The sequence below is a fragment of the Caretta caretta genome, chromosome 1, assembly GCF_965140235.1.
Source record: "Caretta caretta isolate rCarCar2 chromosome 1, rCarCar1.hap1, whole genome shotgun sequence".
Lineage (NCBI taxonomy): Eukaryota > Metazoa > Chordata > Testudines > Cheloniidae > Caretta > Caretta caretta.
This window is the reverse complement of record NC_134206.1, coordinates 315,863,167-315,934,843: the sequence shown is the minus strand read 5'-3', so window position 1 is coordinate 315,934,843 and position 71,677 is coordinate 315,863,167. Positions and strand designations below refer to the sequence as shown.

Below are 71,677 nucleotides of genomic sequence, written 5' to 3'. Positions count from 1 at the left end.
TAAAACCTACTCTGGTCCAACAATGAAGAGACAGGTTCTGAGATTTCTCAGGGTCATGGGGTATTACTGCAGATTTGTACATAGATTCTCCACGATAGCGGCCCCTCTCACGGACCTAATTAAAGGTAGTGATCCTAGAAAAGGCCACTGATCTGAAGGAATGTGAGAAGGCCTTCCAGCCACTGAAGGATTGCCTAAGTAGGGCATCAGACACTTCAGAAGTAGGATTGGGAGCCATATTGTCCCAAGAAATAGATGGAGAGGAGCATCAGTGCTGTATAAGACTGGAAACATATTTTCCTGGGAAAAGGCTTACTCCGTCATTGAGAAAGATAGATTGATTGGTGGTGAAATGGCCATCATAGGCTCTGACTCCGGGGGTGCTCCAGCCCTGGAGCATCCATAGGGGGAAAAAAAAAAAAGGGTGGGTGCTGAGCACCCATGGGCAGCCCTCCCATTAGTGCCTCCCCCTCTTCCCCCCCCCAGCACTTTCTGCCCGCTGCGGATCAGCTGTTCCATGGTGTGCAGGAGGCGCTGGGCGGGGAGGGGCAGAGGAGTGAGGGCAGGACACGCTCGAGGGAGGGGAAGGAACCGGGCAGGAAGAAGTGGGGTGGGGGTAGGAAGAGGTGGGGCAGGAGTGGGAAGAGGCAGGATGGAGGTGGGCTTGGGAGAAGGGGTGGAGTGGGGACACGGCCTGGGGCGGAGGCAGGGGTGAAAGTGAGCCGGTACGGCGTACCGGTGAGAACCTGCGCCGGCCCGTACGCAGCCCACATTAAAGCGCTGCCGGGGCAGCACTTTAATGTCCCTGCCCCTTTGGCCTCCCCCGTCAGTGGCCCTGCTGGTAGGGTCTGTACCGGCAGGGCCGCCGACAGGGGCGGGGGGAAGGTGCAGCAATGTGAGGATCCTTAAAGCGTTGCCGCGGCAAAGGACCGTCCTTAAAGCGCTGCCGCGGCAGGGCTTTACATCGCTGCCCCTTCCCCTCTCCCTGTCAGTGGCCCTGCTGGTAGGGTCCGTACCAGCAGGGCCGCCCACAGGGGAGGCAAAAGGGGCAGGGACGTTAAGGACCGAGGGGCGATGGAGGGGCAAAGGGAGCAGCAGCCCCGGGGCTGGCGATTTAAAAGGGAGTGGTAGCGGCAACGGCATCCGGAGCCCCGGGCCCTTTAAATCGCCACTGGAGCCCCGGGTGGCGCAGGCCAAGCGGCCTGGAAGGGCTGGCTGGGGGATGCTGCCCCTTCTGCCCGAGGTCCTGCCCCTTCCAGAGGCCGGAGCCAGCCTGGCCCAGTACCGGTCACTTTCATCCCTGGCTAGAGGCTGTCCTTGAAGCTGCCTGGAAGGAAGAACCAGCTGGGGATAGAGCTTACATAGATACATTTAAGGATCAGAGCCACGTTGGGACAGGTAGGCCTGTTTCATTTGTTTTTATAGCTAGTTTGACTACCCTATTGCTTTGGGACCTGCAGAAGAGTCAGTGGGGGAAAAGACTGTGAGAAAGGTCTAACTAGTCATGGTAGGAAGTAGTTCAGGGATGTAGCAGAGGGTCTGAACAAACAGACTTCCTCGGCTTCATACAGGGTCCTTGGTCTGAAACCCAGAGTAAAGGGTGGGCCTGGGTTCCCCTCCCAGCCACAAAGGGTGGGGTGTGAAGATCCTGGAGCCAAGAGCTGGCTGGCAGGCCCTAAAAGCCTGACATTGGGGCAAACCTCCAGTGTGATGGTGCCAAACCACTGACTTGCCTGGCTTGTTTTTTCCAGAGGAGGCATGACTAAAAGTGAGCTGCCTGGATGGCCAAGTCACAGGAAGAGGCAGACCACTACAGGGCCAAGGCAGCTGTTGGCAGGGGCCACCAAAGGAGAAGAGCTTCTACCCCATGCTAAATCCAGGGAGGCACGCCTGCCGTGAGTAGACTCCGCTACAGTTTTGTAGGTTAGAAATTAAAGAATGCCAGTGTGACATGCAAAATTTAATCTTTCTGTTCACCAGAGACACAAAGAAGTTCCATGATGGAACATAATGTCAAAGCTGAGGAAGATAAGATGAAAAAGTTGCTTTTATTTAGAGTCCTGTTGCTGCATAGAAACAATTAAATCACAGGGTGCTCTCTTCAAATAATGAGTCTGAATTAAACCAGAAGAAAAGGAGAACCTGAGCTAATGCCAAAATGCCATTTGTAGCCCATGTTTTTCTGACACGTGGCAAGGAAACAGTGGGAGGTTTTGGTGTAATTCTTGAAAAAAAAAATAGCTGAGTTAAGGATAAATGCCTTTGAGCGCATAAAACTCCTATTGAAGTCAATGGAACATTTGGATGCACTGCACAAGAAATGCAGGGGGAGAGGGGAGCTCAAAGTCTTAGATTTATTGGTGCATTAAAAGCATTACTTTACTTTTCTATTCAAACCTCCCCTCTTCCTAAGTGCACCAGTAACCACTGGCAGGTCAGTATTTAAGGCTATGTTCTGTGTGTGTGCTCATTTAAGGTCTGTGCTTGCACTCAGTGAAGTCAGTGACAAAACTCTGACTGACCTCAGAAGCTACAGAGGTAAGATTTTAGATGTGAAATGCCTAGGATTTTTTAAAAATTAAAACTTCTTTTTGATAAATAAGGCATAAAAGGCTTTTAAGGAGGTTTCCTGCTTGATTTTTAACCTTTTAATTATCAGATGTATTGGGAACTCTTACATCTTAACTGAAGGACAAAGGTATGCTGAATCTCTACTCACAATCTTGTTTAATTATTGGTTTCAGAGGAACAGCTGTGTTAATCTGTATTTGCAAAAAGAAAAGGAGTACTTGTGGCACCTTAGAGACTAACCAATTTATTTGAGCATGAGCTTTCGTGAGCTACAGCTCACTTCATCAGATGCATCTGATGAAGTGAGCTGTAGCTCACGAAAGCTCATGCTCAAATAAATTGGTTAGTCTCTAAGGTGCCACAAGTACTCCTTTTCTTTTTGTTTAATTATTGAAATTTAAAAGGTGTTAACAAGAACAAACAGAACAACAGTGGGTGGCATCTTGGCTCACTCAGGTCAATGGGAGTTTTGCCATTAATTTGAAAAGAGCCAGGATTTCCCCCAATGAGTTTTAAACTGCCATTAAAACTGGACAAGGTGGGCGGATGCTCTGAGGTGGCACTGAGTATTCTCTCTTGTGGGTGCTTGCCTGGCTTATAGGCGCCAACTTTGTGGGTGCTCCGGGGCTGGAGCATCCACAGGAAAAAATGGTGGGTGCTCAGCACCCACTGGGAGCCCCCCATCAATGCCTCTCTCTCCCCCCAGCGCCTCTTGCCCACCATCAGGTCCCGCTGATCAGCGCCTCCTGTCTGCTGTAGATCAGCTTTTTCGTGGTGTCAGGAGGCGCTGGGGGGGGGGGGATGAGTGAGGGTGCAGAACTGGGCGGGGAAGAGGCAGGGTGGGAAGAGGAGGGGCGGGGGCAGAGCAGGGGTGGGAAGAAGCAGGGCAGGGATGGGGCATTGGGGGAAGGGGTGGAATGGGGGTGGGGCATGGGCAGAGCTGGTGGGAGCACCCCTCGGCAGATTAGAAGACTCGACGCCTATAGCCTGCCTGGTACTTGTTCACATGCTCAGGGTCATATGTAGGGTCAGGAAGGGATTTTTCCCCAGGTCAGATTACTAGTGTCCTTGGGGAGTTTTTGTCTTCCTCTGCATCTGCAGTGTGGAGCATTGGTTGTTTGTCAGGATTATGTGGGTATATCTCACTTACTCAATTTCCTGCCATTGCAGGGGCCACTGGCACTGGTACACTTTGGTCCCTTCTGTTCTCTGCCTGTTGTACATAATAGTTTGGTCTCCTGAGAGCTGTAATACCCTGTTCTAATTTCAGTTGTTGGGTGTAGTATGCAGGTGTTGGGTGGGGTTGGTGCCCTGTGGTATACAGGAGGTCAGATTGGATGATCTGATGGTCCCTTCTGGCTTTACATTCTATGACTCTATGAAAACCACATCCCCTCTCTACTTTCAGTTGCTTGTCTTTGTGATGCCATCACTTCACTAGTTCTCCAGTCTCCATGAAGTCTTTCAGGGCAGGCAAGACCTGAATTACTAATGTAAAACACGGGTAACCCCCTCCTTCCTGCAGTTGTTTTTTAAAAGACCACACACACATACACACAAGCCACCAACACTACTCAGATTTTCTGGATACATCATCAAGAAACATAAAAGGGCGCAGGCTCCATTTGTGTGTGTGTGTGTGTGTGGTCCTTTTAATGTCTCCTCAGTGCCCTGCAGTGCTGACACAGCAGCTGATCAGTGAGGTCCTGCTTTGGAGCCCCCTAGAGGAATGTGTACATTTTACTAAAGACACTTCAAAAATGTTCTTCAGTGCTCTATGGTGGTTGATGGCTAGCCACTGAAGTTCTTCTGCTCTATGGGAGTTGATGGCTAGTCACTTATGCTCTTCTGCTGGTGCTATGTTGGAGCCCCATACTGAAATACTCTATACAGTCTAGGCACTGGAGCATCTGACCTGCATGGATCCTGTATCTGGAAAAGCTCTTCCAAATAATCAACAGCTGTGAGTGGCCTATAGAGTTGGGAAGAAAGTAACATTCGTTTACTCTGATTTTATTTTCTCATTTTGCTGACAGTCCCCAATGTTTCACCTAAACATGTTAAGGAGTTTTAAAATAATCTGAAATGTGACATCCTGAAAGAAAGCATATATCAGCCCCCCTATTGCTGCCTCCCTGTTTCCCACTGGCTCTTGTCACTGGCACCAAAATTGTTCCAGGTCAGCAATGAAGTTCTCAAAAAAAGACACATGGTATTAAGGCCAACTCAAAAAGCCAGATAGATCTGTTATGCTAAGCTACTTAGCAGACAGCAGTAACCTACCTAGTAACTGCTAATTAATTCAATACAATTAATTCAACATTCAGTTTACAACAATCCTCTCTTCCCCAAAACTACCACAAAAAAAAAAAATAGAAAAAAAGCACAGCTGTCAGCACTGTCAACTATGTCACTTGAAAAGTTCCTGCGGAGGGCATCTCTAATGATACAAGCAAGCCTGTTTTTGTCAGCAGCTGCTGAGTCCTGCAGCCCTTGGGACCCTGACTGTAGCCATGCTGCGGCTTCCTCTGCCTGATCAGTCCCCACCCTTTGGAGCACTTCCTCTTTGCTTTCAGAAAATGTTGTGCAACATAGAGCAGGCTGAAACAATACAGAGGGTACAGTCAAGAACATTGTTTCTCTGCAGAAGGCCCCTCCATCTTACCTTTGTCCTTGCAAAGGCACATTCAACCACCATTCTGCTCTTGCTGAAGCAGGAGAGAAAACAATAATCAAAAGTGGAAGCATATGCCCCTGTTGACATAACCAGGGGACAGTGTCATAAACCAGGGGAACAATAGGTAAGTAGGGTCTCGCACTATCTCAAATGAACGTAGGAATTGCCAGACCAGAATAGATCGGTACGTCCCATCTAGCCTGTCTTGGATGGTGATCTGTACCAGATGGTTTCTGAAGAAGGTGTAAGAAAACCTTTAGTGGACATCTGTGGAATAAGCCGCTCATTGGGGAAGTTTCTTCCTAACCCATCGGTCAGTGGTTGGCTTATGTCCAGAAGCAAGAAGAGTTATACCCCTTATACATTGAATTGATCATATCTAATATAACTGTTCATGTTCTCTTCCATGTCCGTGTCTAATCCTTGGTTGCGTGGTAAGTACAAACTATTATTACTCTTAATGGAAAGTGTAGTTCCTTGCCATATCAAGAAACATTAACATGTTTGTACCTGATTTCCACATACTACATATTTCCGAACCAATTCAGCCCAACTCTAAGCTATAATTTGTTAATCAAGTAAAATATCTGAGTGGAAAAAAACCAGATGAGGAACACTATAAAGTTTGTGTTAAACCCTGTTCTAGTGAAAACTCTATATAAAGAAGAAATATTGTCTATTCTGAATATATAAATGCCAATGACAGGGAGGAGGCGCAGTAAAAAGGGACTGGACAAGGTATTAGTAAACAATCGGTTCCTATAATGAGCTCTCACACACCTGGCCCCACAGGAAGAGGTTTTTCAGACCCAGAACGTATTCTATCTGAGACATTTTTACATGTTTAGTCCCATTTTTTGTTTCTGAAATATTGCATTATACAGCCTGTGATTAAACAAGTGTTGATTTTTTCCAGGTTTTACAAGTAAAACATTAACTATGCAACAACAGAGGCAAGGACGGACCACGGGGAAAGAGAGGAAATGGAATGAAGGAGACCAACAAAGTCAGGAAGGGGGACGGAGACAAAAGAAACAAATAGCAGGCGTATTCACAGTGGTCATAGCTCTGAACTGGACATGTCATAATAATGATACCTTACATTTACAGTGTGCCTTTTATTCCTATATATTTTTATACATACAGTATCACTGAAATACAGTCAGCTCTTCATAGAATCATAGAACTGGAAGGGACCTCAAGAGGTCATCTAGTCCAGTCCCCTGCACTCAGTGCAGGACTAAGTATTATCTAGACTATCCCTGACAGGTGTTTGTCCAACCTGCTCTTAAAAATCACCAATGATGGAGATTCTACCACCTCCCTAGGCATGTTATTCCAGTGCTTAACCACTCTGACAGTTAGGAAGTTTTTCGTAATGTCCAACCTAAACCACCATTGCTGCAATTTAAGCCCATTGCTTCTTGTCCTATCCTCAGAGGTTAAGAAGAACAATTTTTCTCCCTCCTCCTTGTAACAACTTTTTATGTAGTTGAAAATTGCTATCATGTCCTCTCTCAGTCTTCTCTTCTCCAGACTAAACAAACTCAATATTTCAATCTTCCCTCATAAGTCATGTTTTCTAGATCTTTAATAATTTTTGTTGCTCTTCTCTGGACTTTCTCCAATTTGTCCACGTCTTTCCTGAAATGTGGCACCCAGAACTGGACACAATTCTCCAGTTGAGGCCTAATCAGCGCGGAGTAGAGCGGAAGAATTTCTTCTCCTGTCTTGCTTCTAATACATCACAGAATGATGTTTCCTTTTTGTGCAACAGTGTTACACTGTTGACTCATATTTAACTTGTGGTCCACTATGACAGCCAGATCCCTTTCCGCAGTACTCCTTCCTAGACAGTCATTTCCCATTTTGTATGTGTGCAACTGATTGTTCCTTCCTCAGTGGAGTACTTTGTATTTGTGCTTATTGAATTTCATTCTATTTAATTCAGACCATTTCTCCAGTTTGTCCAGATCATTTTGAGTTTTAATCCTATCCTCCAAAGGACTTTCAACCCCTCCCAGCTTGGTATCGTCCACAAACTTTATAAGTGTACTCTCTATGCCATTATCTAAATCATTGATGAAGATATTGAACAGAACCAGACCTAGAACCGATCCCTGCAGGACCCCACTCGTTATGCCATTCCAGCATGACTATGAACCACTGGTAACTACTCTCTAGGAACGATTTTGCAACCAGTTATGCAGCCACCTTATAGTAGCTCCATCTAGGTTGCATTTCCCTGGTTTGGTTATGAGAAGATCTTGTGACACAGTATCAAAAGCTTTACTGAAGTCAAGATACACTCTGTCTACCGCTTCCCCCCTATCCACAAGGCTTGTTACCCAGTCAAAGAAAGCTATCAGGTTGTTTTGACATGATTTGTTTTTGACAAATCCATGCTGACTGTTACTTATCACCTTACTATTTTCTAGATGTTTGCAAATTGATTGCTTAATTATTTGCTCCATTATCTTTCCGGGTACAGAAGTTAAGCTGACTGGTCTGTAATTCTCCGGGTTGTCCTTATTTCCTTTTTTATAGATATATTATAGATATATATTTATTACAGATATACTATATTTGCCCTTTTCCAGTCTTCTGGAATGCCTCCCGTTTTCCATGACTTTTCAAAGATAATTGCTAATGGCTCAGATATCTCTTCAGTCAGCTCCTTGAGTATTCTAGGATACATTTCATCAGGCCCTAGTGATTTGAAGACATCTAACTTGTCTAAGTAATTTTTGACTTGTTCTTTCCCTATTTAGACTCCCACAGTATTCTTGTCAGCAAGTTAAAGAAGTATGGGCTGGATGAATGCACTATAAGGTGGGTAGAAAGTTGGCTAGATTGTCGGGCTCAACGGGTAGTGATCAATGGCTCCATGTCTAGTTGGCAGCCGGTGTCAAGTGGAGTGCCCCAGGGGTTGGTCCTGGGGCCGGTTGTGTTCAATATCTTCATAAACGATCTGGAGGATGGTGTGGATTGCACTCTCAGCAATTTTTGCGGATGATACTAAACTGGGAGGAGTGGTAGATACGCTGGAGGGCAGGGATAGGATACAGAGGGACCTAGACAAATTGGAGGATTGGGCCAAAAGAAATCTGATGAGGTTCAATAAGGATAAGTGCAGGGTCCTGCACTTAGGACGGAAGAACCCAATGCACAGCTACAGACTAGGGACCGAATGGCTAGGCAGCAGTTCTGCGGAAAAGGACTTAGGGGTGACAGTGGATGAGAAGCTGGATATGAGCCAGCAGTGTGTCCTTGTTGCCAAGAAGGCCAATGGCATTTTGGGATGTATAAGTAGGGGCATAGTGAGCAGATCGAGGGACGTGATCGTCCCCCTCTATTCGACATTGGTGAGGCCTCATCTGGAGTACTGTGTCCAGTTTTGGGCCCCACACTACAAGAAGGATGATACTAAACTGGGAGGAGTGGTAGATACGCTGGAGGGGAGGGATAGGATACAGAAGGACCTAGACAAATTGGAGGATTGGGCCAAAAGAAATCTGATGAGGTTCAATAAGGATAAGTGCAGGGTCCTGCACTTAGGACGGAAGAACCCAATGCACAGCTACAGACTAGGGACCGAATGGCTAGGCAGCAGTTCTGCGGAAAAGGACCTAGGGGTGACAGTGGACGAGAAGCTGGATATGAGTCAGCAGTGTGCCCTTGTTGCCAAGAAGGCCAATGGCATTTTGGGATGTATAAGTAGGGGCATAGCGAGCAGATCGAGGGACGTGATCGTTCCCCTCTATTCGACATTGGTGAGGCCTCATCTGGAGTACTGTGTCCAGTTTTGGGCCCCACACTTCAAGAAGGATGTGGATAAATTGGAGAGAGTCCAGCGAAGGGCAACAAAAATGATTAGGGGTCTGGAACACATGAGTTATGAGGAGAGGCTGAGGGAGCTGGGATTGTTTAGCCTGCAGAAGAGAAGAATGAGGGGGGATTTGATAGCTGCTTTCAACTACCTGAAAGGGGGTTCCAAAGAGGATGGCTCTAGACTGTTCTCAATGGTAGCAGATGACAGAACGAGGAGTAATGGTCTCAAGTTGCAGGGGGGGAGGTTTAGATTGGATATTAGGAAAAACTTTTTCACTAAGAGGGTGGTGAAACACTGGAATGCGTTACCTAGGGAGGTGGTAGAATCTCCTTCCTTAGAGGTTTTTAAGGTCAGGCTTGACAAAGCCCTGGCTGGGATGATTTAACTGGGAATTGGTCCTGCTTCGAGCAGGGGGTTGGACTAGATGACTTTCTGGGGTCCCTTCCAACCCTGATATTCTATGATTCTATGATTCTATGAAGGATGTGGATAAATTGGAGAGAGTCCAGCGAAGGGCAACAAAAATGATTAGGGGTCTGGAACACATGAGTTATGAGGAGAGGCTGAGGGAACTGGGATTGTTTAGTCTGCAGAAGAGAAGAATGAGGGGGGATTTGATAGCTGCTTTCAACTACCTGAGAGGTGGTTCCAGAGAGGATGGTTCTAGACTATTCTCAGTGGTGGAAGAGGACAGGACAAGGAGTAATGGTCTCAAGTTGCAGGGGGGGAGGTTTAGATTGGATATTAGGAAAAACTTTTTCACTAGGAGGGTGGTGAAACACTGGAATGCGTTGCCTAGGGAGGGTGGAATCTCCTTCCTTAGAAGTTTTTAAGGTCAGGCTTGACAAAGCCCTGGCTGGGATGATTTAATTGGGTATGGGTCCTGCTTTTGAGCAGGGGGTTGGACTAGATGACCTCCTAAGGTCCCTTCCAACCCTGATATTCTATGGTTCTGTGGTTCTATGGTTCCTACCTCGTTTTCACTGGTATTCACTATTTTAGATGTGCAATCGCCACTAACCTTCTTGGTGAAAACCGAAACAAACAAGTCATTTAAGCACCTCTGGGTGAAGAATGATAGCCCTGTGGCCAGCCAGAGACCAACACTAATGTGAAAGAACATTTTGGTTAAGGATACCAGAGTAAAATGCTGCTCATATAGAAAGTGCCATGTGATTAAAGTCTGTGGAGAGCAGATGGACCTTGGGTTTTAAGATCTTGACCAAAATACACCCTTCACCCCATTACATGTAGACAGTAAACTGGAAAGAACTGATTAGTCTGACTTAGATGGAAGAAAGGCTGAGATGACCGGATTTGGATATGTGGGTCTAGCACAGGGGTGGGCAAACTTTTTGGCCTGAGGGCCACATCGGGTTTATGAAATTGTATGGAGGGCTGCTTAGGGGAAGCTGTGCCTCCCCAAACAGCCAGGCATGGCCCGGCCCGCACTCTCTATCCGACCCCCGCCCCCCCCGCTTCTCGCCCCCTATATCCGCCCCTGGGACTCCTGCCCCATCCAACCCCCACTGTTCCCTGTCCCCTGACTGCCCCCCGCTGCCCCATTCAACCCCTCCTCCCATTCCTGACTGCCCCCCCGGGACCCTTGCCTCATCCAACCACCCCTTCTCCCTGTCCCCTGACCGCCCCCGGAACCCCTGCCCCTATTCAAATCTCCTGTTCTCCATGCTCTGACAGCCCCGACCCCACTCTGAACTCCCCCGCTCTCTATCCAACCCCCACTCCCTGCCCCTTACCGCGCTGCCTGGAGCACTGGTGGCTGACGGCGCTACTGCTGTGCCACCCAGAGCACCAGGACAGGCAGCCGCGCCGCCCGGCTGGAGCCAGCCACGCCACCGCGCAGCACAGAGCACCGGGTCAGGCCGCGGCTCTGCAGCTGTGCTGCCGCCCACAGCATTGCGCCAGTGGCACAGTGAGCTGAGGCTGCGGGGGAGGGGGAACAGTAGGGGAGGGGCTGGGGGCTAGCCTCCCGAGCCAGGAGCTCAGGGGCTGGGCAGGACGGTCACGCGGGCAAGAGTTTGCCCACCTCTGGTCTAGCAAGACTAGGGGTAAAATTTTCAAAAAGTATTGAAATGACTCAGGGGCCCTAAGTGACTTAGGCCCTTAGGAATCTAAATCCCATTGCCTTTGTGATATGTAGGCTCCTAAGTGCCCAAGTCACCTAGACAGGTTTCAGAGTAACAGCCGTGTTAGTCTGTATGCGCAAAAAGAAAAGGCGTACTTGCGGCCCCTTAGAGACTAACCAATTTATTTGAGCATAAGCTTTCCTGAGCTTATGCTCAAATAAATTAGTTAGTCTCTAAGGTGCCACAAGTACTCCTTTTCTTTTTGCAAGTCACCTAGGTACTACTGAAAATTTTATTCTAACTCTTTGCTACAGGCTTATCTCTAAACATCCCCTACTTATGTCTGAAGAAATACAGTATGCTGCACGGGGCTTCAGTCTAAGTGGGTGATTTAATGATACCAACAACAAGAGTTTAAATGTCAGAAAACTATACACTGAGACCTCCCTAGATTTGTTTTTTGAGGAGACAGGAGGTGGCCCCTGAGTAGGAGCACACACTTTAAACTCTGCCTCCTGCCCCGACGCTGCTCCAGGGGAAGTAGGAGCAGGGGCAGGACTGGATGACTGCATCTGCAGTACCGAGTGGGTCGGTTTGGTGGGTGTGTTGGTTCTGCTTTGAGCACGGGGGTGGACTCACTAGAGGACCTCCTGAGGTCTCTTCCCACCCTAATCTTCTAGGGTTCTGCGATCTGCCACAACAGGCTAAGGAGACAGGCACGCTCTGCCGCGCCCCAGCCTCCCAGCGGCTTCGCTCTGGGCAGGGGAGCCCGCCACCTCCCACGACAAGCCCCCTCTCTGGCAGCAGGCGGCCGCACCGGGCAGACGGGATCGGGCAGCACCAGCCACGCGCCCCCAGCTCCCAGCCGGGGCAGAGGGGAAACTACTCGCAGCAGCCTGGCACGTGCGCGGGCGGTGCACCCTGGGAGCTGCAGTTTATCACCCCCCGCTTCCCGGTGCGGCGCCGCCCGGGGGGAACTACAGCTCCCAGGGTGCAGAGCGACCCGCTTTTCTCCTCCCCCTCCCCCTCCCCGCCCCGTATGAATGACTAATACAACATGTTGTCCGGCGGCTAACGTGCCCCTCGGAGCCGGAGAGCGCCGCTCGCCTCGGCGTCTCCTTCCCCCCGGGGCGGTGCCTGAGCAGCCGCGAGCCGGCCTCCCTCGCGGGGCACTCACCCTCCGGCGGCGCCCGCCAAGTAAGTCAGTGGGGGCGGGGTGGGGGCTTCATTCTCCGTCCCGGCTCGCCCGGGCTCAGGGCACCGAGGCGGGGGCTGCCCGGGCTGTTCCCCGGCGGCGGCGTGTTGTTGCCGTGGTGCAGCTGGGCGGCGGGCTCAGGCCACGGGTCGGGGACTCCGCGGTCCGTGCGGCGGCCACCCCGCGCCTGCCTGCGACAATGTGTCCGAGCATCCGGAGGGGGGTGGGGTGGGGCTGTCACATTTGTGCCTCCTGCTTCGCGTATTCCCGGCTCTTGGCAGAGATTTTTGCCAGGAGGGAAGTTTAATATTAAGAGCCAGGATATCCGCCTTTGCTTCCCAAGCCACGCCGCCCCCGCCCACCTCTGCTTAACGAGTCTCACTCGAAAATATCGCCTCTCTTTGTGATTCTCCACCCTGAAGTGGGTTTCTTCTTTGGGCAAAGGGCGTGCGTGTGAGGGAAGAGTTCAGAAAATGTTTCATAGTTGCCGAGCTTTCGTTTGATCAGGAAGTTGGTAGCATATGGGGGTGGAGGGCGGAGAGAATTCATAGCCTGGGACTTTTGTAGTCTTTCCAGGGGCCTTGTGACCAGTCAGAAACTGACCCTACCGTGCTATTTAAAGTATGTGTCACAAAGTACTTGTATGAAGCAAAAGCTTCTTCTAATCACTTCCTGCTCTGCTCTCCTTCAACTGCTTCATTCCTTTCCCAGGTGCTGGGGTGGCTCACGTTGCTCATGACAGTCAGGTCATTAGGAACAGGGCACTTTAAAACCTATAATTGCTAGCAAGTTTTAGGCAAGGTACTGTGTACATGCATGAACAGCTCTTTCCATGGGAGAAATCCCTTCACAAGCAGAACTTTGACATTATTTTCATAGTCGGCAAAGTTCTGGAGCTTTGGGAAGAGTTATCTTTTTAACAAACTTCAAAAGAAAATTGGAAGCAGTCATGAAGGGGCAAAAGTGTGTCGACTTAAACCAAACGTTGCAAATTGTTATATCTATTGCTGAATAACTTTAAACAACTTTCAGGGCTCCCCCACACCTCACTATAGAGCGGAGAAAATAATTGAAAATCAATATTAGGTTTAAATAAACTGTAAGCCTTAAGTTCTGTGTCAGGATGTACAATGTGATAAAGGTACAATTATTGATGCGTGTGAATAACCAGATAGAATGGCTGTCAGATTTGCTGACAACAAAACAAAGTGAAGTAGCATGCTCTTGTGGACTGAGGACATGGCTGGGAGGTAGGAACCCTAACCCAGGATATGCCACTGCCTGGCTAGATGGCCTTATGCAAGTTGCTTTAAACTATCTGCAAAAAGAAAAGGAGTACTTGTGGCACCTTAGAGACTAACCAAGTACCCCTTTTCTTTTTGCGAATACAGACTAACACGGCTGTTACTCTGAAACCATTAAACTATCTGTGCTTCAGTTCCCCTTTCTGTAAAACTGAGATAATGATATTCAGCTCAGAGAGAGCAGGACTTAAAACATTAAATCGATATATAAAGAAGAGGGGGGAAAAAAGCCATTTCTCCCACCACTTGGCCCTGAATGCAGCTCAGGGGACAAAGCAGCATGAAGCATTTAAAAAGGCTTTCTTCATATATCATAGCTTCCTAGTTTCCAAGGCCAGAAGGGATCACTGTTGTCCTCTAGTCTGATTGCCTGTACAGCACAGGCCAATGGCCATAGAACTTCCTCAGCATAATTTGTAGAGCAAGAGTGGATATAAACCCAATTTAAAGTAAAAAATCCATCTTTAAGACAGTGGTCCTGCAAATGGTTGCACAAATCCTTGTACAAATTCCCGTTGGTTTCAAGAGGTCTGTATCCTGGTGCATGAGTCTGTATTAACAGGCAGTATGGCAGGATCAGGATCTTGGTGGTTGCGTGGTGATTTGAAAACAGTGCTAAGAGCTTTGGACACTTCTGTGATTTTTTTGTTTGTTTGGTTTTTGTTTTACTTCAGTCTTAAACAGCCACCACCACTCTCTCCCGCCCCCATTTTTATCTTATACTCCTGTTTTCTTGTCAGATGTTAGTGTTGTCCTATAACTTAAAGTAAACTCCTGTGAAATAAAGAGCTTGAATTAAACTCTAAAAGTAGTCATGTTTCACACAGACCTTGGTAGCAAATTTTTGGCCTCAAACCTGTCATCATTTCAGCACATGCTTAACTTTACTCAGATGAGTAGTTCCAGTGAGCTTTAAACTTGGGACTATTCCCATGTGTTGCTGTTTGCAGGATTGGAGTATTTATTTTTAACCAGTTTCCAGGAAAAGTGTTTGACTTTGGGTGTGTTTTTTGTAAGGGTTTACTTATCTGAGAGACTTTCATTTTGTATTTATTGAAGTAGAAAACAACTTGACAACTGCTAACTCTTGCTTCTGGAGGAAAAATGCCCAGGAGATTAAACTTTTTGGAGTGACACTGTACTTGTGCATGCATGGTACTGTCAATAACACACACACACACACACACACACACACAAAATAGAGGAAACTTGCTTCTAGGACTTTTTCAGTCCTCCATTTTCAGCAAATATTAAGCTTACACACAGGGAAAAATACATTTACATAACATTATCTCTAGATATTTAAATTGCTTGACTGTAGTGGGTTGTATGGGTTTCTTGGAAAAAAAATGTAAAGGTATGCTAATAGAATTCATTATCTTGTCCTTTTTCTGTTTGTGGATTAAGCAGACTCTCTCACATTTCAGCAATTTGATTTTTCTAGGTTTTGGGTTGTGATTGGTTGTGTGTTTTTTTGTTTTGTGTGTGTGTGTGTGTCATACCTGTAACATCAGCATCTAACCGTAATATCTCAGTGTTCTAACAGTATACTCATGTCTTGTTTAATTCAGTGATGACAGTGTTAAATGGATTTTTTTGGGTGGGGGGGGGGGTGTATTCTTACTGCTACATGCTGAAAAATAAGTCAGGCACAGACCTAAGGCCTTTCTTGTTTTTGGGAAAGGGAGGTGAGTGTAGAGGGGAACCACCTGGAATAGGAATAAAATGTGTTTTGGAGGGTGGGTTTTTGGTTACAATTTTTGTTTATAAATACTGAGATGTAGACTGCCTTATGTATCAAATGTGATTGTTCTGTCCTGAGCAATAATATTGAAGCAGGTGGGCAGACTTGTAGGAAAGAGATCTTTTATTGAGTATGTTGAGTGGACAGATCGAAAATTCTAGAGGGTGTCAAGATCCAGTGTTCTGGTTGGGTCTACCTCTAACAATAAGTTAAACAGGAAGCTGGGGGGAGCAGTAGATATGCTGGAGGGTAGAGATAGGGTCCAGAGTGACCTAGACAAATTGGAGGATTCGGCTAAAAGAAATCTGATAAGGTTCAGCAAGGACAAGTGCAGAGTCCTGCACTTAGGCGGAAGAATCCCATGTACTACTACAGGCTGGGGACCGACTGGCTAAGTGGAAGTTCTGCAGAAAAGGACCTGGGGATTACAGTGGATGAGAAGCTGGATATGAGTCAACTGTGTGCCCTCGTTTCCAAGAAGGCTAATGGAATATTGGGCTGCATTAGTAGGAGGGTTGCCAGCAGATCGAGGGAAGTGATTATTCTCCTTTATTCAGCACTGGTGAGGCCACACATGGAGTATTGCATTCAGTTTTGGGAGCCCTCCACTACAGAAAGGATGTGGACAGATTGGAGAGAGTCCAGCAGAGGGCAACCAAAATGATTAGGGGGGTGGGGCACATGCTTTACGAGGAGAGGCTGAGGGAACTGGGCTTATTTAGTGTGCAGAAGAGAAGAGTGAGGGCGGGGATTTGATAGCTGCTTTCAACTACCTGAACAGGGGTTCCAAAGAGGATGGAGCTCGGCTGTTCTCAGTGGTGGCAGATGATAGAACAAAGAGCAATGGTCTCAAGTTGCAGTGTGGGAGGTCTAGGTTGGATATTAGGAGAATGTTCACTAGGAGGGTGGTGAAGCACTGGAATGGGTTATCTAGGGAGGTGATGGAATCTCCATCCTTAGAGATTTTTAAAGCCTGGCTTGACCTGGCTGGGTTGATTTAGTTGGGGTTGGCCCTGCTTTGAGCAGGGGATGGACTAGAGATGAACTGCAGAGATCTCTTCCAACCCTAATCTTCTATGATTCTATGAATATAAAATACTACACACATACTTCATGGCAGAATTCTTTCCAAGGAAAGCTGAAGACACAAAAAAGTCATAGCTCTGCTGGGGCTACAGAATTTGAGAACTAGCAGCCTGGAGAGTGGAATCCACATGCATTCCTGCGTCCTGTACCCAACTCAGCTAGGTTCCTCCTAGACCCTGACACTTTCTCCAGTTCCACTCATCAGTTACATATTTCATATTTTATAACAAACACAAATAATTAATTTCTAGTCCCACAAAATGTCCACAGGCCAGAGGTTACTAGCACTTAGCATATAGAGCTCTGAGGAGGCTGTAGGTTCTGATACCATGCTTATCACCTTAATAACTGAGCTCATTACGGTATGTGACTAATATCTACCACATGTGGCTTGTTCTGTCATCCTTTCTCCAGGAGGGAGAAGTGTGTGTGCAATGTAGTGAGGGTCTAGTGGTAGAGGTGCAATTTCCCATCACTATTCATTGGATGCATCTCTCCAGGAAGGACTCAAACCATCTTAGCACAATACCCTGGACCCCTGCTACCTCTTAGGTGAGACAGCAGAATCTCATGGTCAGCGGTGTCGAATGCTGAAGAGTGATTCAGGAGGATGAGAATAAATGCCTATCCTCTATCCATCGACAGCAGGCAATTCTCCATCAGTGCCACTAAAGCAGTTTCGGTCCCATGTCATGGCCTGAATCTAGATTGTGAGAAGTCTAGAATATTAGCTCCAGTTAAAACGGGTTCTTCTCTGTAAAGTCATATCTTTACCATGGACTTTAGGCAGGCACTTAGTCCCTGAGCTAATGTGATTCTTCAACAGATGACCAGACGTGGACTGTACTACTTCTGCCTCTTTATCACCTCTTTCCAAATCTGGCAACCTGTCTCTTCTCAGGGGTGTGGATTTTCCCGAGTCACTTTAAACTCAGCTGCTGAAATATGTTGATACAAGTATTCCCTGACACACAAGAAGGCAGAACCATGATCTGCAATCGACTGTGGTCAGAGCTAGTTGCTCCTGCTAAGTCTCAGGTGTGGGTGGTGCTGGGGAAATGTGCAAGACATAGATAGAATAGGTCACCTTGGTGATGGTTTTGAAACCAAAAAGAAAAGGAGTCCTTGTGGCACCTTAGAGACTAACCAATTTATTTGAGCATAAGCTTAGTCTCGAAGGTGCCACAAGTACTCCTTTTCTTTTTGCGAATACAGACTAACACGGCTGTTACTCTGAAACCGGTTTTGAAACCGGTTCAAATTCCTAAATTTGTGTCTGTTGCATCATTGGGCACCAGATTTCAGCTGATGTGTCATGTTGGATATTTGTAGTATGTAAATAGGAAAGAGATACTACTTGGAAATGAAGATGACTTGTCTGTAAATATTGTAAGATTTTATTTATAAGCATTTAAATTGTATCAGCCTTAAATCCTTCGTACCGTTCTGTTTTTTTGTGATAAAAGTAAAAAGAGACATAGGAACATACCAGTTGGCTGGCTAAACTTTCATACTGGGTAAAATATTAGGTTGGGGAAGGGGATCATAGATACACAAAAGGAAGCAATAGATGAGTGATAAGTATGAGTCGTGACAGAACCCTGTATCTTCAGCTCCAAAACACAGGTTTGCGCCTACCACTTATGCAAAAAAGAGTTATTTGGTTAGTGAGGAGTAGTAGTAGTAGGATCTTGTTAGAGTGGGATGGGACATACTTATCCAGCGTATTACATAAGCAAATGGATTCACAATAAGCTGGCTGTACCTGACAAACTCAAAAAGCTATCTCTGACAAAATTACAGTTTTAGTATACAAAAGGAATGCAGTAGATTTTAATGTATGTAGACTTGAGTGAGATTTTACTTACACTTTTTCATTGAAAACAAACAGATAAATTGTGTTCTGTCCAAGAATATTGAAGTATCATGGGACAAGATGGCTCAGGGTTTGCTAATGGAGTATAGAGCCTTTTACATGTGGTTGCTGGTTTGAATCCAGCCCTGGTCATTAATGACCATTGTTACATTTCGTGGCTGTTCTGTGATCTAAGTGAAGTACTTTAGTGGTCTCAGTCTAGTGTCCATAGAATAAATGTTCATATGGCAGTTTGCACTAATTGGCATCCTTGGCAGTCTTGGCAGAGAGGCCAGGGACTGAATGTGCATCAAGGTGGATCGTCTTTCCTCTGAAGCACCTGGCTCTGTCCAAAGACAGGATACTGGGCTAGATGGACCATTGGTCTGACCCAGTATGATTGTTCTTGCATTCCCTACTCCCTAGCACTGATCCCAAAAGAGCAGGGCTGAGGCATATTGGCACGTCAGCATGAGGAAATATGCACGGCTAACAAAGACGTGTGCTATCCCTGTTTGTGGGTAAAGAGGACTTCAGACTGAAGGGTTGTTGGCACCAAATTTGCTCTACACAAATAAAAGGGATTGGAAATTTCAATAGAAGTTGGCACCTAGGTGCTTTTGAAAATCCCATCAGGTGCCTAAATACATTTAAAAATCTGGCCCTTGGGCTCTCAGTGCCTCAGTTTTCCATCTGTAAAATGCAATTAATCTTGCTTCCCTACCTCAGAGTTTATGACGATAAATACATTAAAGTTTGTGAGACGCTCAGATACTATGGTAATGGTGGGCCATATGAGTACCTTATATAGACATTGCAGACAATTAGGCATGTTTATAAAAAGTTGTTGAAAGTTTGTTTTAATGAAAAATTAAAACAAGTTGTAGCAAGTTCCTTCCCGCTGTTTCTGACCAGTTATACCAATGATGTTTGTGCATAGACTGTAATAAACACAGAGCAGTTCTAGAAACAGAGAAAAATATACTGTATTTCCTTAATGGAGATGATGATAAAATGTTGGGTGAAACAAATGCTATTTTTCAAGTTTCTGCAGAGATAATAATAATGAAGAATAAATACTGTATTGGCTTAAAAAACCTGGTTTCAAAAAATGATGTGGTCAACTACTATCATTAATAGAAAGGGAGAGAATTTTTAAAAAAGCATTTTGTTGATTGACTCCAATTCACTGTCTGAACGGAACAAGTTCTTTAATATTCAGGTGCGTTCAGACAAAGATATAGGGCCAAATTCAATCCGTGTGTGTATGTGCGCGCGTGTGCAATTTCTACTGATCTGCCTGAAAGTCCTTTCTTCTTATGCTATGCTTGAAATATGTTCCTACAAAGTGATAGTAACAACAGAGGAGGTGAGGAATGACTCTTTAATGGTAACTTGTTTTTAGTGTCTTTCAGTTTAAAGTCCTGTCTGAACCCTGCATTCATGTGTCTGATGACTGTGTGTTTATCCTCTGTTTGCAGTGGGGAGAATAAGAGATCAGGGACAGTTTCAGGTACCTAATTATACAACAAGAACTGAAACAGTGTGGTGAACTAAGACACCATATGCTAGGAAAAAAACTCTTTATCTGCAACCAATAGTTTACTAATAGAGTCCACCCAAGGAGACAGCAAGCATTCTGACACTCTTACTCTCGCTGATTCCTTTTTCCCCCGCCATCAGTGTACCTGCAGTGTCCAAGGCAGAGGTGGTGTTACGGATCATACGTTGGCTAAACATGCTGGATGCCTTCCTGAATTGACCTTGGAATACCCATCATTGACGAGGCTGCTAGGAGAATACAAGGCCTGGTGTGATACGGTGCCAGGCTTTACTTTGGGGAAATCTGCTTTTTCACTATATCCTTTATTTATTCATTTCATTTTGTGCAGGATAGGAATTACTGGAAAAGCATGTCCCTTCCTTCAAAGATCTTCAAGTAAATCTGGGTAGTCAACCTTTCCCCCGGCTCCGCGCCTCCCCGCCCCTCCCAAAAAAAATTCTTTTAGGGGAGGATATTGCAGTCTCTTCTCCCCAATCCAGGAAATGTCGGTGTAAGTGAAGATGGCTGCCCACCCAAGCTGTCTTGCTGCAGCAGCAGCAGCAGGAGGAGGATGGTGATGATAATAATACCACCACTTAGATTTTATGCAATGCTTTTCATGAGGGAACTTTCATCAGTTTCCCCATTTTACAGATTGTGCAGCTGAGGCACAGGGAGGTAAAGTGACTTGCCCGAGGTCATCCAGCAGGCCAGTGGCAGAGCCAGGAAAAGAACCCAGGTCTCCTGAGTCCTAATCCAATGCTCTCTCCACTAGGCAACACTGCTGTGTTTCAGAAAATGTCCCAGTCTCACTCCTGCTATGGGCTGCATGGACTCTGGGGTCTTTGACCTTGTGGAAGGCTTTGCATAACTTTGAAATATCAGTCTTCTTTTGTTGCAGTGCTGAGACCCGTGAACAGGAGTTGGGTAATTTCTTGAGATTCCCTAGTATTATGTGGTTGTATATGTTACTTGTATTACATACAAAAAGAAACTACACTATAAGAATGTTAAAATTAAAAAGTCAAGCACTGAAAAGTTAGCAAAAGCCTGAATTAAGGTTGCCCATGTAACCTTAATTCAGCCTCTTTGTGCATATACATTCTGATACAGGCTTTAATTACATGATCACATACTATTATTATTTTTCTAGAGGCCCATGCCTTATTCAGTGCAAGGGATAGATGATGCTTACTGAACAAGCAGCTGTTCAATCTTTTGTTTTTTCCTCATTGCTCAAACTGTGGCCCAGTCTTGTTTACCACACACTATTCAAACACTGCTCTGATAAGAGAATTATTCATTTCCTCACGTGCGCTTTTGTATGGCATTCATCCCTGTAGCATCTAAGTGCTTCACAAACATTAATGGATTTCTCTTCACGACACCTGGGGAGCTACAGTGGTAGTATTCCCATTTTACACATGGGGAACTGAGGCACAAAAGCATTAATGTCAGAAGTGTCCACTAATTTTGGGTACCTAATTTGAGATGATATGGGCCTGAGTTTTCAAAGAACATATAACGTTTTATAGCACTTTATTTATTTGTTATGTGCACATTTCCCATTGACTTCAGTTGCAGATGTGAGCACTCAGCACTTCTGTAAATCAGACCCCAGGGGTGTCAAGATGGAAATCCAGAAAATGAGGAACGCACAATTAGTGGCCACCTGGGAAAAGTTTGGTTAAATGGCTTGCCCAGCATCACACTGAAAACTCTGTGGCAGAGGCACAGATAGAATCCAGTTCTCCAGTGCAGCATCTAACTGACGTTATTATGAGACCATCCTTTCAGTTCCTGCAGTCCCCGGGCTTCTTTACTGCAAACCTTCTGACTTTTTCAACAAATGAGGCAGGAGTCCAACAGACAACAGCCTCCTTTGCTATACAACCCCAACTCATCCCCAGAGCATGTTCCATTCTCGATACTGCAACTGTACGAGGCAGTTGTCATAGGGTGAGCTGATGTGGTAAGGGTGTCGGTGCTCAGATGCATCCTGTGTCAGGTCAGCCCACCTTCCCAGCTGAAGGAAATAAGTCCTGTGATTACAGGACTTAAGACTAGGAGTACTTGTGGCACCTTAGAGGCTAACCAATTTATTTGAGCATAAGCTTTCGTGAGCTACAGTTCACTTCATCAGATGCATCTGATGAAGTGAGCTGTAGCTCACGAAAGCTTATGCTCAAATAAATTGGTTAGCCTCTAAGGTGCCACAAGTACTCCTTTTCTTTTTGCGAATACAGACTAACACAGCTGTTACTCTGAAACAGGACTTAAGACTGTGTCTCAGAGCCAGGCTGCTGGGATATAAAGGACAGCCTGATTTCAGGGCACAGGCTAGATATACAAAGGGAGTAGAGAGGCCCTCCTTAACTGCCAGATAGATGGCCTGGGAGTACAGTCCTGCAGGGAGCAGACCAGGAAGGTTGGAAGCCAGTTTGTTGGAGGAAAGCTGAAGCAGAAGGCCTGAGGAGTCAGACTGCTTGGAGTAGTGCTTGGCCTGAGTAGTCAGAGTAGTGGCCTGAGTAGTCAGACTGCTTGGACTGCTTGGAGTCAACTGCTTGGAGTAGTTGGGCTCCTTCAGGAGACCCCAGGACAGGTTTATAACTCGAACTTAAGTTAAGCTGTCTTATTTTGGAGGAATAAAATTTGAGCCCTGAATTAAAAGGACTGAAATCGGGCAGCTGAGAATGCTTTATGATGCGCTAGCTGGTCAGTTGGCCCATTGGTTTACACAGGGGTGCTGTGGAAAAAAACAATATGGGATCTTGTGCAGTATGATGATCTTTAATTACATGAATGGGGGAAAACTGGCTTGGCAGCAGCACTGCTGAGAAGGATCTGAGAGTTGTGGTGGATCACAACTTCAACATGAGTCAGCAATGTGATGCTGTTGCAAAAAGGCAAAGGCATTAACAGAGGCATAGCATGCAAGTCATAGGAGGTGATAGTACCGCTCTACTCGGCACTGTTTAGGCCCCAGCTGGAGTACTGTGTCTAGTTTTGGTCACCAATGTATAAAAAGGATGCAGAGTAACTGGAAAGGATCCAGAGGCAAGTGACACAGATGATCAAAGGGATGGAATCAAGCCATATGAGCAAAGGCTGAAGGAACTGAGTATGTTTAATTTGGAAAAGAGGCGATTAAGGGGGAATATAATAACGGTCTTCAGATACTTGAAAGCCTGCCATAAAAAGATGGAGAAGAGTTGTTCTCTTTTGCCACAGAGGGCAGGAGAAGAGGCAGTGGGTTGAAATGATAGCAAAGTAGATTTAGATTAAATCTCAGGCAAAACTTCCTAACTGTAAGAACAGTAGGACAATGGATCAGATGCCTCCGGAGGTTGTGGAAGCTACTTCGCTGGAGATTTTCAAAAGGAGGCTGGATTGCCATCTGTCTTCAATGGTTTAGATGCAACAAATCCTGCATCTTGGATGAGGGTTAGACTAGATCAGTGTTTTTCAAAGTTTGGGTCATGGCATGTAAGGCACTGGGTCACCTTGCTCAGCACCCAGGGACTCTGGTGGCTCTGGTTAGCACTGCTGACTGGGATGTTAAAAGTCCTGTTGGTGGTACTGCCCAGCTAAGGCAGACTAGTGCCTACCTGTTCTGACACCGCGCTGCACCGCGGAAGTGGTAATGGGAGCTGCGCGGAGAGGGAGTGGTGCCTGCAGGTGAGAGCCACGCGGAGCCGCTTGCACGCCTCTGCCTAGGAGCCGGACCTGCTGCTGGCTGCTTCCAGGGCACAGCGCAGTCCGTGGTGCTAGGACAGGCAGGAAGTCTGCCGCTGCGCCACGGCTGCGCCGCTGACCGGGAGCCACCGGAGGTAAGCCCAGGCCCCAATTCCCAGCCCTGAGCCACCCCAAACCCCTCATCCCCAGCCCTGAGCCCCCCCAATCCAGAGCACTGTCCTGCAGCCCAAACCCCTCATCCCTGGCCTCACCCCAGAGCCTGCACCCCTTGTCCCAGCCGTGAGCCCCCCAAACCCAGAGCCCCAACCCCCTCCCACACCCCAACCCCCTGTCACAGTACTAAGCCCCCCATCTCAGCCCTGAGCCACCCTGCACACCAAACCCCTCATCCCTGGCCCCACCCCAGAGCTTGCACCCAGAGCCCTGACCACTTGCCCCAGCCCAGAGTCCCCTCCCACACCCTGAACCCCTCATTCCTGGCCCCACCCCGCAGCCCTCACCCCTGCACCACAACCTTCTGCCCCAGCCCTGAGCCCTCCCCAAACCCCTCATCCCCAGCTTCTTTGGGTTGTGGGCATCAACAGTTTTCTTCAACTGTGTCCCCAGAAAAAAAGTTGGAAAACCACTGGACTAGCTGACCCTTGTGGTCCCTTTTAACCCTATGATTCTATGAACGAGTGGGCTGAATTAAGGTTGCACAGACAACCTTCATGCTGCCATGTCCTAATTTCTGAGGGCTGGGTTTTGCAATATCATTTTGTGTGTGGGTGGTTGGGGGGCGTGTTTAAAAAGCAAACTGAAAAAAACAAATATCCTTATGTGGAACCATATTGACTCCAATGTGGGTCACCAGCAGAGTTGGAACCTTTAGATCCAGAGCACAAACCTCTGCCACTTGGGCTAAATGAGTAATTTATAGCACTGATAGGTTATCTTCTGTGTAGGCCAGCCAGCAGAGAGGAGGAGATGAGGCATGCACTTTGCCAGGGGGGTTCACAGCTATTTGCTGACAGCATAGGAGTGTTGAGACTAGGGCAGGGGTTCTCAAACTTGGGCTCGGGCCCCTCAGGGGGTCACAAGGTTATTACATGGGGGGTTGTGAGCTCTCAGCCTCCACCCCAAACCCCGCTTTGCCTCCAGCATTTATAATGGTGCTAAATATATTTTAAAAGTGTTTTTAATTCATAAGGGGGGGGTTGCATTCAGAGGCTTGCTGTGTGAAAGAGGTCACCAGGACAAAAGTTTGAGAACCCCTGGACTGGGGAATGTTGTGTTCCATTCCAGGCTATGGAGGAGAGTGTTCTCTAGTGGTTACAGACCCTTCAGCCCTTGGCCCCTCCAGTTTTTACCAGTCTCACCTCCCTCACGTTCCCCTCTTGGCTCCTTGACCTAGTTCCCCTTCCCAACTCTTTTTGATTCCTCATCCCAGTCTCCCTACTTGCCCTTCCCCAAGCCCAGCTCCTTGCCACTCAAGCAATTCCCTCATTCTTCCCCTTGCTGCCTGGGCTCCAGTAATGGGAGTTGTGGCATTATACCCATGTATTCTTCATAGAGATATTGTTATGATATGATTATGGCATAACTATGATGTATTTTATGCAAGATAAGGCATATGAGATATCATTGGAAAGGTTATAATTTACTGAATATGATTGTCCTATTTGTATGCATGTCTCTTTTCCTAACTTCAGACATAAAAAATATTGTCTGTGCATCTATTACAAATGTGATTACACCTGGAGAATGCCCACTAGGCAGACTAATCAGTCTAGATGGCTGGTTTTGAAGGGCCATTAGGGAAAACAATAGGTCTTAGAAGATGCTAATCTCCCACAGGGAAGCCTTCCTGGGGATGCTGCAAACAGCCTCTGAGTTATGGCTGCAGTGACATGTGACCAAGTTGGCTGGTACTGGACTCCATGATAATACGGGGGTGGGAATCAAACTGGGAGACACAGGATTCCCGCCATATGCAAAAACTATTTAAGGCAGGGGAGTGACATCATTGTGGTTCATTCTTCATTGACTCCCTGCCTAAGAAAAAGGACTGCTGGAAACACCTGAGAACAAAAAGACTGGACTGCGGGGAAGGGCTGAGCCCAGGTGAGAGTGTTGTCTGTCTTGTGAAAGAAATATCTGGAGTTTTAAGCTGCAAGCAATGCAGCTTGTCTTCAAGAATCTCTGCAATCTGCCTAAAAAAACATTTAGGGTGAGAATTTGTTACTTATAACCAGTTTCTTTAGTATATTAAGTTTAGATTGCATGTTTGTTTTATTTGCTAGGTAATCTGCTTTGATCTGTTTGCTATCCCTTATTATCACTTAAAATCTGTCCTTTGTAGTTAATAAACTTGTTTTTGTTTTGTCTAAAACCAGTGTGTGTCGAAATCATAAGTTGGGGCAGAAAGCTGTGTATATTCCCCTCCACATTGAGGGAGAGGGTGAATTTCATGAGCTTATGCTGTACAGTTCTCTATGCAGTTCAAGACAGTATAATTTTGGGTTTACACTCCAGAGGGGATGTGAACTTGAATACTGGGCAGTTCCTTAGCTGAGCCTTCCCATGCAGAGCTGATCTCAGCATCTATGTATAGCTGCAGCTGGGTGTGTCCCTACCTGTATGTGTGCTGGTAAAGTGCAGTCTGAAGCCTGGGGGAGGGCTGGACTGGCTTGCCTCAGCAATATAGCATATAGCAGCAATACAGGTTGGTGGGTCAGGCGGGGTCAATGGTACCCCAGTTCCAGGCAGCATCCCGAAGGGGAGGGGGGACCCATCACAGGAGTATTGTGAGCACTTGAGAGACAAGTCTCCCTACTCTCAGCTCTTCTGCTTGGTGCTGCAGCAGTCGCTGGCCGGTGAAAAGAGCAGTTGCAAGAAAAGTCCTGCTTGGTTCCTGCAACCTTGGGGTGGAGTACTCTGAGTCAATGGGATGGTGCATGTGAAATGTGGTCAGACCATAGGAGCTGTGTGCAGACAGAGCATATACTTTTCAGTACAGATGGAATCTTTATAGAACTTCAGGCCAAACTCTCAAGTCTCTAATGAGCATGTGCAAACTGAGATTTTTTTTTTTTTTTCAGAGGCTCTGAACGTGGACAAATTTGAACAGATTTTCAGTAAGATTGCAAAAAGCACATCCTAGAAATTTGGCAAGGGTGTTGCCATAGTACAAGTCCATGATCCCAAGCATGGGAGTGCTAAAGCTTCTTAACAGTACCGTTGTAAGAATTTTTTAACATGGGAAAAACAATATATTTTTCTCTGGTTTTGTTTTTGGAAGTGGTTGAACCATTGTCTGAAATCTTCCTCCTTCCATCTCCTCACAAAAAAAATTGTGGACAGCCAGCATGGTAAATTTCAGCCCAAACAATTAACTTTGGCAAAGTTATAAGCAACTGAAAACAGAATCTTAAAATGGAAAGTGTTAATCAACCTCAGCTTGACTGTGCCGCATATCATTTGTATTGCAGTACTGCCTAGAGGACTCCAGCTGAGATTGGCGCCCCATTTTGATGGGCATGATACACACAGTGAGAGACAGTGCTTGCCCCAAAGAGCTTACATTCCAAATAGACAGGACAGACCAAGGATGCTGTTGAGGCTAGAATTAACTAGGTGAAGTTCAGAGAAGATTTTTCTGTTAATTGTGCATAGTGGCATTCACAATTTGGTGAGAATTGGAGATGGTCGTTTTAAATTTTATCTGCGTGATGATTTAGAATCACTTGATGCTTCTGTATAACGTGGCTTGGCAGAACTCAATTTTATTTTATTTTTAATAATTTCAACAGGTAATCTCTGTTTTATTTTTAAGCATTTTTTCAATTTTTATCAATTTAAATTTTCACTGTTGTGCAAAATTATGGGTGTGGGTGTGTGTCAGACAATGGGAGGGGGTCTGACAATGAATCTCAATAGATATTGAGATTCAAAAACCTAAAGCTTCATAATTGCTAAAACACAAATTGTAAACATCACATGTCAAAATATACAGAGTAAATATCTTTAAATCAAAGTCTAGTTCTCAAGCAGCATTTTTCTTACTTTGCCTGTCCATAAATTTCAATTATTATTGGTGGAAATAGGTTTTCATTGTTTTTTGTGTATACAGTGATACTTACTGATAAAAACCTAATCCTTCCAAGCCTATGTATAAGAGTTTGCTTTTTAAATGGAGCTTCTAATTTACTCTTTAACTCCCAACTGTAGGTAAAAGGCATGTGTTCAAACTTACCAAACCTTTCAGTTTGCCTCTAGAGCTCAGGTGTATGCGGATGCTGGAAAAACTCTGGGTATTTGTACATAAATGAGAAAATCAAGTGCCAAGTTGACCTAGTACAAAGGAATAGGTCAGTAACTGAGGCACAGCTAATTTGGAGTTATGCTTGTCTGCATTGTCTGTTTAGCATGCAAGCTATTTGGAGCAGGAACTCCCTTTCATTATGTTTATGTACAATGCTACTGAGGCATAAAAGACAGGTGTAAGTTAAAATAGCACTTCAGCTACACCCATCCCTTTACCTTAAGTTTTGCATATGTTTTTTTAAAAAGAAAAAGCAGGTGGAGTTGTGGGGGTTTTGTTCTTAACTGCACATTGTAAGAAAAATAATTCTTCTTGAAAGAATGTTAGCAGTTATGTTGCATACGTACAACTCTTGTCTGCATATGGACAAATCATCAGGAACTTAATCCCTTGGAGTCTTTGTAAGTAATTTTTGTTTTGTTAATGTAGTTTGCCCCACAGGCTCAGAGCCTGATCTGTAGCTGCTCTCTGCATAGCATTCCTCTGACTTCATGGGGAATTCTGCCTACAAAGAGTCTGCAGAGTCAGGCTTTTAGGTCTCGTTGTAATTTGTCTTGTTGCCTGAACTGCAGTTGTTCTCCCCATGCCCCTCTCCAGTTTTCTGGGTGACCAGTAGCACTAGACAACCCTATCGTGTGAATCATTAAGGCAGGTCTATACATATGGGCAGCTGTCTGAGCTACATGCTGATGCTTCTTGCTGCCCTGTTGGATATTTTTTTCTTCTAATATCCAACTTTAAGTGGCAGCCAGAAAGCAATAAAAATCCATTTGAATGAAAACTAGAAGTCTAGCCTGCAACAAAAGACTAAAATGCTATCCTTTTTAATGTACTGCAATAGAGGTGAAGGAGTATGTACAGTCTTTGTGTCTCTTACATCCCAGTGTGCAAAAAAGAAGATAATCTTGGGTGAGTGTCTTCCATGATCTGCTCAGGTAGACTGACTTGATGGAGGGCGAAGTCATGCCTGATTTTATTAGATGTCGTCAATGCGCTACGTGCTGTACAGAGCATGAAATAAAACCTGGTCCCTGATCCAAAAAGCTCGCATTCTAAGTGTGGTGTCTGAACAATATTATCTCCATGAACCAGGTTACAGAAGACTCTGATTCCAAATCCCTGCATGCTCATTATTTCTTTATTGTATTAACATTTGTTTTGGTGGTTTAACAATCTGTGGAAGAAGTTTGCATAAGGAAGGAATAGTCATTTAGTTCAATAGTTCTTACAATCTGCTGCATGCCCTGGACTAGAGGTTCACAACTTTTCTTATTGCACACAGCATTCCAGATCTACCAGCTGCCTGCGTACCCCTACCCCTCTCATCGCTGGTGTGTGTGTGTATGTTCTTCTTAACGTTGTCTTTAGCCATCTGACCATATTTCACTGTTGCCTACAGATATAGTTAGAATGTGACATATACAACCAAAACCCCTCTTTCCTCCTCCTCCCTCCCGCTCTCCCCCCAAGTTCTGAGCTCAGTTAGACTGGACAGTTGTTGGGCAACTGAACCCATGCTGTACAGTGATTGGAGGTGAGGGCTCTGTACATCAGTGTCTGTGTGTATCTGTTCTCATTGGTACATCTTGAAGTAAATACCATATTTTATATAACAAATTCCCACAGAGTTTTAAAGCTTTGTCTGAGTAGCCTATTATGAAAATGCAATAAATAATAAATAAGTGACCGTTACATATTTTCCCCCTCGCACCCTCCAGAGACATCTCTCATACGCCCAGGGGTACGCGTACCACAGTTTGGGAGCCCCTGCCCTAGACTATAACTGAAGTCCCTTTTTACCAACCTTGCATGATTGGGTCCAGGGAGAAAGAAGGTATTCCAGGTATATGCTGCAGCGTGGAAGAATGCAGCTTGAAAACAAGAGTGGGATGAATTAGGCAAACTTATCTCAGCAGCCTCTAATAGGGTGACCAGATAGCAAGTGTGAAAAATGGGGGGGAGGGGGGGATAGGCACCTATATAAGAAAAAGCCCCAAATATAGGGACTGCCCCTATACAATCAGGGCATCTGGTCACTATAGCCTCCAAACAGCCTGATTTTTAAGTTCCACTAAGGCCTCTTTTTCCAGACAGAGAGGTGTGTAAAGGGGCCTTAGGGCTACTGAGAGTCAGGCCTCTTGGTTCATAATGTTTTGTGTGATGCATGACACCAATATAAATGTTCGTTATGGGAGGCAAAAACTAATGCCTGGGTTCTCAGCCTGGGGCGTGAGAGTCCACTAAATGGGTCCAGGGTGTGGGATTTGTGAGCACCTTCCTGTTCTTTAGCCAGGTTGCTGAGGAGTCGCCAAAATAAAGGAGAGGGTGCATAAACTTTTTTTCTGTTGTGATATGGGTCAACTCAGGAAAAAGATAGAGAACCACATGCAATGGAACAACACTTTTCCTATTACCAAGAACTCTCTCTTCTTCCCCCACACCCTCCCTTGTATTTCCTTTTGTGTGTAGCTGATCTGCAGAAATTGATATAACCCTGTACGTTGCAGAACACTGGGTAGCTGGGCTAGTAAACTCCAAATCCCCATTATTTCCAACTCCCGTTGATCCAGATGTTTTTGCTGTCTCTAAAATGTTTTCCATAAACAAGTTTGTACTATATATCTCTAGGTTGCTTCTGTTATCTTTTCTGTTTATCTGGAGAAGGTGGGGGATGGAAATGCCTATACTTTTCAGTATTTTTCTTCATTTTTTCATAAATGCTCTGACCTTTGCTAGTTACAACCCATAATCTTTTATTTTCCCCCACCCACCTTTTATTTTTTTTACAGGCCTCTTCAGATTAGTGAAATTAAACTACACTTCAGTAATGCAGGAGGAGCAACAGCCCGAGGTAAGGTTTGGAATAACCTCTTCCCCAGTAGTGATGATAGAAAGCACTTGACAAGGCCCAGAATCAGCAAGGTACTTAAGCATATGCCCACTATTACCAGCGCCAAGCATTCAAAAATCATGGGATTGGCTTAAAAATAATTAAACCGTGGGTGGTGGTTGTTTGCTGTCCAGATTTGGGACCCCTAGGGTTTATTTTCAGGCTTTTATTTGCAACCAGGAGGGGTAGAAGTGTACCCTTCTTTTATTTTTAAGTAAAAGCTGAGATTCTTACCTAATTACCTGACTTCAAGGGCTCATGGTAAAATAGTAGGAGTAACTTCAAGCATGCGAGTAGTCCCATTGTAGGCACCTTAAGTACCTTGCTGAATTGTGGCCTAGATGCCTTTTTCCACCCTTGAATTCCTTCTGTTTCCCTTCTTCTCTTTCAACTCACTTTCCCATGTTCCTGAAATATTTTGCTATGGAAGACGTGTATGTGTACGTGTGTGTGTAATAATCATAAAATTAAGACACTGTTTCATCTGGCAAATAGCATTTACCCCCACCTCCGATTCACCCTCATTATATTGATAAAGCCATTACAAATGGCAGAATTTAAGAGGGTTTTCTATGCCACATATTTGAAAAATATAATATGAAATATTATTAATGTTTGAATAGAGTTGCTTACTCTGAAAGGCTCAAAGAATGGGTACTCAGAGGCTGAGTGGGTACTTGATTATATTGATGATTGTATCTTGTCTATAAATATTCTTTTACTGCAGAACAGGTATGTGGTGCACTGCCTTGAATTACTTAGATTGGGTACTCCAGAGCTGAAGTCAGAAACAGGTTGGGAGTTTGATTGCTACTGGCTGGGGTTGAGAGCCTTGCTGCATCACAGTCAATGGCAAAAATCCCATTGACTTCACTAGGAGCGGGATTTCACCCCTAGTATTTAACAACTGAGAATTACTGACTAGACTAATGAAACGCCCCAAGGATTTGAGAAGTAAAACTTCCTTGCTAAAAGTAGTGTAAAGCTTTCAAGCATCAGATACGTTTTGTCTGTCCTTACTTTCAATTAAAGTGCCCCCAAAAAGGCACCTCTAGGTAAAAATATGAATTAAATGGGATCTGTGATGGGGTAGATGCTGTTGAAATTGCCATATAAGATGAACTTGTAGTCACCAAATACATAATTTACTGTGGTATGTGTTTGTTGGGTTGTTCATCTTGGTCCAAACTTTCAAACTTGGATGCATAAAGGGTGTAGCTATATTTGTACTGAAGCACCTAAGTTGTCTGTGTTCAGGTTTTTAAATATGGGTTTGGATATTTAACTTTAAGTACCCAAGTTTGTAATTGTTTTTACCTTGGATGGCAAACATGATAAATGTAAACTGTGCTAGAATTTCTGAAAGCAGAAATATTGTGGTATGAAAGAATAAGGTAGATGTAGTGAAAAGTTTCCTCCTATGAGGCATTGTTACGTCTTTTGTAGGAAGAAACTAACAAACTTGAAGGTTTAAAAATAGGAAATGTACATCCTTTGGAAATTACGTTGTTTACCAAGTAAATATTGGTAGGTGTTGATTCATTACCAGTGCTTCATTTGAAAGGAACTCTGAATAATTATTGAGCCACATCCAGTCACTGGCTTGAGAATGTGTTGATGAAGAATTCCAGATCCTCCCAACAATTACCAGAAATAATTTGAAATAATGCCCTTGCCTAAACATAGCTCGTAGTTGGGCTTTACTTTGTTTGTAGTATCTTTTGGCATTAATTATATTTCTCTGACTTGATTGGAGATTTGGTCAGTCCCAAAATACTGCAGGCTGAATTACAGGGAGTGCTCCAAGTCTGCATTGTCTGTAGTTGTATGATGTTAAAGCTTATATGTTAACTAGGAATTGAAGGGATTTTGCTAGTCAAAGAGCTGCTTCAGATATCTCAAGTTGTAAAATTTTTGAGGTAAATATTTGGATATCAAGTCGGATAGACCTCAATCCTTCAAAGACTTACATGTGTGCATTTACTTGAACTATTCATGTGTGGGAAGTAGCTTGTGAATAAGTGTTTGCAGGATCAGGCCTTATTTTGTAGTCAGTCTCTCTCTCTCTCTCTCTCTCTCTCTCTCTCTCTCTCTCTCTCTTATAACTTAAAATGGCATAATACATAACAGACCCTTTTGAAAGAATGTAGATAGTTTGTGATATCTGATTTGCACTCTTCTTAGACTTCCAGTGGTACACAAGTTAAAAAGCTGTGAAATACGTTTTCCATAAGTAGCAATGCTTTTAGAATCATCTGTGCACAGATGATTCTAAAACACACGATTCTTCTCTATAATATTTTAGAGAGTAGTCTGCTCGATTAGAATGTTTCATCAGATTGTGTGAGCTCTGTATTAGTTATAAATACTAATATCTCTTTCAAAAGATTTTAAATGCCTTTTGAATATATTTTTCTGTATCATAAATTTCCAGCTTACAAAAGAGCTGTTGAAAAAATCAGATTTTGCTCTCTGTCACTGTCTAACTAATTTAGTTGTTTAAATATTATACATGGATTCAAACTAACCAGACTAACAAGGAGAGAGGAGTATAAACCATTTCATTATAACTCCCATTGTCCTTTGAATTCTTATTTCATGCAGGCTGCTGCAGATCCAATGTCCTCCTCCGATGCACCGGAAGATGACCAAAAGGAAACTTCAGACGCATCACCAAATATTTGTATGTATTAGTTTGATCAGGAAAAAAGACATGTCATAACTGTAGAATGTAAAGCTAAATGTTTGCACTACTAGCAAGAATGTGGTGACTAGTCTAAAAAGGAGCTAATGACCCTGTGTAAAAAAGGTAGACATGTAAGTGGGGGAATTTCATCATTTCTGCCAAAGCTCTACTGTAAAGGCCAAATCTGAAAACAGCAATGATGAAAAAAGGGCATATTAGTCTAGGGTTTTATCTACTCCCATATTTTAAAACTAAAGTAAATATGTTCTGTTGTTGAGATCATAGTTATACCCAGCTTGTGTTTAAGCCGGGTCCTTCTCTCTAGGCAATACTTGGGTATGTACATATTGGATTCTGTATCATGGCACTACAATGACAGTGATGTTGCACTAGGTCATGAGGACGTTTTGTCATTATGTTACTGATGCAATGTTATCGTGTTGCAATGGCCAAAATAAACTTTTTTTATAGACGTGCATATTTTAATAAAATTTGTAGCTGATGCAGATGCATTTAAAATTCTCCTCGACATGAAGATGAAGAAGAGACAGAAAAAGCCTAATCTACCAAGCACTGTGACCGAACTCGTCACTGAGGAAGGGTCTAAGGTGTTCGTGGTTGGTACTGCCCACTTCAGTGACAGCAGCAAAAGAGATGTAGTGAAGGTAAGCATGCAGGTGGAGCCATTCAGTAACATTTTATTATATGCCTGTGTCAGGGTACCTTCCCCACTCTGAACTCTAGGGTAGAGATGTGGGGACCTGCATGAAAACCTCCTAAGCTTACTTTTACCAGCTTAGGTTAAAACTTCCCCAAGGTATAAAACTATTTTACCCTTTGCCCTTGGGCTTCCACTGCCACCACCAAACGTTTATCTGGGTTTATTTTATTAGGAAAGCGTTGTTTGGAAACGTCTTTTTCCCCCAAAAATCCTCCCAACCCTTGGACCCCACTTCCTGGGGAAGGTTTGGTAAAAATCCTCACCAATTTCCATAGGTGACCACAGACCCAAACCCTTGGATCTTCAGAACACTGGAAAAAAAAGCATTCAGTTCTTGAAAAGAAGAATTTTAATAGAAGTAACAGTAAAAAAGAAGTAACAATAAAAAGAATCACCTCTGTAAAATCAGGATGGTAAATACCTTACAGGGTAATTAGATTCAAAACATAGAGAATCCCTCTAGGCAAAACCTTAAATTACAAAAAAGACACACAGACAGGAATATCCATTCTATTCAGCACATTAATTTCTGAGCCATTTAAAGAAATCATAATCTAACGCATATCTAGCTACATTACTTACTAAGTTCTAAGACTCCATTCCTGTTCTGTCCCCGGCAAAAGCATCACACAGACAGACCCTTTGTTTTTCCCTCCCCCCAGCTTTTGAAAGTATCTTGTCTCCTCATTGGTCATTTTGGTCAGGTGCCAGCGAGGTTATCCTAGCTTCTTAACCCTTTATAGGTGAGAGGATTTTTCCTCTGGCCAGGAGGGCTTTTAAATGTGTTTACCCTTCCCTTTATATTTATGACATCCTGGAAAGTTAACAAGAAACTAACTTGTTTTCATAATAATTAGAATTTTGCTATAGTGTCAGGGCATTTCGGGGTTAGGGTAGCAGAATATAACTGCATGATTCAGCCATGACTTTGCAACTAACACGCATGGTAGTGTATAGGATTGGGTAGCATCCCTTTAAGTAGCTTCTAATAGACATCCCTGTCTTCTATTGCAGAAGCCACTAGATCCTAACAGAGCAACAGTGTATTTATGTAGCTAGGCCTTGTATTTTTGTATACCGTCCCTCAGATCAGTTATTTGGAACCCAACTGTGTCTGTGTTTTTTTCCTCATATTCTTAAAGTTGTGTAGAGAGCAAAGACGTCACAGCTCTAATCTTGTGCAAAGTGCCACGAGTGCTGTTGTATTCATACATGGTTGAGACCTTGGTTTTACATCTCCTCCAAAGTATGGCACACTTTATAGTACCTGGGTCAATGATTCAGTACTGCTGTGGAAGGGTAATTAATCACCATATCACAAGTACGTGGCTGAACTGAGAATAGAATCTAAGTCTCTTGACTCAGCCCTGTGCTTTCCTAGACTCCTTCCCTAAGGTTAGCTTGATGGGTCTACAGGATTATGGTACGAAGTTGTAAGCCATAGTGTATAAACAATAATTTGATTAAAGTGAACTGCTAGCAAGTCCCAAATGTTATCAGTAATTGGCATAAAAGCACCTAATTGTATATTTTTAGGCCAGATGCAGGTATAGTACAGGTAGCTGGCTTTAGGGCTTGCATTCTCTCCTATTGATAATTTAATGATAGTCATTCCAGGAAACTGTAACACTTTTGTGATGCTAACACATGATCATATGTTATCGCATAGTCATTTGGGATCATGCTGAGAATGGAAGCTGAAAGGAACTTTTAATTGCTCTACGTGCTAGGACTGTGGGAAGCGGAACAGGCCTGTAAAAACTGGGATTGTTTCTCAAACTTTGGGGCAGAAATAACTGAATCAGGACAGGTCTGAAGAGCTAGCAGAGCTCCATGTCCCATGCAAACTTTGCAATATAGATTGGCCCCGCCGCCCTGCTTGGCACTGGAAGCTGAGCAGGAGGAAATCTGTGCTAGAATCAGTCCCTCCAGCACTTTGGGCTCTTCATTTAGTCCTTGCTGATGGAAAGGCCTGTCCCAGCTAGGTTTGTGATGCAGAAGGTCATAAAGTACCGTTTAAAATGAACTTTGCTAACGTGCAGGGAACATGTTAAAATCAGATTTTTTTCCAGCACAATTGTTACTCCATGTTCCTGTCCCCAGATGGTTGGCAGGTGCTAAAAGCACGTGATAACTCAGAGCAATATCAATGGCCTGAAGCAGTTTATTTTTCATTGCCGTGTTAATTGAAAATGATTTTTTGGAATGGATTCCTATTAAGCCCCATACCTTACAAATAGCTCTCATAAAAAAATCAATATTTGCTGCAGTAGCTCTCCATCTTGTCCACGTTTATGTAAATAAATTAATCTTTTTCAGACAATACAGGAGGTGCAGCCCGATGTGGTTGTGGTTGAGCTCTGCCAATACAGAGTTTCTATGTTAAAGATGGATGAAAAGACATTACTAAAGGAAGCCAAAGAAATCAATCTGGAGAAACTTCAGCAAGCCATAAAGCAGGTATGATTACCTTAGTGAAAATTAAATCTGTGCTAAAAGGTAGTTCAGCAAACGGAAACATGGCTGCTACCAACTTCTACCAAGCCTACTAGCACTTCAGCCCTAGTGTGAGCATAGCTGCAATGGTCAGGGCTTGTCTATGTGGGGAAATAGCCTGGAATAGCTGTTATGGAATAGGTACTCTGCACTAGCTCCCCATATGGGCACTCTTGAAGTGGATTAAGCTAAACTGCACAAAAGCACTGTTAGGCCTACAGTTCATGCTCCCCTAACCCGAAGTGTGGGGCTGTGTAGGCATAGCCTTAGTGCTAAATAAGAGTGTCTACATGGGGAACTAGTGCAGAATAGCTATTGCGCTTTCAATTCACAACCTAGCTTATTTTGTATTAACTTCACTGTGTAGACAAACCCTCAGAGTTAAGGTTGTTTGTTAAGCCTTGGTTTCGGCAATTCCTGGCTTTTCAGTGCTTACGGCCTTGATTCTATAGTTGGATTTGTACAAGGAGCCCCTTTGATGTCAGCAGGGCTCTGCCTGGGTTTCACCATATGGAGCCTGTTGCAGGACTGGAGATTAACTTTGCAACCTTAATGTTCTTTTGACACTATTTTCTGGAATTTTAGCCAGACATCTTGTATATGTGTGTGTGTTCTGGGTATATAGTTTGAGTGGTAGATTTGGTTGCTTTTCCCCTTCATTATTAATTCCATTCTACATCACATTAGTATTTGATATTTGTGTTATATCATGGATGGGTTGTCAGTGGATTACGTTCAGGTCCTATCCAAACTGGCTGGTTGTTAATGTGTGGGTGTGTATGCAAATATAAATTCAGTCCTTTATTATCTTTATCAAACAGTGAATTGTATTTGTGTTTAATGAAGTTAAAATTACTCAGTAGGGCAACAAATAAAAGTTGATTAAATGGTATATTTATCATAACTTGAACAGACTACAAGCATTGGGTCACCAATCAATGGTGTCTTAAATAATCAAGTTAAAAGGACAGGTTCATAATCTACTGCAGATATTTTGATTTTATCCTGAACCTTCGGCATAAGTAGGTAGTCCTATTGACATCAGTGGGACTGTTTGTGAGTTGGTATTTACAGGCTTGGTCCCAAAACAAGAACACTTGTTGCCAATCTGAAATCACATGTGAATAAGAAGTTAGTAATTTTCTGTGTGTGTATGGTCTCTCTCTGACTCATGTAGCTAGAGCAATAACTAGTCCTTCCTGTTTTGTATTTATGTAGTCTCAAAGACCAGGATATTGCAACATATTTAAATGTTACATTTTTTTTGTAAGGTTTTCTTTAAGCAATGACCAAAATTACACAGCCTCTGTGCAATCAAGGGATCATCATCAAAGTTTCTAAACAATTAAAATAGGAACAAAATATTACTCTTTGCTTATTATATCTAAATATGAATGCAGTAGTTTTTTGCCTTGCAATTTTGTTAGAGGAAAAGACCAATGAAAATCTTATAGAAAACTAATTTTAAATCATTGTTAGACCTTTTATATTTTTTCCTAAATAGGAGACTTATGAAAGCTCATGATGGCAGCTCTGTAGTGTCGTGTAGTCAGCAATTCCTGCCAGGACTTGGGATGACTCTCCTTTTGAGCCACTAGGGGCAGTGCGAGTAACACAGTATTGGACCTTGTTCTCTTTAAATTATTATAATTCTTGTGCTGTTCTTTGAATGACCATTTCAAAATATAAGGTCAATAAATAAAGTTGCCTATGGATGAGGGTCCTTTGTATATGTAGAAACACTGTGCATCTTACCAATTCCCAATAGTAATCAAGCCTGCCTTGGTTGGATATTTTCAAAGGCACCCAAGTCCCACTGACTCTCAATAAGAGCTCGCCCCCTAACTGCCATCTGTGCTTTTGACAGTTTCCCACCTACTCTACAGCATAACTGGCTGTTCTCAGCAACCTGCTCCCTGTTTGTGACAGCATGACGTGTTAGAGCAGTGTGAAACGCCCCGGATTAGTTAGCGGGGATTTTTGAGGCCTCTTTTCCAGTTTCAGTTCTTGTTGGTTCACATCCTGAGTTTTGATTTGCAGTGGAGACGCAAAATACAAAGCAAAACTCAACCTAAACAGCAGAACTTTGCCTTGATTTCAGTCAAAGAGTCAAAGCCACTCAGTCATCATCCCAGGGTTCTTTAGCAATGACTGACAGGGAGTGCTGTACTGGGGAGAAGGGAGGGTTTCTGAAAAGTGGGCGGTTCGGGACTCTTGGAAAAGAGCAAATTCCAAACTGCTAAACCCTATAACCAAGAGCTACCTCACCTCTCATCCTGATTTCTCCCTCCCTCTCTCCTCCCTCCCACCCCACACCTTATCGCTGAAATGACCCACCCTCCCTTATGCCAGGTGCCCATTTGCTTCCTCAAGCTAGAAATTGGCCACAGGGAGGTGGCTGGGGAGGTGGTGTTGTGAGGCCAGGCCAGGTCACGGGGAACTACCAAGTGAAGTGCACCAGGAGTGAGAAGTCATCAGGCCAGCAAGGAGAGTGGGAGGGAAGAGGGCGGGTGGTGAAAATGAGTGTTCGTTCATAGAACGCATGGGACAAATGCTTCCACAAATTCAGGAGAGATCCCCAGCAAAATAAGAGGTTTTTTTATTTTTTTTAACTAAAGTGGCTGAGGCTGGATTCCTGCTGAGATCACTTGCTGCGGTTTGCTTCTTTAGGACAGATGTAATTAATTTTCGCTTGTGTTCTGGGTTTTCTTTTTGAACAGTGATGGAAACACTCCATCCTGCTTTGTAGCAAAAGGACATAACTGCAGTGTATTTCAGTCAATCATGTTCTTAATCTGCCCAAAACGCAGTGCCTGTCCTATTTGCTCAGACTCAAGAAAATAATAGGTGGTAGGCTGAAGCAGATAGCAGCACAAGTCCAGACAAAGAGATTTAAAATCTTAAATGAAAATGCACAAACAATTATGTGAGTAAAATGCTGCTGAGAGATTACTCAAATATAGCCTAAGGATGGGGGCTTGTATTTATTGTCTAGTTTATCCTCAAGTACATCCTGTTTGGTTGGTTGGTTGGTTTTTTTATTCTCTTGCTGGGGACCTCTCCTGAATTTGTGGAAGCATTTATCCTTTGTTCTGTGAATGAACACTCATTTTCACTACCCTTCCTCCCTTATTCTGCAGCCCCAGGTCGAGTTTAAAGTTGTCTTCCCTTCATGGAAACTGGCAGTGCTACAGTTGCCAGCCCCCTAAGTTGCATCCCTTCTTATGCCCACAGAGTGGATCAAGCTCAGGGTTTTTATTTAAGATCTCATCTGCAAGTCCATGAACAGGAAACTACCTGGTGCTCAGCTTTTCTAGATTAGAAAGAGGAAGGTCTGATTGGACTCAGCCAGAGTTCAGCGCTGTTTGAAGAATCTAGCTGTTTCATGGTTAGATTGCTAGATGTAGCCCACTCCACTATCCCTCTAGCAGGACAAATGCAGAGCAAATATGGTCATGTTCTGTGTTACTTATATTTGGAGGAGAATGCAGTGTTTGTTCTAATTCATTCAATTACAAATGTGTGGTATGAGCTACTCTTACAGTTCATATGGACAGATGCTTTCTTCTCACTTTGGGCAGGGGGGGCTGAAACAAGACTGATTTATTTAATTATTTCTTTGATTACACACCAGATTGTTTGCTCAAAGAGCATTTTTAAGGATGATCCCGCATATAAATGATGAAAGCTGAAATAATGGGAATGGTGTTCAGCAGTAAATCAGCTCCAGAGGACGGCTACAATGTTTCTTCATCAGAATGGTTGATGGTTCTCAGTGATTGTTAATGGCACAATGTCTGCGTGTACTTCCCAATAATCCATACAGTTTGATGCTTCCTGTTTAATAGTTTTTTCCCTTTTCTGGTAGAATGGAGTTATGTCAGGACTGATGCAAATGCTTCTGCTGAAGGTCTCTGCTCACATCACAGAACAGCTGGGAATGGCCCCAGGAGGGGAATTCAGGGAGGCTTTCAAAGAGGTAGGGGCTGGAAGTTGGTTGTTTCTAAGGTAAAAATATTGGTCTCTTGTACCTCAGTCAAACTAAATAAAGGCACTTGTTTGGCTAGAGTGCTCTTTTCTGATCCCTGCCTTATACATGGTGAGGCCAGAGAACTAAAGATCTTTTCCTTAAAGGTGAACTACAAAGAAGAAGGGAAAATGGTGGTGTCTGCTCCTTTCTGATGTGTATATAAGGATGGTTCTGTAAAGACTTTACAAAAAAATTTGGCTTTTTTTTTTTTAACGGCTTTTGTCTTCTCCCTAGAAATAGCGATATTCAGTTCTTACATCTCTGTTTTTGCTGGGGGATAATGAAATCACAGTAGGACTCCAGCTGAGAGAGAGGGGTTGCTAAACATTTCACACAGAGCTTTTCTCCCAGTTTTGGCGCTGGTCCTTCAATGAACTCCTTGCGGGTGGAACCCTGTTCCAATGCCTTTGTCTAGAGTCAAAAGGATTTGCATGGGTATCGCAAACAAACACACCTGTCTGACTAGACCTCTCCTCCCCTTCCAGCTGAGGGCGAGAGAGCTGCAGCTCAGGTTCATTATGTCCTGATGGCAATGTTGTCCTTCTAGTTCTCCAGATCAGCATTTCCGCAGCTGCATTGGAACTCTCTATGGGGGAAGTGGGGACAGGGGACCAGAGACTTTGAATTAACAAAATGTACTATTTTTGCAATGAGCAAAAATGTAATTAATTGAATTAAATATATGAAGTGGTGGCTGTTAAAATCAACATTTGCCAACAGTTCCCACAGTTTTCCCTATATTTAGGTTAACATGTTATGTAAAATGTTATCTCACATAGCACTGTGTGGTGACTGTTGGGGGAATACTGATTTTTTTTTTAAAGCTGTGTCTGTCCTATCCCTCATGTGAAAGGGAGGTGGTGTGTGAGCAGGCTGGCCAGCACTGTCTGTCTGGTGATCCAGAAGCTGAACATACACATAATGGGTGAGAGAGGAAACGCTACTTCTTAAACTGGCAGTTGAACCACATGGGGAACACGGCAGCATGAACACAGATGAGGACAGCCTCAGAATTCAGCTGTCTCCCTAAGAATAAGGGATGGATTCTGCTACACTTGTGTCTGTGAAAATCTGCTGCTCCGCTCCCCGGCACCATTTATTTCCCTTTATTGTCAGTAGCAGGAAGAACCAGCCACCCTATGAACACCACCTACAAGATAAGAATGTAGCCAGTCCTGTGGAGGGGTAAATCTCCCCTAAGCTGGCTGAGACAAGATGTCTCTTCATGAGCCTGGTGTGTTTTGAAACTTGTTATAAATAGAAAAGGAGTACTTGTGGCACCTTAAAGACTAACAAATTTATTTGAGCATAAGCTTTCGTGAGCTACAGCTCACTTCATCAGATGCATGTAGCTCACGAAAGCTTATGCTCAAATAAATTTGTTAGTCTCTAAGGTGCCACAAGTACTCCTTTTCTTTTTGAGAATACAGACTAACACAGCTGCTACTCTGAAACCTGTTGGTATAAATAGAGTTTCTAGGGGGGCCACAATCATTAGGAGAGTCTAATAGGGTTGTGACAGGGGAAAGTTTGGGAATCCCTAGTTCAGAGGATCCTCCAGCCAAAACTGGGGGGATCCAAGATGTCTTATCTCTAATATAAAAAGACAGACTGAAAAAAGTCTTTGCAGCTATCTAAATAGTAGTAATAAGGGAAAGGGCACATACACAATCTTTGTTTGGTTTGCAGTTCACCTTTAAGCCCAGGACAGAAACTTGTGTGATAACATGAACATGCTACAAGGATTTCATGGTGCTCCTGCAGCTTAACAATGCCAGGAAAACTGCTTTTTAGCTATATGCTATAATTCATGGGGAAATACAGTCTGAGTCCTAGGTAGAAGGACTTTGAAAGGAGTGAACTGGATGTATTAGGAAACTAAGCAGAGACCTGCTCCACTCAGTGTCTCTTGACATTTCAGTTTTACTGCATGGATCTTTAAATGCTGAATTGTTTTGATGCAGTCAAATTGAGTGAATAGTGCCATTTACTGCAGAGCTTTCGTTCAATAATTAGTAAGTAATACAGTTACACTGATCATGCTATGTCTGGGCTGTGCTATGAGGCAGAAAGCTGAATACTAATCTGATGGGACCTGTGTGTGTCCAGTCCTTTTTTGGAATGGAATGGAGGGGGGAAAAGTAGCAAGAAGGTTGTGTAGTAATATACTAACTGGTTCTGACCCATATTGTTCTACCAAATACTCTGCAGTGTCAGAACCCTTGTCAGCCCATCAGGCATTACATTTAATAATGCTGCTAACTTGATGTCTCCTTTTTTCTGAAAGTCCATTATCAATTGAAGGAGAAAAGTAGAATCCTGCCAGTAGACTTATTTCTGTATTTTGTAAACACATTTGGTTTGATTCCTCACTGCCTGCCCCTTATGTAGCATTCACACCTATGCAAAGTGAAAATACTGTGGTATCAAATCAGCATGGTAGCATTTTACAACTGCTTTGTACAGGTGTCGATGACTACACAAAATGCAAGGCAGTGGGGTATTCTGCCCATTGTCTTTGGAACTCCTAATGGATTACAGAATCATAGAATATCAGGGTTGGAAGGGACCTCAGGAGGTCATCTAGTCCAACCCCCTGCTCAAAGCAGGACCAATCCCCAATTTTTGCCCCAGATCCCTAAATGGCCCCTCAAGGATTGAACTCTCAACCCTGAGTTTAGCAGGCCAATGCTCAAACCACTGAGCTATCCCTCCACCCTCCAAGTACTATTGTAAATCTAGTTTTGTACAGGCTGTAATATAAAAATTATTTTTTTAAATAAGAGGAAAGAGGGTGTCAGCAGGTATGCTGATGTTAGTCTCTGCATTCACAATAATCTCAAGGAAATTTAATGTCATAATTTGAAAAATATTTTCCAGTTTTTTTCTATAATCCAGTGTGTGTTTAAGTGGAACAAAACTGACCAAATCTGTTTTATACAATGCTTGCATATCTGCATGGAACTGAATTCATAAATACTAGGATTATTGCAGTCCTTTGGTGGATAGTTGTTAGTGGGACACATTTTTCAGCCTAGCCTTAACTCTTGTTGCACTTATAGTTTTGTGGGAACTAGTAAGTAGTAATTATAGGCATAAAATTGTGCCCAAAGTTGTTTGCAGATATAACTACGGTAATCTGGATGACTGAGTACCTGAGCTTGCAGGTACCTGATTTCCAAAATACTTGACTTGTGCTTGCAACCTATAGGTGGAAAACAGAGCCGGACCTTGTAAATCTATCTCAAATCTCTGAGCATATGGTCATGTCACTTTTAAAGTAAAATCTTAGCCCTTTTTAATGCTTATCTTTTGTGGCCTCAATTTAGACATGAATCATCTAGTAAATTTAAAGGCTCAAGAGATCACTTGATAAAACACTAGGGAGTGAAATCCTTGTCCCTTTGAAGTCAATAGCATCAGGATTTTGTGCTGGGGAGTTACCTCTGGAATGTTAATAAACCCCAATGTATTAATCCAAAAAGGCTAAATGGGACTGTGTTCAGTCATTCGCCCAGGTGACTATGGTCCCAATCCTGTCACACTGCAGGATCAGGCCCTTGATGTGATCTATCTTATTGATCATATGAAAGACACTTTTGTCCCAAATAAGTTCCCGTACTATATAGAGAGTCTGGTTCCTTTAAATATTGGTGAAGTAAACCTTCGTATCTTTGCTTCATTTGGTTTAATGTTCCTCTCCCTCGTTTGCCATTTGTCATGCTGCCAGCCGTGGACTGGTTCTTTTGTGGTATCCGGCTTAAGATGTTATTTCTTGCTCAGCAGAAGCCGGGCAGAAATATGTTCATACCAATTGAGAAAGTAGTACCCATACCAACTCTCAAACCTCTTCTAAAATGATACTGATCTGAATCTTCACTGACAGAACAAAGTATTTTGAAATCATGTTTGGAAGGACCTTTTTGAGAGGCGGAGAAAGAGGTTTGCCTAAGGGTCCACCTAACATGAAATCCATGTGTTCTAGACAGGGCTCTAAAAGATCTGTGGCTTCACGTAGCTCTGACTCAAAGATCTGTTATAGCAAAATCTTTTCTCACCAGGGCAAGCCATGTAGTGTCTAGTATCCCACTTCCACCAGCCTTAGGCTTTCTGCCTCTCACTCCATTTTGTGTGATGGATCCAGGATATTACAGATCCTCTGAAAGCAAAATTTAAAATAATTAAAATCATTTTTGCTTTTGACCTTATCCAGATCTGAATCCAAGTCTCGATCCCAATCCTATCAAATGCAGTCATGTGCAAAAAGCTTTTTTCTGCCTAGCCAAAAAGCTGGTGACTTATTCAGTATGGTACAAAAGATAGAGAGGGTCAGTGTGCTGTTTGATGTGAATAGAGCCCTGGGTTTTTATTGTAATAACTGTTGCATTTCATGGAAGAAGTATTCCTTTGAGATATTACATTGAAAATGAAAATGTTATTTGCCTACAAAATATAAAATTTTTCTTTGAGTGCTAGTCCCTCTTTGTCTCCCAATGCGCGCCATGCACCTGAGTCTGGAAATTTTAACTAGCAGTGTGTATGTGCACAGTAAATCTCCTCATGCTCTTGACCAAGCATAAGAGGCAATATGGGCTGACGCCTCTCCAGTTCCTTCTTATTGCCTCATGGCCTGAGTCAGCTTCTTATTCCCAGCTGCCTACTACCCTGATGACACCCTCCCCTTTGGGCTAGCAACAGCACCCAGAGTGTTTACAAAGGTTTTTTCTGTGGTGGCAGCCTAAATGAGACGGCAGTTACAATTTCCCATATCTGGGTGATTGGCGCTCCTGCTAGGAGGTCAAGATGGTGATGGAGTATCTGCTCCAACTTCTAGCAGCCCTTCATTGGAGCCACGCTGGATTCTGTTTCTGTGAGAGTTTTCCTTCCAATAGAAAGACTTCAGTTAATGAGCAGCCTGATAACATGGATTACTTACAGACCAAGAAATGTGGTCAGAATGTGCCTTTCATTTTTAGGCCACATGGCTTCACTTTGGTGACACCATTTGCCAGCCTTCATCTACAATGTCTACAGGCCTGGCTCTGGTCAGTCTATTCACCAGACAAAGGTCACATCAACTCCAAGTGACCATTCCAGCCAGAGTCATTGGCTCCCTCACCTGGGTGGTCGAACCTGGAGAGAGTGAGAGTGGGCATTGCCTCCAATGCTTCCACCCCCAGAGCCACCAGCATAACAGGAGCTTCCCTTCCGAGTTGGGGTGCTCACCTGAACAACTCCACTGCACAAGGTACCTGGACTCCATGGGAGGCCAGACTGCACATCCATTGTATTAGAATGGAGAGCAGTCCACCTGGCTTGCGGATCCTTTCTCCGGCTTATGCATTTGCTCCATATCCAAGTGATATCAGACAGCATCACTGTGGTCCTTCACATAAACAGGGCGGAGCAGGATCTCTTCCTCTTTGACTAAAAGCAAGCCATGTACCTCCCAGGTGGTCAGAACTTTTTAGCAGACAACCTGAGCAGGCACTTCACAGTGGACCTCGAGTAGGAGAGTCATGATTCTGTCCTGAAGAAAATATTTACTCAGTGGGGTACACCTCAATGGGATCTTTTTGTTCTCCAAGCAAACAGAAAACTTCCCCTGTACCGTTTCAGAGGAACTATGAGCCATAGCTTCTAGCATGGTGATCTCCTGTTGTCATGGACAAACAATCCCATTCCCCGGCTACTGCAAGTCCTGAGAAAGATCTGTCATGACAGGGCCAGAGTCATTCTCCTACCACCCAATTGGCCCAGACAGTTTTCGTTCCCAGAGCTCCTGAAAATATCAACCTGCCCCCTGGTCCGGGACCTGCCCCTTCCCAGACCTCCTAATTCAGGAGGGGGGGCAGCATCAAATACCCCAATCTGGACTCATCCCATCTCACATTCTGGTGTTTGGATGGGCATCAGGAGTAGAACGCTCCTGTTCGGCACCTGTTCAGGCTATCCTTAGCCAGAGTAGGAAGGATTCAGCTAGGATCTGTTATCTAGCTAAATAGAGACATTTCTCTAGTTGTGTGGAGCATAATCCGCCTTCTCCAGGCATTGCAGATATTCCGGCTGTTTTAGATTATCTCCTGTATCTAAAAAACTCGGGCCTTTCCATTAGCTCACTGTGAGTCCATCTCACAGTGACAGATTAGTGCCTGCCTGCCTCCCTCCCTCTGTTTTCACCCCCCTAACTACAGTAAGATTCAGGAAGGGCCTAGTCAGGACCTTTCCACCAGTGGTCAAACCTACACCTCAATGGGACCTCCAACCTCCTCCTGTCAACACACACCAGACCACCGTTTGAACCCTTAGTGACATGCGTCATGTCCCACCTGTCTATGAAAGTTTCATTTTTTGTTGCGATCACTTCAGCCAGGAGGGTGAGTGAGTTGGGAGCAATCATGGCAGACTCTCTTTAAACAGTTTTTCACAGGGAAAAGGCATCTCTTTGCCTCCATCCTAAGTTCCTCCCCAAGGTTATTTCTGAATTCCATGTAAACCAAAGTATCCATTTTTACCTGTCATTTTTTTTTCAAAACCCCATGCTTCTGCCAAAGAGACAAGACTTCATTGACATCAGATGTGCCCTGGTGTTCTACCTGCAAAGGACCAAGCCTATCAGAAAATCACCAAGACTTTTTCTCGCCAAAGGAGAAAGATTGCGAGGTCAAGCAATATCCTCTGTGAGAATCTCTAACTGGGTTTCTGGGTGCATCATTGAACACTACAGGTTAGCACACATACCTCCTCCTGATGGAGTCAGGGCACACTCCACAAGGGCAAACGCCACCTCTACAGCATCCATACAAGACATTCCAATACTAGATACATGCAGACCGGCCACCTGGAGCTCCTTCCATACGTTCTCTATGCATTGGGTGCTAGTTCAGGCCTCTGCTGCAGATGCAGCAGTGAGAATTGCAGTACTGCAAGCATCTTCCTCACACCCTGCTCATATCTGAGCACTGCTTGTCAATCACCCATGTGCAGAATACATGGGACTAGCACTCGAAGAAGCAATGGAGGTTACATACCTGTAACTGGCTGTTCTTTGAGATCTGTGGTCCCGATCTGTATTCCACTACCCATCTTCTGTCCCCTCTGCTTTGGATCCTGCTGGATTTGAGGTAAGAAGAGGAACAGGAGGGGCATCAGCCTGCACTGCTTCTTGTGCTCTTGGTCAGGAGAATGAGGAGATCTACTATACATGTGTGGGCCAACGGACACTGCTTGTCAGAATTTCTGGACTCTGGCACGCATGCATACCCATGTGTGGAATACAGATAGGGACCACACATCTCAAAGAACTTCCAGTCACCTGTAAGTAACCTCCATTTACCTGATATGTAAGTATGATGATATTTGCCCTTGTTTCCTTAGTGTTCTTTAGAACATGTAGGTTAGTGTAACTAGTAATGGTGTCCTAACAATCTGCTAACAGCTAATGTGTGCCTTCTCTTGCAGGCTGGTAAAGTACCTTTCTGTAAGTTTCATCTTGGGGACAGACCTATCCCTGTTACATTTAAGAGAGCCATTGCTGCACTTTCTTTCTGGCAAAAAGTCAAGCTTGCCTGGGGCCTCTGCTTCTTATCTGACCCAATCAGGTATGAGTAAGTGTTTTTAGCTTTATTTGAAAGGTAGATTGTAAGTAACCGATCCTGCAGTTTGCTGAGCATCCTCAGTTTCACTTCAGTGGGAGATGAAAGTCCTCAGCAATCTGTCGGAGATGATTGGGCTCAAAATCAGCTTAGAGGAAGAATTATCAGCAAGTTCTTATTCCTGTCCAGCCTCCCTGCACCCTTTGGTAGAAGAAGGGATTTGACAGGGACAAAGTGGAGCTCTACTGTGTCAATTCACAGCTGTTTTTATGGTCCCTTAGGGACCATAGCGTGCTGTCATATTTCAGCTTGAGAACTGAGATACGATTACCAGCTCTCTATGCAAGGAGGTCTTGGCACAGGAGAGACTATGGACTGTAACCTTTAAATGTCTGACTGTTCTGTTCATTAATATCACCCTTTATAAAGGGTCTTTGTTAGCTTTCCAGGAAGTGTTACAATAATGCAATGGTTCCCATTCCCGTTGTTCTGTCTGTGGATTTTTTCCCCCCTCCAAAAAAATAGGTAGGGCCAAATTTGGCTCCACCTGAATTGGGGCCAAATAATTCTGCAAAAGCAGCATTAATTTGCATGGCTGAGGAGTGCATTCCTAGATGCCCTTGCGATTTACTTGTGCTTCCAGCAGATGTATAAAGAGTGGTAGTGGGTTTGCAGGGGATTGGGTGAGGAGGATATATGCGAAAATCCATTGGACCATTCTCTCTGACCCATAGCACCTGTCCAGTGCTCTTGTGACTGGAACCATGAACAGCTTAGAGGAAACTACATGGGCTTTTAGGGACCTAGAACTGAACCAAGACGGTTTCACCTTCTGTCTCCCATCCTTGCTTTAACTTGGGTTTCATTTATTGCTGTTTCCATTTATGGATATATTGTCATATCCAGTTTTGGAGCCAATGTCTGACTCTTTCTTTTGACTTGTTAACTAGCAGCTGATCTACAAAATATGGGGGTAACTAATATGCTTCATTGTCAGCCTGTGACATGAATATTGCTCTTATTTTAAGAAAATTTTCATTGACTGAAAGGTGGATTTCTGTGCAACTCCTCTCTGCATTTTCCTCCCAGGAAGACATTGATCATTAAATAAGAACAGGCAAATTTTGTTGATTATTATGTGTATGGGAAATGTCCCTACACAGGTGAGCTTACAATCTAAGTTTGTGTGTGACAACAACTGATGGTAACAATATAGAGGGTAAGAGGGAGGTAAGGAAAGACAGCGGTAACGTTTTAAGATCATGATGACTCAGTTCTGGTACACTCATATCCTGATGGTTATGTGAAGGGTTTTTAAATAAATATCTACATTTAGTCCAAACAAGCTGGAATGATCTCCTTAAGATACTCTGTAGAAAATGCACAATACACTTCTGCTTTTGGTTGTCCTTGGCTCCTGTGGCAATGTCCCCAATCCCAGAACGTTTCATGACTCAGCTATATGGAAAGTAAGCAAATAAAACACATTTTGGTGTCTTCATTACTTTTATTTACATAAACGTTTATTTTCATGTTTCTTTTAACTATCGCCTGTACTACAACTCCAGAAACAAACCCAAGGCTCAGAACTCCCAGAAATACTACAGTACTACGTGGTAAATGAGCTGAATTTGCTCTGCAGCTTCTTACTCATCCTCATTCCTCACTCCCACTCAGGGGATTGCCAGCTCAGAACTTTCTTCCTCAGATCTTCAGCAGGGGTGTCCGACTTTAATAGGAACATACAGAATTCTACCCGTTTCCTCCAATTCATGGCTTTGAGGGTACACCTTTGGAGGTGCCCTTCTGTTCCTCTCCAGGTGCATGCTCTCAAATGCTCTGTGTTGTGGTGACTGATCTTGCTGCTTCAGGACTGCTTGACAAGCCCCAGGAGGAGCACTGTAAATAATGCTCCTTAACTGGGCAGTGGTGATAGCGCCTTCCCTCAAAGCCTTGGCACGTTGTCAGGTGTGCGGCCAATTTATGTATTTGTTTAGCTTCCCATGAGTAAGGCGTAATGAATGACTTCTATTGAATAGCTCTTAGATGATTGACCACTTTCTTTCCCTTTCACTGAGTTCAGACACGCTGCTTAGAATATGAATCTATAGGGAGGTAGTTTTGCTTTCTTAGGAGGTACAGGACTCGCATAATTTAACTAGTCAGTGTGTCTATATTGGACTTTGAGAGCATAATACAGACATTGGGACTGTTTCTCTTTCTTTCAGTAAAGATGACGTGGAGAAGTGTAAACAGAAGGATTTACTGGAGCAGATGATGGCTGAAATGATTGGAGAATTTCCTGATCTTCATCGAACAATTGTATCGGAGCGAGATATTTACTTGACCTACATGTTGAAGCAAGCAGCTAAGCGAATAGAACTACCTCGTGCTTCAGAAAGTAATTGCTTTAAAGCAGATTCTTAACTTTGTGTTTAGCAAGCAATATGTTCTTAATGCAGTACTCCATGATTTTCCTTCTTCTCAGGAAATCTGAAAAGCTTTGCCATCTTGCTTTGTAGACAGGTACCAAGTGTAATAAATGAGATGTCTTCGTAAATTATAATGCTTAAAAAATAGGGGAGAATATTGTTAGATTAGTATGACAGCCTCTTCTACCAGTAGAAGTAGAATGAAATTTTTAGCTTTATGAGAGTGCTTTGAATAATGGATTCCTCCTTCCCATCATGCCTATTTCAAAATAGGAAAATACTAATTAGGCTGCTAAAGTTTGAAAAATGCAGGAGTCAATATTACAGCACAGGATGGGACTCTAGTCTTCTTTTATAAAAGCAATAATATACTTCAGGAGGGTGCGCATACTGAATATTGTTTCTCAAGACTCTAAAGGCACTTGGCTGTCACTTTTGTGATCCATAATCCCTTGGGATGCATAAAATAATAAATTATGGGTTATTTTATACCCGATATCTTAAGAAGATATTAGATGTAACTTTAGTGTAGGTCCACCGAGACTGTCTCCCGCTTCTAAAATTTCACAAATGTTGCACTTGGGCCTCTGCTGCTCCCTCACATGGTGTTTTCCTCCGTGATTCCAGCTGGAGCAGCAGCAGAGTGAAACTGGAGAAAAATCATTCAGTTTTGTTGTCAGTCCCATTTGGGTCATGAGGGAAGCAGTAGGTGTCAAAGCAACATGTGAACTGTCTCCCTTTACTGTTGGGTCTGGAGTTCTCCGAGAAGAAAAGGTGATAAAACTTACCACCTCTCTCCTCCCAAATACCTCAGCAGTAGTGGAGGATAGTTTGTGCAGTTTCTCTGCATGGCACTTCCCATGTGACCCAAGAGGACCAGGGTGAAACTGCTCAGAATCACATAGTTTCCAGCAGCAAAACAAAACTGCTTTATGCAAGATCAGCATGGCAATGGCCTCATGCATGATTGAGCCTGGTGATGAGAGATGAAGGAGGAAAAGGGGAGGGTAGATTAGATTCCATCACTAAAAAGGAGATGCTACAAGGGACACGAGTAGAAAGGGGCTCCACCCAGGTCCTGCTCTTCATGCTGGGCCCTCAACATGCTGGCACGGTAGCTCCTGCTTCTCTTGGTGCTGGAAAGCAGGATGGGCCCAAGGCTTACCATGGGGGAGGCATAAGGAGCAGGGATTGTGGTGGGTGAAGCAGGGGCTCCTGGAGTTTGGGAGGGTATAGCAGGGGGGCTCCCTGGGCTGGGGCTCCTGGCAGGGGTGGGTGTTAAGGGCTTATAGGCCAAGGGAGTCAGGCTGAGGGTGGGGGTGGGCAAGGGAGGCTCAGGCTGGTGGGGATGGGGTACTTGGGAGGGGAAGAAGAGAAGTCAGGCCGGTGGCAATGGTGGGGGCACCTGGATGAGGAAGAAGAGTGGGATCTGGTTGTGTGGGGAGGAGAAAGTCCAGCTGTGTGGGGGGGGACACCTGGGCAAGGAAGAGGAGGGGGGTCAGGCTGTGTACATGGCACTGCATGGAAGGGGAAGGGAGGTTCAGGCTTGTGGTAGGGGGGACACCTGGGAGGGGAAGAGGAGGGTCAGGCTGTGTGTGGGGGGTGGCACCTGGGAACTGAAGCAGTGGGGAAAGCAGTGGCTGTTTTTTCAGACTCTTGGAGGTGGCAGCTCTATTTGGGTTCTGACCAGGTTTGGCCCAGCTGCCCTCTGACACCCCCCCTCACCATGGCTCATGACTGGAAGAGGGGGGCAAACATCAGTGAGTGGCATTGTGACCTGCCACACAGCATCACAGTGCCACTCAGGTTTGGCTCCCTAGAGAGATGCAGACAGGTTTGGCACCCTGGCAGCTGGGCTGCTTCTTGGCTGTCTCTGGGATGGCCATGGTGATCAGGGCCATGTAAGAGTAGGGGAACTTCAGGGTGGGGTCTGGTTTCTCAAGTCCCTTCTCAGGGTTCAGCTCGTCCTTGGCTCTTTGGGCCTCCTTGCTGGCACTGGTGTCGTGACCCATCAGGTATCTACTTTGGGGTCCTGGTGGCTGGCCACTATGGCACCCATGTTTCTTCTTCCCAGGGGTAAAGAACCAGCTTTCCTGCTCCCTCAGCTGCTGAAGCCCAATCCCACAATCAGTGTCTCAGTCCCTTATTTGTATCGATTTGGATCAAACTTGCGTCCAGAGCCAGCTGAGACTCAATGCCCCTTTTCCTTAGAAGCTGGTAAAGTTCCTCTTAGTTCTGCCCCTTTTTTAAAAGGCAGCGAATTGTCTCTGGCTCAAGAGCCTCCGAAACCCAATGTACCAAACCACTTGCTCTTGTGTGATTTGTATGGTCTCCAGCAAGTTTTGTGTTCGTCCGGATCACTTTCCCTCGAGGTGCAGAGCCAGCTGAGCATAGTCAAGCTCATTTCTAAGTCATGTTGCATAAATGTAGCCAAGTGATTAGCTTACTTAGGTAGCATTTCCTGGAGAAAAAGGAGAGTGGGTATTAGATTTTTTTTTAAATTAAATTGCCATGTATATTTAAATATTCTATCTCTATTAATATTTCATATTTTTTTAAAGTCTCCTCTGATCTAATAATAAATGTAGATTTTTCTTTTATTTGCAGACAATATATCACATGCTCTTGTTTAGTTTAAGGGAGGTGGGTGGGCTCCCAATTCCATAGTTCACAGGGCCCCAAAACTCTTTAATCTGTTCGTGCTGGTGAAGGGGGAGAAGAGAAGTAAAAATGGGGGGAGCGTGGAGTAGAGGAAGGGGAGACAATGAAGCAAAGAGTGGAAAGGAAAAAACAGTAGGGAGGATAGATAAAAGCTATTTGGAACAAAGAGAAAATTCAGGGGAGAGATCAGGCAAAGACCTAGGGGATAGAAGAAAGCAGCTGGATTTTCAAGGAGATTGTCTGTCTCTGAGGCTTTTCATTTATTGAATTGTTAGCTGAAGAAGTCTAGCACGCAACTGTGTGTTGTGTGTGTGCACGCATGTGTGCACGTCACAAGCAATTTATGGTGTCAGAAAACACTAGAGTGTGAATTTCTTAGTGAATCAGGCAAAAAGGAGAATCTTGTTTGTGTATTTATTATTTATATGTTGATTTATCCCCATCATGCTGATCCGCCATACCTGGCAGAGAGAACCAGAATGGCACTAGTCTTGCTGCAGCATTTACTCAAGTTGGGGAGCTAAAACCTTATACCATGTTTTGAGGTTCATGTATTCAAAGGCCATGTATTCAAATAGGACCTCAAAATTTGTTCTTGAGACTTTGGTGGGCTAAATAGTGAGTGCATATTAGAAGGTGATTTGAGGTTCCTTTTTATTTATATTTGAGCAAGGGATATTAAGTGCTTGAAACACAAATTGGAAATGCTGCTCCCAAAACAAAAATAAAGACCATCAGATACTTTAAAAATAGGATAATTGCCCAGTCATGTAAAGAGAACCAGGTGGGCCAAACTCTGTGCTGCTTAGGATCCCCACTGAAATCAGTGGCACTCTGTAGACGGAAGGGTCCAATTTTGCAGAGCTCCCTTTGCAGGCTCGGGGCCCAAATGTGTTTTGTATTGTACCCTGATGGTCACTAGACTCAGGTGATCTAGGTTACCCAAATTCCAAAGATGGGCAATGGAGAGGGACTTACCACGATATGTAAGCTTCCAACACCAAGTGCTTATCTGTCAACCTTGACTGCCACAGCTGGATATAATAGGAGAGGAGGTCTTTCAGGGGACCAGGTGTGAGATCATTCAGGGCTTTTTGGATCATTGCTGAAAACCTTGAATGCTGCCCTTCAGAAGCCAATAAGAAGGCAATGCAAAAACTTCCCCCAATTTTATGTGCTCATGGCAGGCTGTACTAGTGAGGAGCTGCATTCTGCCCCAGCTGGAGCTTCTAGGACTTAAAGTAGCACTAGAGCTAGTCAAAATAAGTTACATATGGGGGTGTGTTTATACATGTGTTTTTTAACTTTTTGAAAAATTTTGTTTCATGTTTACGGGGCATAATTGAAATTGTTCCCTTGAAATATGATTACTTTTTTTTTTAATTTAAAGATTGCTTACAGTTTGGCAATGTTTTTCTCACTGGAGAAGAGACTGATATATTTTTTCCCCTCTTCTCTCTTAGCTGAACCCAGAAAATGTATCCCGTCTGTTGTAGTTGGAGTGGTTGGGATGGGTCATGTGCCTGGAATAGAAAAGAACTGGAACACTGACTTAAACATCCAGGAAATCATGAGGTAACTTTCTTTCCTTTTTGGGTGTTGATTTAGTAGCTCCTCAGCTTTACAGTCTGCAGTAGCCTTTGTTTTTAATGCTTATAACATCTTGCTCTGGTCACGCAGAACCGTGAGCCACACTGTTACCAGTCTGCCTCAACAAGAATGAGCTTTGCTGCTGCTAAGCTGAGTGTCAGCTCCCCGCTTCACCAGCTTGTCTGCCTTGCCAGCAAACTCTTCAGGACTCTGTCAGTCCAAAACTTGCCTTGTAGGTAACAATCAGTGAACCCCAGTTCCCAAGAGACATCTCTCTGGAGTGTCCAGTTCCTCTCACTGGAAGCTGTTAAGTTCACTGCCTCCAAAGAGATGGTGCCCACATTAGCTTGTTAGGTTAGCTGAAGACCCACACTTCACTTCAGTACAGCAGCACTGAGAGAGAGTCGTGTGTTACTACAAAAAAGTTCATTAACAAACAACATAGGTTTAAGTGTTGGTCCCAGGGTATTAGAGAGACGGGGTGGGTGAGGTAATATCTCTTATTGGACAGACCTGAAGAAGAGCTCTGTACGGCTCAAAAGCTTGTGTGTCTCACCAACAGAAGTTGGTCTAATAAAAGATATGATCTCACCCACCTTGTCTCTTCAGGTAAGAGTGAATGAGATATGAAAGGTTACTAACAAAACATGCTTTCTAGTGACTAAAACGTAATGTCAGCAAGTTACAATCTTTGTCTAATCAGGTCTCTCACCTATAGTACATTCCCAGGGACTTCAACCCCCTTGGTTGAAGGATCCACCTTTCTCAGATGTCTTGAACTCTGGCCACATGTGTTTTTCAAGTGATGTGGCCAAAATGTGTTTGTTTCTACTTATAATTCCTAAAGTCCATTGTCTCTGTTTCAAGAGCCAGGAAGGCTTCCTAGGGGTATAGCCTCCATCCCTCTTGTAAGTGCTAAGTGATCATCTCCCCCACTTGCTAGTTTGATAGCTGCGTTTACTGTATGTGTAAATATACTTCCATTGTTTCTGGGCTCATCAGGCTCCATTTACACTGGAGACACAATCAAGCAGGCAAAACAACATGCCTTTGTCTAGGACAGGCTGGGCTTTTAAGCATGCTTGCCAAATGCCTTTTACAAACACATTTGCAGCACACATCTATAATTCTTTATACTCTGCATGTACATACGTCACTCAGTATTATTAATGACCAGCATATGATCAGTTCAGGTAGGTTACCTTACATGACACTTTTTAGATACAGGTTATGACAACACTGAGGTGGGGCAATGTGTGTACCAGGCCTGATGCGAGTTGTGCTACAGTGTGCCAGCTGGCATTGCCGGGCTCTGGGGGTCAGCCGTGAAATGGTGTATAATACTTGCAGATTGTTCTTACAACAAGAACATGAGAGAAGCTGTAAAGGGAGGGGGGAAGCTGGATTTCCAGGGTGAGGCATCTGATCAGAAAACTGTCTTGCCATGGAAAAAATTGTATTGACCTATGTTTAGGGCTTTTAAAATGAGTGTAGAGTATGTGATTCACAGGTGGGACCTGCAGTATGTTAAAACAAGAAGCTTCAAATATATTTTAACCAAAGAGTGAGACATTGTTGACCTCTGGGCTTTTGTTGTATTCAGGCAGCACTGCCTCTTGAAGTACAAAATCAGTTTCTCGTAATCCATTTACTAAGAATAGCAACTTATAGCATAGCATCATAGCAATAGCAATGAAACTGCAGCAGAACAGGAGACTACAAAGACTAGCCCCGCCTGCTCAGCATCTTGGGCAGCTGCTGCCCATGCTGCCGTGGCTTCACTGCTATTGTTCCTCAAGCTAGCTTTAATTTTTCAAAGCTAGCATGGGTGTGTCTACATGTGCTGCAGTCACAGCTCCTGATTTGCAGTGTAGACATACTCATAATACCTTGGAATTCAGCCCAGATTAGCAAATTCCAGAATTCACCATTTGATTTTTTTTTCCCCTTGAATCTATTATGCCCCATTATTGTTGTACCTGAGTGCCTTAATTTCTCTAATGTATTTATCCTCCCAGTACCTCTATGAGGGAGGGAAATCCTTTTATCCCCATTTTACAGAAGGGGAACTGAGGCACAGAGAGGCTTGTCCAAGATCACATAGGAAATCTGGGAATCGAACTCAGGCCTTCCAAGTCATAGGCTTGTGCCCTAACAACTAGACCGTATCTTTTGATGGCTGGTTAGTAGTCTCAGTCCAGTTGCTAGTGGACAGAGATCCACATCAGAGTCACAGTAACTGGCATTATTGGTACATTTGTTTGCATTTTCATTAGTGAGTTTGAAGACTGAATGGCATGGAAATTCACCTACCTATCTTCATGCCTACACAGGGGATCCCTCTAAGTCAAGTTTAAGACATTTTGACTGAACTGACACTACTCAAGGCTCTGACTGTGGAGGAGTTGTCAGTCCAACATCTTTCATAAGGCACTAAGTTTGCTTAAATTCTCCTGTTTTTTTTTAATAGTATAAATAGGTGTGGCAGAACTTGGTTTGGTATTTTTTTTATAATTTTTAAAGATATTGATAATTTTTAAGCATTTTTCAATTTTTATCAGTTTACACTTTCACAGTTGCGGGAAACTGGGACGGGTCAGACAAAAATTATTTAATGACAATGGGTATAGATTCAAAAAGTGAAGGCTTTATAACCATTGAAACACAAATTGTCAACTTCACGTGTCAAAATATAAAAAGTAAATATCTTCAAATTGAGTTCTAATTTAAGCAGCATTTTTCTTACTTTGCCTATCTGTAAAATTTGATTATAACCAAATAATGGAAATAGTTTTGTCAGTTTGTGTGTGTACAGTGAAATTGATGTTTACAGCCATTTACTGATAAAAATTGAATCTTCCCAAGCCTAAGTATAAAGCAAATAATAACCCTCAGAGTACAACCATTCTCAAACCCCGACTTCTTGGCTGGTGTATGAACTTTCAGCTTTCTCAGCATATTTGAGATGTACAGTCTGTGTGGTTACGGCTGTGTATTCTCTGGGTATTCTTCCTAGATTTAAAGTTCTCCTGCTGTACTGCAGATACCTTTTTATTATGCCTCATGAGGGGCAAAGTGATCTGGAAATAACCTTGCTTAGGATTCAGAATCCAAATGTGTATTTCCATTTACAGATTTTTGGATCATCCTATATTGAACTTACTGAACCCCCTTTTGCGTTTATATTCAGAGGTGATTTAAATTAGTTGAGAGACCGAAAAAGAGGGAAAAGCTAACTAATAAGGGGACATAAAAAGATGGAAGCTAAAGTAGTTGTTGTATCTCTATCCCCTGTCCTCCTCCTCCCCCCGCCCCCACATTCTCTCTCTTTCTAAGTTGTACCTTTTTTCCAACCCCTCAAAATACAAGATCTTGTTTATATTAGGAAACTTATACTCATTGTAACTAAATTAATTTAAAATCAACCTAGTGACCCGGTGCAAATCTCTAATATATGTACACATTTAACCCAGTTTAAATCATGGTAATAGAGATTCAATTTAATCCAGTTTGTCTGTATTACAGGATGGCACCAATGTAATTAAATGTAAATACACTTATTTGTACCAGTGAAACTTTTTGTAGTAATGGCAAGTCCTGACCCTCTTTAAATCCTCATACTGATGTTTAACTTATGCCACCTCACACATTACCTTTGATTTTGGTTCTTTGTAGTTAAATGAATAGTCACATTAAAAACAATTCTGCATTGATTTCAATTTCTCCACAATACTCCTGACAGCATTCTTTGTGTTTGTTAGGGATTCTGATGGTAAAAGAGGTCAAGCTCCTTAGGGAATTAAGTTGTGCCCTATGTGGCTGGAAAGGTCATTGGTCCAGATCCGCAAAAGTATTTAGACTTCTACTGATTTCAGTGGAAGTTAAGAGCCTAAGTACTTCTCAGGAGTATACTACTTACCCTTAGATTTGGAATAAGATGTTGGATGTAATCTATGACCTTGAAAGAATCATTTGCTCTGTCTTAATATACCCATTCCTTGCAAGGGCTCCTGTACTAGTAAAGTGTGTTGTAATGACAAACATTGTGGCAAAAATCATCAGCGTTTAATGAAGATGGGGAAGGATCTTTTTCTTCCAGCTATGTGGATGGTAACTTTGTCTTTATCACCTTTACTTCAGTGTGCCTCCACCGTCAACTTCGAGTAAGGTTCTCAGATTTGTCATAAAGGCAACAGTTTTCGGACTGATGGGATATGGCTGCTACCGGGTAGGACAAAGGACAGTTCAATTTGTTCTCTCGATGCCAACAACACAGAACTGTCTTCAGAGGCTGATGGAAATTAGACCTCGACATTGAACACCCAGTTGAAATACTGTCTGGAGATAATTGCAGAAAAGAGTGCTAAAGACAACACATGCTAATTGGGATGAAAAAGAGGGACTGAGGATTCTTGTCATAGATTCCGTTTGATGCTGAGCCGTGCTGAATTGCTGTGAAGTAAATGGGTTGCTATTAAAAGCTACACCAGCTGTGACCTAATGAATGAGTCTGCTTCCTGATAAGTGTGTGGTATGAAAGTACATGAGTCCAGTTTGAGGTAAATGAAATATGTTACACATATTATATATCATATTATATATTATGTGTATATATAATATATATTTATGATGATGTAGTACAGACAGTGTAAAGAGTGTATATTCTTGACTTTTTCAGAGGAACAAAGCGACATACGGTAACTTAATTGTGTTTCCGCTCAACAGCGCAAGGACACCTCTATGAGTAGTGTTTCGGTATAATAATACCAAATGATCGTTCCTGGTGCTAAGCACCTATAAAATGATTTAGAAGGACATCTTCTTACAGAAAATTTTGTATACATTTAGGTTTTTTTTAAACTTCAGAGCTTTCAAAAAAAATCAGAATGGTACAGGCTATCAGACGTACACCGCCAAGTTTCTTTATGAGCCTTATTAAAGAACTGAAACGTTGCCTTTAGAATTGCATCTCTCCTTACAGACATCAGTAATAGTTTTCTCCTCTGTTGGAAAGGTACACACAGTAGCTTTATCAGCAGCTGTTGGTTAACTTCCAGTGTTTACAGGGCACTCTGTTCCTTTTGGATTTGATTATTTAACCATATTAGTTAGCCAAATCCTTTTGGCTTTAAGTTCAGTATTGTAAACTTTTGAGGCTAGAACTACTGTCTAATTTACTTTTCATGTTGCAAAGCTTTTTCTTTCTTTCTTTGGACAATGTGTCTGGGGTTGATATGCAGTACTTGACCTTACTGTTTTCCCTCCACACATGCAAATGTTTTTTTTAATCACTATAACTTTTCAGTGGATGAGTATTTTACCTATTTAATAGAAAGAAAAGGAAAAATCAATTAATTTTTTTTAACTAGCTATGAGGTTGAGTTTATCTTTGCTGTTTGTTTGTAGAATTATGGGTATGACTTCAACTACTGTAACGTTAAACACTTTTTTTCAGTACATCTACTTCTAACCCTATGTTCATTATGTTTTATAGTTCTTTCTGTATCCATAAGACAGGATTGCCCTTGATTATAAGTGCCCTTGGAAACCAACTATTCCCTCCCCGATGGTATAGCAATCATACTTGTCATATCAATAATGTTTTAATCTTTTATTTTGTGTGAAAGAGGTCCATGTGCTACTGGAGCTCCTATGCAATTGCAAATTGGTTGAAGTGAAGTCCATATCTGTTCTAGTACCTTTACGTGGGGAGGAAGAGCTGAATCTGAGGGATGGCAGCAAGGAGAGGTTGATTTTGGTTTTCATACAGTTCAATAAGGTTAACAAACTGTGCTTGGTTATTAGTAGGGTATGTTTCCAAAGTCTTGTGTGGGGGAAATGTCTTCACACAATCTATTCTTTGTCCAACGTTTTTGTGTGTGTAACCTTCATGCAGTGTCTTTTTAGAAGCTTTTTCTCTTTCACCCTTAAGAAATGAATGGCCTAATCCTGTTTGCATTTATGCCACTGACATCACTGGCAGGCTGGTATGCCCATTGGGCCTGATACTCCATTTCCTTGCACCTTGTGTAGTTATTTAGATCCCAATCCAGGAAACCACTTCTGGAGATGCTTAATTTAAAGGATGTGTTTAAATCTATCCCAATTAAAACACTTATGTATTTAAGTGCTTTTCTGAATTGGGGTATATACCTGTGCAAGGGAGTGTAAAATACTGCCTACTCAGAATGGCTGTATTTCATACTCACTTTTCACAGATGCAAATGACAATGCAGGACACAGCGGAATTGGGTCCTTCGTCTTCAGTTTTCCATTTATTAACGTTTGAGAAACAAGCAGTGATCTGTATTGAGCTTGAAGGCAGCATTAGCAAATAACTAAGTGACTAGAAAGACCACCTGAATTCTGAGTCTTGATCTTTTGTAATAATTTAGTAACCTGGTTAGCAGTCCTATTTGAATAATTTTATTACATTTTTATGTACATTTTTAAAGAAAAAGCTTAAGCCCATTCTTCTCCTGGCTTTAGTGACCTACCAAAAGATTGGGAGTTTTTTCCCCTCCTGAGATTTCTCTAGGAGGTTTAGTTCAATGTATTAATGTTTTTTGCTTTAAAATATCTGTGAACATATCTGTGCTCAGGTAATTTTACACAAAAGAAAAAAACTAAGGAAAATTGCAGACAAATGAGCCTTAAATTTGTGTGGGGCTACCACTAAATGATTGTCTTGGAGCATTTTCAGATGCTTAGTATGTTGTGTTTTCCCACATGCGCACAATTACCTGCACCCCTGGAAAATGGATATAATGTCAGTTACTCTTTGATTTTAATGACAATTTGATTATTACCAAAATTTGTTTTTAAAAGTGTATTGTTTCCCCCTCTGTATCTCTTAAAATATATAAACAGATTCTTGACACAAGCTGTTTGTTGATGAAGAATTTGTTTTCAAACTGGCAGATCATCAAAACCCACAAGTGTTTATCCTGGGGCAATCAAATGCCTGATGAATTTGCAGACCTCATAATCCTATGAATCCACATATAAGTGGTGTATGTTGTATACTTGATGTGCTATACTATCTATGTAACATGATCAATGTTTTACCCTCCATTAATTTCCTTCTGTATTCTACAATCAATCCTTTAGGTGTTAACAACATTCAGTGAAATTTAAACATATGTTGAATTGTCCCAGCCCTCACTCAACCCTGTGAAGCCATATTGTACTTTTTGGTAAACTGTGCATTTGCTTTATGCATTTGTACATCTTATGTAAATCTGAAGTATTTTTAACAAGCGTGTGCCTTTTAGTCTACAACAGTTTAGAGTAAACAGCAGTATGTTCTATGTTATCCAAATAAAATATTTTAACCACTGTTTCTCTTGAAGCCATTTATTTTTTATATTAGTCATCATTTTTAAAAAACAAATATTGGTTAACTAAAATAGATGCAAAATATGCACACCACCTAACGTATTTTTCTATACCATGACTATGTTGCTGAACAGCTTGGCCCAAATCCAGCAAAGCACTTAAATCCATGCTTAAATTTGAGCACATCAGTAGTTTCATAAGAAGTAGATCATGTGGTTAAGTGTTCTGCTTTGGATCAGAACCAGAACACTCATACTTTGAAGGACTGAGCCTCATAAGAGGCTAAAGGTGCATGAATTTGTGGCAAAATAAAACCAGAATTTATTTAATCTTGAAAATTGGACCAGATTAATCAAAATAACCCTTGCAAAAATATATGTGCAGAGCTTTAATTTTGTCAGGATAATGTTCATATTGAAAATAAATCCATATGTAACACAGTTAGATATATAATAGTCAATTTACTGATAATGGAATATGCTATGTGATTTGCCACTCAACTGCCTATACTCTGTTTGCATTTTTGTGAAGAAAGGGAGCTTATGACCACAGGGTTGCATAAGCATTAAGTCCTGTTATCCTTTCTTTGCCATCAGCAGAAGTTTTGCTTATGTGATCTTTGACTGAGTGCTGAATAGGCTATTTAGATGGAAGCAGACGCTGTTTTTAAATAAATGTTAAAATAAAGTGCTAGCCATGGAACTTCCCTCTGACATGCCACGGAAATTGTTAAATGAGTTCTGAAAGTACTGTCTCAGTTGCGGCCCAATCTGGCAAGATGTTGAATGGAGGAGGGTCCTTGTTCCCTTCCAGAATTGGACCCTCATTTTGCTGCTGAAAAAAAGCCTTAAAGTAAAACAAAAATTACTACACTTCCAGCAAAGATGATCAGTTAGCTAACCCAATGGAAATAATACACGATGATTGGGCATGCAGTATACAGAAGTGCTGAGGGTGAGGCAGCTAAATCAAAGGAATGCCATGCTCTCTCTCCTCCCACCCGCATCCCTTCTAGTATGTTTTTAATCTACTCTTTTGTGTAGGAATAGAAGCCACCTACTTTTATAATCTGTTTATCACTGCTGTATACATACATTTGGCCAAGATAGTATTTATGATGAAAGGTCTTTTTAATAGATGCTGACATAATACTGAATCCAATTTAAATTATTGAATTAAAAATCACCCAGAGTTCCACTGGAAGTTGCTTATCTGAAGCTATGCATATGAAATGTAAAACCCTTTTAAAAGTGCCAGTTATGAGAAATATAACACGTTATCTCAAAGTGCCAGACAGTAGTGGGAACTACACATTAAAAAAGAGGAAAATTGTCATTTGTGTAATTCTAAGACAAACTTGTAGTTGTTTGTTGTTTCCCTCTGAAATTAAAATAAACTTTAATTTTAGACTTTGATGTTTCAGGACTGTTTCTTTACTGCAAGTCTAATAACTCCTATCTAATAACATATTTTTACAGCTGCACTAATGAAGGGCCATATCCAGCATGGGGCTAAGCTCATTCACCTGCCTTTTGATATTGACTGTAAGTCTGAGCTATAGAGGGGAGCAGCTGAGTGTCAACTAGGCTAAAATTGGGAAATACCACTATGTGGTAGATTCCCGTGGCACTGTGCAGCCACCAAGAGTCCCTCTGTGCCAGCTATGTGAAATGGAGATGTTCTGCTCGGCATTCCTATGCTGAGGCAGATGTGTGACTTGTCAAATTGCCATGTATATTCTTCTTCTTTTGCCTGCTGTATTCTTATTAGGAGGGAGTCAGATGAGAGCTTCCTCTACTGGGGCAACCAATAGCAGCGAAGAAATGGAGTTATCATTTCTGCCCCCATTAGGGGGAAAAAGAGGTAACTGGGAGACACAATTAGCAAGGAGGTTGTGTCATGTTTTTCTTCACAGGTCCTCCCCTTCAGCAGTGTGTCCCCTGCCTCTTACTTGATGCCCTGGCTGGTGCTCCAAGAGGCTGTGCTGGTGCAAGGGTAGCTCTGAAGAGCTCACAGCTTCTGACGTAAGCACTTTCCTTTCACTCATCTGGAGTGTTCTTTATTTTTTAAATGCTGCAAGGGGAAGACTTCTGATTGCTGGTTTGGATAAACAAACTGAGTCATACAGTCACTTCCACCTCTCACCCAATCCCAGCTTGATGCAAAATATTTTAGATGTGTGCTGTGCTGAGGAAAGAAGTGAGAGTTCAGCTTTTTTAAAAAAAAAAAAATAACATAAATGCATCTCTTCAGCTCTTTAAATTTTTTTAAAATAAATAATCTCCTCCCAGCAAAGAGAAACTCCATGTCAAACAATGGTACAAACTACCAGCTATCAACTATGAAGGTAACACACAAAGTGCACAAAATAATTAAGGGCCAGTTTCTGACCCTCTGGTGTTTGATTAATACCGGAGGCCCATAACTGCAAATCAGCCCCTTTGGTTTCAGTGGGGTTACTTGCAGAATTAGATATTGCTCAATATGAGTAATACTGGCAGAATCTGGCCCTATTTTACTTTAACTGCTGTATTTTGCATGCTTTAAAATATTTAGTTCCATCAACTGGCTGCAAGGGGTATGACAATAGCAATATATATTTTTTTAAGTGGAGGTAACTAATGGACTCAATAAGAGGATAGTTGTATTTTGAAATGTTCCCCAGTGATGGCAAATGCACATAGTTCTTAAACTTCTATTTTTTGACTACGGAAACTCTCTTACAGTACAAACTTGCATCCAGACACGATCAATCATAATTATTAGCAATACAAGCATCCTATATAGTAACTGCCTAGGAGTCAGTCTCAGGACAGGTATAATTAGGGCAGTTCTTTCTCCCTCTTCCCCTCAACCTTTTGTTATCATTTAGTGAACTGTCCAGATAGCACCCGTGTTACTTTGCCCATATCTCTTCCATCGTCTCCTCCCTATTGTGACTGACAACAGACATAAATCAAAGCAATTGTCGTCTGCCTCCTGTTCAATCCTTTCTCTGTCCTATAGTGGGATTATGACATTGGAGATAAACCACCCAGCCCCCTCCATTGATGCCTTCCTCATCCAAACTGGGTCAGAACCTTAGAAGTATGTTGGTGTACATTTTGGCACACAACTGAAGAATTTCTTTGTGGAAGTTGGTAATATATATAAAACAAATTAAGATGAAGACAAGGTAATAGCAAGTCACATTCTGATCATTAAAAATACGTATTTTCCTACTCCTTGTTTTTCCAGCATACAGTGGACCGCATACAGTGATGTCCAATGCTCCATGAATGCACAGAGATGTGGTCCACGTTATAGGAAATTGGGTGGAGAGCTGAGTTTCCTCGATGCTGCGTGGCCATGCAGCAGCTGAGGGCTGCGGCGGGGAGAGATGTCTCTCCCCCAGCCCCGGACCTGGCAAGGCCGGGGGGAGAGGTGCCCCTCCTGCGGCACCAACCCCGGAGCTGCTGCAGTGGGGAGAGGTGCTTCTGTCCCTGAGACCAGGGTGCTGCTGCAGGAAGAGAGTTGGGGGGAGTCCTCTCTTCCCGCCGTAGCCCTGGGGCAGCCTGCCCACAACCCCTTTGGCCCCAGCCCTGAGCCCCCTCCTGTACGCTCAACCCCCCCACCCCCACATGAATTTTGTTACATCACCCCAATATTGGTGCATATATCACACATCACCTCTATATTGGTGCACATAACAAAATTCATTCCGCAAATGCCTGGGGGGAAAATCAGAGGGAACACTGGTGGAGAATGGTCCCTTTTACACTCCCCATTTACACCCATTTAGTAGCATTCAGAAATATACATAAGAAAGCCAAACAATATTAATTCATTGATTTAGAACCACTGTTTGTGATTATTCTCTAGATTTATACCATAGGACCCCAACAGTGAATGAGATCTCTGCTGTGGGCTTCCAAGCACAACCTAAAAACCTAGAAGCATCTACAGCTGGGCACAGTTAACACCTAGTTAAAGGAAGTTCTATGGAACTTGCAGTGGGGGAAAAGGGCCTCATGAGTTTCAAGTGAACCCCAGCAACTTGAAACCACTGAATGTTGTCCAATTAACACGAATACAAACAGGATTTATCTGTCTCTGGCTGGAGAATTATATAAATAGAGTCCTGATCTGACAGTGCAAATCACAACTGGTTTCTGAAATCTCGGAAAGAATTCTGAAGCTGAAGTATAGCCTTGTTTGGACTTAAGTTTCAGTGCCTTGGAACAGTTTCTACATGTAATTTTCAGCAGGTAGAAGACAGCACTAAGTAGGCCTCAGAACTTTACCAGTGCAAGTATTAATCATACATACAATGGGGTACTGGGGATTGGAGTGCATGCATTTGTATCTGTTATGGCCCTTTAGCCTTTAAGAACAGGCATTCTGGGAGTTGCAATTCCTAGGGAGGCACCGAGTCCAGAGGTCATGTGACCAGTAATCAGGTGTCCATTTTTGGAACTTACTGTATGGATATTTGCCCTGAGTTCATCAGCCTAAGGGGAGACCAGGGATGAGGCTACTAAAGGGGAATGATGTATCTTCTACCTTCACAGATGACTGAAGCTGGAAAAGCTTCTAATAGTTATTACCCCACTATTTTGTGTTGATTTGCTCTCCATTAGGGATTTTCTTTGCTCAAATCAAGTGAGCCTTGAAGAAAGGCAACTAAGGCTATGTCTACACTAGGGAGCTTACAGCAGCCCAGCTGTACCGCTGCAGCTGTGCCAATGTAAGATAGCTCATGTAGCCACTCTATGCTGCCAGGAGAGAGGTCTCCCATCTCCATAGAACCACTTCCATGAGCAGTGGTACCATTTATGTTGGCAAAAGTTATGTTGCTCAAGGGGATGGGGGGTTTTTTCACACTCCTGAGCGACATAAGTTTTTGCCGCCATAAGTGGCAGTGTAGACATGGCCTTAAGAGTGATTGGTTGAAGTTTTATTTTTACCCTTCCCTAGCAGGTAAGCCAGTGGACAATTTCACATTATGCAAATACCTCTGTCCACCCCATACTGTTTACTGGTGATGAACACATTGTTATGGTTTTAATATACAGTGATGGTGTCATGTTTAGTTGTAATTGTGTTAATCTGAGTATTTCATTCAAAAGTGATAAAAGGAGCTTTCCACTGCAGTATTGCCAAACACAAACGTTCAAAAATTATGAAATTAGCTTTCAAATAATGAGAGAATGTAAAAATAACAGAAATGTTATTTTTATTTGCCTTCTGCTTTTTGAGCCTTTAGGATACATTTTAAAGCTTTCTCCACAGTCACAAGAGCCAGAACTTTGCCTTTTCTTTAAGAATGAAGGCTGAAAATCATCACATATCCACTTGACTCCCAGAGATTGGGCTTTAAGGAAAACAATAATTATCATGAGGCTCATGACAAAATCATGAGAGTTGGCAACAATTGTGTGTGGCTCTCAACCTTTCCAGACTACTGTACCCTTTTCAGGAGTCTGAGTTGTCTTTTGTATGCTTAAGTTTCATCTCACTTAAAAGGTACTTGCTTACAAAATCAGACATAAAAAGACAAAAGTGTCAGCCACCGTATTACTGAAAAATTGTTCTACTTTTTACCATATAATTATAAAATAAAACAGAATATAAATATTTTATTTATATTTCAGTGTATAGTATATAAAGCAATATAAATAAGTCATTGTATGAACTTTTAGTTTGTACTGTTTTGCTAATGTTTTTATGTAGCCTACTGTAAAACTTGCAACTATCTTGACAAGTTGATGTACACCACCTGGAAGACCTCTGCGGATCTCTGGTTGGGAACTTGTTATGCGAGAAGATAGATTAATCCCTCCAATTATAAACAAGCGCATTAATTTGAATTCCTTATAGGGGCTTGTTTTATATCACCGTTTCAACCATGTAACAAAATATAAATGGCTGTGTTGGAGAAATACGTCTATGAACACAAACTCCCCTCAATCTTAAACCATCTTCTGGGCCTTCCATTTAATTGTAGCCATTTACAAACATATTCTTAAAAGTCTTTGGTAGAGACTGACACTTTATTTACAATTGGGGTTTTGCCTTCTGCAGAATATAATCAAAAGGTGAATCATTGCTGTGTAATAACTTTGTAATTAATGCGTTTCTTTTAATTCACTGCAGCTCGCTTAGAAGGGCACTGTACGGTGTATTCCACCCGAAAAGCGGTGCACTTCTTTAAATATGGACAGCGAGAGCTGGAAGAGACTCCAGCACCCAGTCCACGTCTCTGCCAGTGCAGGATTGTTCCCGGGCTCATGCTCTCAGCGGGCAAGTCTACCCTGCAGTAAAGCAGCGCCGGGCCGGCTCCCGGGGCGCAGGCGGCGAGGGGTTATACGTTCCCAGGGCCGCTGGTCTGCCTCGGGCTGGAGTGTCGGACCGGTTCTGCTCTCTCGCGCGCGGCCTCCGGCGTAGGCTCGGCCCGGCAGAGACAGGGGTGGGGTGGCGGCGGGGCCAGGCCCGGATCGATCTGTCCCGCCCTATGACAGCAGCGCGGCTCCAGAGCTCGCACTGGACCACGAGACAGCCACGGGGCGGGGCCTCGATACGACCTCGCCCTGTGGCTGGGGGGCTAGGCACCGCCCCGGGCATGGAGCGGCCGGAGGGGCGGCGGCCGCGGCCTTCGGGGCGGTTCGCCCTGGGATAGGATGGCGGGGCGGGCCTCGGAGAAAGCGCGCCCTGTGATAAGGCGCTGGGCGTGACGTCACAATCTTGTCCCCGCGGTAGGGGCGGGGTCGCTGCGCCGCTCGCCCTGGTGGGTGAATGGCCGCGGTGCTGCGGAGCGGCCGCTGCTTCTTGCTGCCCAGCCCGGTCCCGCGCGGCCTGCGCCCTCCCGGCTGCTGCAGCGGCGCCATGCAGGAGCCCCCGCCCCTCGCTGCCCGGCCGGGGAGCCCGGGCCCCGGCGCGGCGGTGGCTGCGAGCTGCCTCGGGGCGCTGCGCTTCGATAACCGGGCGCTGCGCTCGTTGCCGCTGGACCCGTCCGAGGAGAACGTGCCGCGGCAGGTGCCCGGCGCCTGCTTCTCGCGGGTGCGGCCCAGCCCGGTGCAGAGCCCGCGGCTGGTGGCCATGTCGCTGCCCGCCCTGGCGCTGCTGGGCCTGGAGCCCCCCGCGGCCGGGGCGCTGGAGGAGCTGGAGGCCGAGGCCGCGCTGTACTTCAGCGGGAACCGGTTGCTACCCGGGGCGGAGCCCGCCGCGCACTGCTACTGCGGGCACCAGTTCGGCAGCTTCGCCGGGCAGCTGGGCGACGGCGCGGCCATGTACCTGGGCGAGGTGCTGAGCCCGCGGGGCGAGCGCTGGGAGATCCAGCTCAAGGGGGCCGGGCTCACCCCCTTCTCCCGGTAACCATTCGCGGGCGGGCGCCGGGGGCGGGTGCGTCCTGCCCCTCTGCCGGGCAGGGGCTGGCGGGGGCGCCGCACCCTTTTGCGGGGTCAGTCGCAGGTTGTATCCCTAGAGCTTGTGGGTTCCCCGCCTGGCCCACTGCTCTGGTGCCCCCGGGGCACCCCAGTCCCGCCTGTGAGATGCTGCCAGGGGCTGCTGCTGCAGCTGGGGAGCTCGGCGTAGGGGCTTTAAGCCTTTGCCATTCCCAGGCTGAGTCACTTCACCCTTTGGCAGCCCATCCTGCCACGCAACAGTGTCCCCAGCCCAGGAGCCTTTGCTTGCCACCGCGGGAAATGCCTCGCCAATGCCCGGGACAGGTGTGGTGGCAGCTGGGGATGTGTGCTAGTGTAGATGGGGCACTCACGTTCAGGGCCGTCCCTACCCATACGCAAAGTACGCAGCTGCGTAGGGCACCAGGAAATTTGGGGCACCACGTTTCTTGGTGCCCTGCACAGCTGTGTGCTGCTCCAGCCCCTGCCCCATCTCTTCCCCATGCCCCCCTCCCCGCTCCGCCCCAGCCCAACCTCTACTCCCCTGAGGACTGCAGCGGGGGCGGACCTGCACTCACCAGTGGCTGTGGGAAGTGCAGCGACCCTGCCCCTGCTGTGCTGCCAGTGAGTGCTGAGGGGTGGTTCCCCTCTGACCCCCAAGCCAGTCCTGCCCCTTCACCTCCACCCCTCCCCGCAGAGGCCTGGGGCCTCACTCACACACACCCTGCAGGGGGGCTGTGTAGGGCCCCAGAATAGCTAGGGACAGCCCTGCTCATGTTCTCTCTCTTCTCCCCTGTAAAATCTGGTCTTCTGCGTACTTTTACTTCATACTATACATATTTCATGGGTGAGACCAGTGTTTCTCAAATTGGGGGTCCTGACCCCAAAAGTATTTGCAGGGGGGTCGTGGTATTGCTGCCCTTACTTCTGCACTGCCTTCAGAGCTAGGTGGTTGGAGAGCAGCAACAGCTGTTGGCCAGGCACCCAGCTCTGAAGGTAGCACCCCTCTGGCAGCAGTGCAGAAGTAAGGGTGGAATGGTATTGGTTCCCCCCCCCGCTTACAGCACCATGACATTTCAGATTTAAATTAAATTTATCATTTTTAGACTCCGGTGACTGTGAAATTGACCAATATGGACCATAAATTTGGTAGGGCTCTACTCTTAACCCTGATTTTTCATCATCCCTACAGCAATCATAATGTTTGGTTAAAAAAGATAATGTTGAGTGGTACAAAGGAGGTGAGATGAAAAATAAAGATATTTTAGTGTGAGGGATGAAACTAATTACATTTCCTGCACTTTGCATTTGTTGTTTCTTTCCTTCCCCAGTAGGCATTTTCCCTCAAATTTTCCACCTTTGTTATTGCTAGAGATTTGATAATAGTGGTGGGAATGCTAGTGTGTAGCAGCCACCCTTTTTTTTCCTTCTGTTGTATTGTTTAACTAAGCTCAGCCAGGATCTTCTCCTGGTAGATAAAATACTGGTAGCTGCCAGCATATTGTTTGCGTTATTATGGAGCTTTAGTCATAGAAATAGCGGGGAAACAATAGGTAAACAAGTCAAAAGTTGCTATAGTGGAGTACCTGCACAGACTGAGTAACTGATTTTTAGCTCCTATTATTCTATACTTTCCGATTATTGTGCAGTTTGGTCCTGTTTCTGTTTGTTTCCTATCTTTTTAATTTTGGTGATGGTCAAAAAAATTGATTATATTTAAATGTATACATTGAAGCAGTGATTCTCAACCTATTTACCGTTGTGGGCCATATATGTAGCTCTCTGTGTTATGTGGGCTGTGACCAAACAATATATACGGTATATACTGTGTGTATGGCCCTGAGGGTGTCACATGGGGCTGCAGCTGTGTGCTGATCTGGCTGCAAGTGGACTATGGGCTGAGAACCACTGCATTAAAGACATCTGACAAAGAAAGATCTGAAGCAGTCATGAAGGATAAAGGGTT

At 43.9% G+C, this 71,677-nt stretch overlaps 2 protein-coding genes across 4 annotated transcripts in view; both read left to right on the top strand.

The window, feature by feature from the left end:
- Window positions 1-12,203: 12,203 nt before the first annotated feature.
- On the top strand, window positions 12,204-62,336 carry TRABD (TraB domain containing). 3 transcript variants are annotated; one of them, XM_048836858.2, is made up of 10 exons: window positions 12,204-12,364; window positions 30,683-30,744; window positions 33,388-33,466; window positions 33,968-34,134; window positions 36,510-36,650; window positions 40,555-40,665; window positions 48,178-48,317; window positions 50,540-50,712; window positions 54,868-54,979; window positions 59,135-62,336. In XM_048836858.2, the coding sequence occupies exons 1-10, from the start codon at window positions 12,211-12,213 to the stop codon at window positions 59,310-59,312; spliced, it is 1,317 nt and encodes a 438-aa protein (XP_048692815.1). In that variant the 5' UTR covers window positions 12,204-12,210; the 3' UTR covers window positions 59,313-62,336. The 3 variants fall into 3 exon arrangements, with proteins under 3 accessions (XP_048692815.1, XP_074980566.1, XP_074980567.1); XM_075124466.1 differs by lacking the exon at window positions 12,204-12,364 and adding an exon at window positions 20,154-20,172; XM_075124465.1 differs by lacking the exon at window positions 40,555-40,665.
- Window positions 62,337-69,105: 6,769 nt separating this feature from the next.
- Window positions 69,106-71,677, top strand: part of SELENOO (selenoprotein O) — a 24,132-nt gene continuing 21,560 nt past the window's right edge. The window contains exon 1 of the mRNA XM_048836860.2: window positions 69,106-69,681. Coding sequence (XP_048692817.2) covers window positions 69,107-69,681 — 575 coding nt within the window. The 5' untranslated portion in view covers window position 69,106. The remainder of the gene's footprint in view (window positions 69,682-71,677) is intronic.

Excerpts from the sequence above, each read along its gene's own strand:
- TRABD (XM_048836858.2), top strand. The coding sequence starts at position 12,211 with ATGACTAATACAACATGTTGTCCGGCGGCTAACGTGCCCCTCGGAGCC. Across the intron at positions 30,745-33,387 it reads AGGAGGAGCAACAGCCCGAG|GCTGCTGCAGATCCAATGTC; the intron begins GTAAGGTTTGGA and ends TATTTCATGCAG. Across the intron at positions 48,318-50,539 it reads TTCTTATCTGACCCAATCAG|TAAAGATGACGTGGAGAAGT; the intron begins GTATGAGTAAGT and ends TCTTTCTTTCAG.